A 72089-nucleotide genomic window follows, 5' to 3' on the forward strand; every position below is an offset into this window, starting at 1 on the left:
CCCCCTCTCCCTCCCCGTCTCCCTCTCCACCTTCTTGTCTCTCTCTCTCTCTCTCTCTCTCTCTCTCTCTCTCTCTCTCTCTCTCTCTCTCGCAATTAATCAGCTCTCCTATGGCATCCCTAAAGCAGCCATGGACAATATGTTAATAAGGACAGAACTATTTTCTAAATAAAATTTTAATGCAAAACAAGCAATAGTCTCAATTTTTCACATGGGCTTTTCAACCCCAGGACTAGAGCACTGTATTTTGAAACTATTTCATTTTTATCAAGTGCTTTGAAAAAGACCCACTACAAACCATCATTTGGAAAATACTGCTTTGGTAGCATGATAGGCAGAAAAGAGTGGTCCAGCCCAAGGCCTTCCTGGATGCGGTGAGCATTTCCAAACAGAGATCAAGACACTCTCCCTTTCAACACAAGCCCTACACTTCATCGATTTCATCAACAATGAGAATGTCTGTTTGGAAGGAGAACTCAGAAATGAAAATGGAGGTCAGTGGCTGGGAAAAAAGATAAACCCCAGTGCTGCTTGGGTCAGACTTTTAAAATGATCCACATCAGGGCCCAAGCACAATTCTGAAAAGAGGCACTTGTTATCTCTATGCCTGGTTGCAGTTCTTCACTGCAAACTTGGCACAGTTAGCAAGCTTCAGAGTTTTTCCAGCTGATGAATTGGACAAGAGAAATTCAGGAAAGAAAAAGGAAGTTTGGTGACAGCCTTATGAACCATTTCCACCCAGAGCCTTGAACTCATCGACAAAAGAGACAGCTCTATACTCTTTTAATAAATTTTTCACCACCCACTCTGCCCAGGCAGATGACAGGGCCTGACGGTAGAAGAACTTTCTGAAGCTAGGTTGGAATTTTCACAGAGGAAGAAACTTGAGTGTCAGCTAAAGATGGAAATGAGAGGAGGCCTTGGTCACATGACGGCTCAGTGTGTGTGGAATATGAAAGGTATAACCTGTAATATGCCACAGGCTAACCTTAGAGCTTACGTAAGACCAAACCTAAGAATAATAGGTATAAAAGAGAGTGAAGGTTTCCAAATCAAAGGGCCAACAAACATCTTCAACAAAATTATAGAAGAAAACTTCCCTAACCTCAAGAAAGAGATGCCCATAAACATACAAGAAGCTTGTAGAACGCCAAACAGGTGGGACCAGAAAGGAAGTTCCTCTCCCCATATGATAATTAAAACACCAAATGCACAGAACAAATAAAGAATATTGAGAGCAGTAAGGAAAAAGTCAAGTAATGTATAAAGGCAGACCTATGAGAATTATACCAGACTTCTCAACAGAGACTCTAAAAACCAGAAGATCCTGGGCAGATGTCATACAGACCCCAAGAGAACAAAAATGCCAGGCCAGGTGTGACTTAAAGGTGTGACTTAAGAAGTGAGACTTATAAAAGGCGAGAGGCAGACAGAAGGGGGACTGGAAACTTGGAACTTGGAGGTACTAGGGACTAGGGAGCTGGAAACTTGGAACTAGGGACTAGAAACTTGAAACTTGGGACTTGGACTAGGAACAAGAAACTTGAAAAGAAAGAAGAAGAGAGACTTGAGAATAAACTGGACTGATTCACACTCTGTCTGGTCTCCATTCTTCACGTCCACCCTCACTCTCTCTCTTGCTGAACCCTGACCTGTGGACCAGAGCAGTAGTAAAAGCCAGGACAATTTAGCCCCCAAAGCTTGGGGCAGTGCAGGTTCCAACATTTGGCAGAGCCGTCCTTGACACCTGACAACACTCCCATGAATTGTAAGGTTTGTCCATTGCCGGGAAGAAACTAATATTGAATTGAAATGATCCATAAGTTAAATACGAAAGCTGCTGGGTCAGGAAAAGTGTGAGTCTGGCTCCATTCATCCTGGTCTGGACTGGCTCTGCCAACTAGACTGGGAGGCATGCGGAGCACTGAACAGGAGGGGACACTGTAAGGATAGGCTGCACTTAGACACATCCCAACAGACACGTGATTGATTTATAGTCAGTCTTGCTTCAAATTTTTCCATTTTTTTTTCTGCAAGTGATATAAACAGCTCATCCTGGCAGTGAGCCCCCATAGCCACAAAGACTCAGTCTAGGCTTGTGGGGGTTTTCCTAAGGTGCTGCAGCTTTGACTTCATTATAATGTCTGGTAGTAACAGGAAATATGGGAGTGTCACATCCTAGAAGCTCCCATATATACATATGATATATTATATATAATGTGTACCATGTTACATGTAATATACTATATAAAATACAATATGTAATAAATTATATATTATTTTCTATATTATAATATATGATGTATTATCCATAGGTATAATTAAACATTATATATTAATTAATAAGCATTAATTATCAATAATCAATAATTTCTCAAGAATTAATTCTTATAAATACTATAATTAATATACATTAGTTATTGTAGAATTATAAAATATTTTTGTCTAATAACATAATGTTATATAACATATTACTTAATATAATGATATAATATAATGATATCTATGTTACATATAATATAAATTATATTTTATATAATTATAGATCATGTGTATTATACAAAATATAATATATATTCTATATAATTATATATCTATTTCATTACATATACTTATATAGGAATACATATTACATTATATTACACGTACCATTATGTAATGTATATATGTTATAATTATATATTATTATGTATGATTTATATACATTATTTACATATATACATATATTATTATACATGTAATTATACATACTATGAACATATGAATATAGCACATATACACATATAAAATGTATACCTAATAAATATAATGTATAATATATACATATAATGACATGTAAGATTTATATACACAATTCATGCATATAATTATATATCATGCATAACATATAATTTATCTAACACATTATATCATGCATGTATTATATTTTATGTTATATGTTACATACATATAACATATTGTGTTATATGTTATATACATAATAAATAATATATTCTATTATATTTTATGCATAATAAATATAAGATAAAATATATGAATAATGCATCATACATTAACTATTATATTATTTATAAAATATATAGAACATATTAATTATTTATAAGAAATATAATACATTGATTATATTATGAAATGTATTATAATATATAACATAATTATACAAATTATTTTATATAACCATATATTTGTTATATATTATATATAATACTATATACTTTACATATATGATTACATATATACATAACATGATATGTACAGTATATGTTACTATATATCACAGGTAATATTTTATATTAAATCATGTAGTACATGTTATTTATACTATATATTTTATATTAGATATAATATATACTTCAGATTATATATAAGTTATGTAATATATCATATAACTACACACATTTTATAATACTAATCTATCAATATTATATAATTATGTTAGTTGATCAATAATAAATTAATAAATATTAATTATTACAATAAATACTATAAGTATAATAATTATAACACTGATAAAATACATTTTATTTTTTATACATCTCACTAATATTAAATGCAAACATCCAGTTGCCCAAACAGGAATAATCTTGGAGAATTAGCAGCAGTCTAGTGTGAACTAAGCCAGGGAAATCTTAGTGTAGGATCAGAAGCAGCAGGGGCAGAAAGCAGGAGTGGGTCCTCTGAGGTGGGGTGACCACAGTGAGAGCTCTGTGTGTCCTACCATAAAGTGACAACTTTTGAGAGTTTTGAGCAGCGAAGTGATATGACAATAGTTCTATCTCATCCTGGTCATAGCTTGGTGGACATTTAAGTCCAAGTTTCCTGATGTTTGTGCTGCTTTAGTTTCTCCAAGAGCCCAGAACAGTCACACCTGAATTGCATTCCTGCCTTCCCTTCAATTCCTCAGCAGTCCTCCATGCCAGCTCAGGCCATGGAAGGGTATCCTGGTTCTTGGGTTGTGGGTTCAGCCACACCCCCAGAACCCAGGCTCCTGACATGAGGTCTGATCTCCATTCAATCTGTGCCCTTCAGTAATGTAGGACACAGGTGGAGGGCATGATAAACAGGCCCCAGGCCCTAGAGAGATTTACATACTAATGAGGTACCTGAAAACCAGAGGGTGGAGCCAAATAAGCATTCCTCCCCAGCCCCTCCACCCTCTTCCCCTCCCTATTTAACTCAGGACTGCCCTGGGTTTTAAGGGGGGGGGGGGGGGGCAAGGTGCATCCAGATCCATCCACATCTGCCATGACATTAAAGCCAGTAAAAACCCATGGACTTCCTCCTGTGTTGGGGCCTTGCCATGAGGAGCCCTGGAGAGGCCTTTAGTGAGCAGCTAGGCCTAACTTCCAGCTGGAGGAACCCAGAGCATTCCCAGAATTCTCTGCATTCCCCAACCATTTTTACCTACAGCTAGGGCCAGACAGGGATAGTAGTTAGAGAGTATGACAAGATTCTAAGGAGAAGATTTCATAGTGGATGTCAGAGAATATGACCATGACCCACATTTAAGAGTTCCCTGAGAGCAACATTTGGAACAGAACAAGTGGATTTCTTTCAGCGTTAGCACTGATCCACATTATTGAAGGGGAAGACTTCCTTCTAGTCTCAGTGTCCAGGCTGTGTCTGACTTGTGTGCAGAGATATGAACTCACAAACCTGAACGTCTTTCATAGCACCTTTGTCAGCTTCATGCACAGAGTCCCAACCACTTTTGTGTTTCTGTTGATACAGTATGCAGATGATCAAGACCCAAGGTGAATGTCACATAGCATCAAGAGCTTGTCCTCACACTTGGCTGCACAGTATGTCTTTTGTCATCTCTTGGGGGCTCCTTTACTGATGTGAGGAAGAGAGATGGCCTGTAAAGGACTAGTGTGAGGATTAAAAGATTACTCAGGAAATTAGAGCTCTTCAGCTTTATCAGAAACACAAGAAGCTGTCAGGAGTTGTGGCAGAGTAAAGATGTAAAATGCCTGAGATCAGGACTGGGCTTTGCCACAGATCAATGTAAATAGGGCTTTGGTGTTAAGCTGTTCACTGAGTCAAGACAGCCACACCTCTGACTCAAGGCCATCCAGAAGCCACCTTCTCCACCATGACTCAACTTCTCGCCTGTGTATTTCCTCACTATTTGCTGCTGTGATTGCTGCTTTCGTTGCCCCAGGAGCCTAGACAAGCCACACCTATATTGCCTCCCTGCCTCCTCTCCACACCCTTCCAGGCCCTTCTTGCCAGCCCAGGTTTCTTGCTAAAGTGGGCACACCCAGGATCAGAATATAGTGATACTGCCTTGATAATAAGGTCTGGAGTTACAGACTGGCCTCACTGCCTGCATAGAGAGCTACAGTCATAACTTTGATCCCAGAGACAAGACCTCTTTGGACCAAGGTAATTTCTGCTGTTCAGAGCCTTGTGAGGGAAAACATTCTCTGCTTTCTGTCCAGCCCTGGGTGTTCCTGTGGCCTTCACTCAAGATACAAGGTACTGGAAAAATTAGGAGTTGCTTATAATTAGAGTGCTGCTTGTAATGATCTCCTTCCCTGCCAAAAGACAACTCTCAAGGGAGGCATTGAGGGTCCTGGCTATAGGAGGTGATCAATTGGTTGCCATTGTAAGAGACTGTATACATCTACCTGGTGCTATTAACAGAATCTTATACCCAAACATCTCTATAGAGACAAACTTCTGATGGGGTTATGAATGGCCACATGCAGAATCCTTGGCAGTGTCTCTCTGGAGAAAGAGTAAAGGAATACAGAAGTCAGAGGGCCGGTTTGCTGCTAGATGTACAGGAATTCTGTTTAAAAGTAGGAAAAACTGTCGTTTAAGCTGTGGGAAGAGCTAGAACAGAGATGGACAAGTACACTCTACTTCCCCTAAGCCTGGTGATTCACTGCAGAAGAAATACCTGTCATAATTAAACCTCCCCACCATCCAGATGTGATGGTGGATAGCACTTCAAAGTCATCATAGCCTAGTCACCAAGTGATGGGAGCTTCCACTCAGGGATTGCTGTCCTTGTTATGTCCTAAGTACACTCTAAATAGTAATCTGTATGCTACAAAGATGGCTCAGTGTTTAAGAGCCCCTGCTGCTCCTGTGGAGGGTCAGGGTTCCAACCCTAGCATCCACACTGGGAAACTCACAACTGTCTGAGGCTCTAGTTCCAGAGCATCAGACTACCTCTTCTGAGCACCAGGAACACACATGGTCCATATACATACAAGCAAGCAAGCAAAATACTCATGCACATAAATACAACAGACAAGTCATTAAAACATTTTAATGTGAGTATAGGGTGAGGATTTAGGGAAACTCTCACTAAAGAATTCCATACAGTTCTAGGAGCATCTAAGAGAAAAATGTTTTTTTTTTTTTTCCTTTTTCTTTCTCAGGCAATGATGGCTTTCCCTCCACAATCTGATGTATGTTATACTCCTTCAAAAAGTTCTGAGGCTGGGATTATCAAAAAAGGAAGTAAGTATAAATCACAAATCAATTTTGACTATCTCTGTCTAGTCTCACCAGGGCCTGCTTCACTTTCTTAGCCACGAATCTCTTTGCTCTGGCTACAGTACTCAGAGGCGCACACACTGAAATCTCAAGCTCTTTTCCAATTAGTTGTATTTGGAATTATCTGTTCATTTTGACTAAGATGGTAAAGAAAAAATTAAACAACATACTTGTGCTTGGTTAATAGTTGTGGTTATTGTTGCCATGTAGAGACTTTACTGAACATGTCTTGCAACCAGGAATGTATTCAGTCTTTTCTGTGCCTTGATCCATAAACCCGGCTGCCTTATTTCCCTTTCCTTTGTTTTTTATGGCCATGTCTTCTCAAAGCAATACTTATCACAGAAATTCAGAATTCATTATTATTAGAATGGACCCCAGACCTTAAAGCTAATTATACCCACACCTGTGTCTTTTTCTGTTATCTGGCAGTTCAGCCATTTCCCAGAACCTACAGAGTTTATGACTCCCAGCAGATGGTGTGGGTCCTGACTGGAAATACTCTAACAGCGGTTCCTGCTAGCAACAACGTGGAGCCTGGTAGGTGGCATGCCATAGTGCTGGTGAAGAGCCTTCAGTTCCACTGGGAGTGGACGTGAGCCTGCACAAACCTTGTGCTGCTCTTTCCCTGGTCACCAATCTTATAGTTCAGAGGAAAGGCAAGAAGAAAACAGTGTTCCCCTTCCACGTATAGGAAAGCCTATACATAGAAATGACACTGCAGGGAGCCAGAAATTCCCCTCATGAAAGCATCTTCAAATAGGAAAGGTTTTTGTTCCCACAATCACTGTTTCTTTTTAGAATGGTGTTCCTCTAAATTCCAACAGGCACCTATTCATGTTTATAGATTCAGACTCTCATCTTTCCACTGTGGAGCTTACACACTCTTCTCTCTTGGCATCTCCTCTTCTAATAATGCTGAAACATCCCTTTTTCCCACTGAAAGGCAATCCATCTCAGCCTTGTCTTATTTCTTTAAGACTTCTATATTTTTCTTAACTCCTCACTTTACCTTGTCTGCTCCACACAGACCTCTTAGATCAAATCCCCAGTCTTGATACTAAAACTACCTCTTGATTCCCACATTCTCTCCCCACCACTACTTGTTTTAGTCAGATTTTCATAGTAGGACAGACTAACCTCAACACCACCTAAATAATTTTAAAGCTATGTAAAGGTTGATTTGGGTCTATAATCTCAGAGTTTTCAAAGCTTTCTGCTGGCTCCATTACTTGTTTAAGTCCATGTAAAGAGAGACACATGGTATGGTAGGAAAGAACTGCTCATCTCATGGTGGACAGAAAGTAGGAAGAAGGTTCCAATCTTCTTGCTTGAAAGAAACATCAACAGTGACCAATTAGGTCCTGTGTCAATAACTCATTCAACTATGAACTCACCAATGGATGATGAAGTGAGAATTCTCATGATCTGATCACATCTCAATAGTGCCACCAGATGGTGTTCAAACCTTCAGTATACAAGATTTTGAGGAATTATTTCATATTCAAAAGCACAACAATATTCTGTTTTCTGTTACAATCATAGACAAATTTCAATGGAAAGTTGTTTACACAACTTGCCTTCTTTGATTCTTGGACACATTTATATCATAATAGCCTGCTTCAAAGTGTTAAATTTGAGAGAGAGAGAGAGAGAGAGAGAGAGAGAGAGAGAGAGAGAGAGAGAGAATTCTGTTTGCATATGTGCTACAGAGAACTTTCTATCTGAAAGAATATACTCCAAATTGTTAATACTGGATACTCTTCCTTAGGGAATAGAGTTTGCTGGTGTTCCTTCCTGCTTTGATGTATACACCTGTATATAATTTAAATATATAACTAGCATGTGTTATTTCCATAGTCTTTATTAAATAATTTAAAATCATCTTTTAAATTTGTTACAGAATATGTACACTTATTTTCAAGAAAAGAAAGATAATAATAAATATCATTTGAGCTCCTTCCTTAAATATAATTACTATTTTTGATCTATATTTTTATTTAACAACTGGGATTACACTGTGGTTTATGGGGGTGACTGTACACTTGTTTGCTAATAAGAGAGAAGTATTGTTGTTGTATTTATTTATTTATTTATTTATTTATTTATTTATTTATTGGTTTTTCGAGACAGGGTTTCTCTGTGTAGCCCTGGCTGTCCTGGAACTAACTCTGTAGACCAGGCTGGCCTCGAACTCAGAAATCCGCCTGCCTCTGCCTCCCAAGTGCTGGGATTAAAGGCGTGAGCCACCACCGCCCGGCGTTGTTTTTATTTTTTATTGAATATTTTATTTACATTTTAGATGCTATATCCTTACCCCAGTTCCCACCCCCACCCCCACCCTCCACCCAGGAACCCCCTACTCCATCCCCCCTTCTCTTGCTTCTATGAGGATGTGCCCTACCTACCCATCCACTCCCACCTCCCCACCCTTGAATTCCTCCACACACAGCATCCAGCCTTCATGCCACCAAGGATCTCCTCTCCCACCTATGCCCCACAGGGGAATCCTCCATAACATATACAGCTGGAGCCATGGGTCCCTCCCTAAGTGCTCCCAGGGTGGTCGTTTAGACCCTGGGAGCTCTGGTTGGTTGGTACTGTTGCTCTCCTCATGGGGCTGCAAACCCTTTCAGCTCCTTCAGTCTTCTCTTGAACTTCTCCATTGGAAACCCCTTGATCAGCTCAATGGTTAGCTGTGAGCATCTGCTTCAGAATATGTCAAACATTGGCAGACCTCTAAAGACACAGCTATATCAGGCTCCTGTCAGCATTCCTGATATCCACATCAGCGTCTACCTTTGGTGACTGCACATGGGATGGATACCCAGGTAGAATGGTCTCCAGACAGCCCCTCCTTCAGTTTCTGTCCCACACTTGGTTTCCATATTGGTTCCCTTGAGTATTTTGTTACTCCTTCTAAGAAGGACTAAAGCACCCCCACTTGGTCTTCCTTCTTCATGAGCTTCATGTGGTCTATGAGTTGAATCTTGGGTATTTCAAGCTTCCGGGCTAATATCCAATAATCAGTGAGTGAATACCATGTGTGTTCTTTTGTGATTGGGTTATCTCACTCAGGATGATATTTTCTAGTTTCATCCATTTACCTCAGACTTTCTCAAATTCATTGTTTTTAATAGCTGAGTAATACTCCATTGTGTAAATTACCACATTTTCTGTATCCATTGCTATGTTGAAGGACATCCGGGTTCTTTCCAGGTTCTGGCTATTATAAATAAGGCTGCTAAGAACATAGTGGAACATATGTCCTTGTTATATGTTAGAGGAGCCTATATGCCTAGGAATGTTATAGCTGGGTCTTCAGGTAATGCTATGTCCAATTTTCTGAGGAACCACCAGACTGATTTCCAGAGTGGTTGCACCATCTTGCAATCCCACCAACAATGGAGGAGTGTTCCTCTTTCTCCACATTCTTGCCAGCATCTACCATCACCTGAGTTTTTGAACTTAGCCATTCTGACTGATGTGAGGTAGAATCTCAGGGTTGTTTTGATTTGCAATTCCCTGATAACTAAGGATGCTGAACATTTCTTTAGGTGCTTCTTGGCCATTCGAGTTTCCTCAGTTGAGAATTCTTTGTTTAGCTCTAAACCCCATTTTTAATAGGGTGATTTGGTTGTCTGAAGTCTAATTTCTTGAGTTCTTTCTATATATTGGATATTAGCCCTCTATCGGATGTGGGATTGATAAAGATCTTTTCCCAATCTGTTGGCTGCCATCTTGTCCTATTGGCAGTGTCCTTTGCCTTACAGAAACTTTGCAGTATATCTGGTTTTATGTAGAGGTCCTTTATCCACTTGGACTTGAGCTTTGTACAAGGAGATGAGAATGGATTGATTTGCATTCTACATGTTGTCCTCCAGTTAAACCAGTACCATTTGTTAAAAATGCTAATTTTTTTCCACTGGACAGTTTTAGCTCCTTTGTCAAAGATCAAGTGACCATAGGTGTGTGGGTTCATTTCTGGATCTTCAATTCTATTCCATTGATCTTCCTGCCTGTCTCTGTATCAATACCATGCAGTTTTTATCACTATTGCTCTGTAGTACAGCTTGAGGTCAGGAATGGTGATTCCTCCAGAAGTTCTTTTATTGTTGAGAAGTTTTCTCTATCCTGGGTTTTTGTTATTCCAAATGAATTTGACTATTTCTCTTTCTAACTCTATGAAGAATTGAGCTGGGATTTTAATGGGGATTGCATTGAATCTGTAGATTGCTTTTGGCAAGATGGCCATTTTTACTATACCATTCCAGCCAATCCATGAGCCTGGGAGATCTTTCCATCTTCTGAGATCTTCGATTTCTTTCTTCAGAGACTTGAAGTTCTTGTCATACAAATCTTTGACTTGCTTGGTTAGATTCACACTAAGGTATTTTATATTATTTGTGACTATTGTGAAGTGTGTCATTTCGCTAATTTCTTTTTCAGCCTGTTTATTTTTCACGTAGAGAAAGGCTACTGATTTGTTTGAGTTGATTTTATAACCAGCCACTTTACTAAAGTTGTTTATCAGGTTTAGTGGTTCTCTGGTGGAAGTTTTGGGGTCACTTAAGAATACTATCATATCTCCTCCAAATAGTGATATTTTGACTTCTTCCTTTACTGCTTGTATGCCGCCTTTGACTTCTTTTTGTTGTCTAATTGCTCTGGCTAGGACTTCCAGTACTATATTGAATAGGTAGGAAGAGAGTGGGCAGCCTTGTCTAGTCCCTGATCTTAGTGGGATTGCTTCAAGTTTCTCTCCATTTAGTTTGATGTTGGCTACTAGTTTGCTGTATATTGCTTTTACTATGTTTAGGTATGGGCCTTGAATTCCTGATCTTTCCAAGGCTTTTACCATTAAGGGATGTTGAACTTTGTCAAATGATTTCTCAGCATCTAGTGAGATGATCATGTGGTTTTTTCTTTGATTTTGTTTATATAGTGAATTACATTGATGGATTTACAAATAATGAACCACTCCTGCATTCTTGGGATAAAGCCTACTTGATCATAATGGAGGATTGTTTTGATGTGTTCTTGAATTTGGTTTTCTAGAATTTTATTGAGTATTATTGCATTGATATTCACAAGGGAGATTGGTCTGAAGTTCTCTTTCTTTGTTGGGTCTTTGTGAGGTTTGGGTATGAGTGTGATTGCCGCTTCATAGAATGAATTGGATAGTGTTTCTTCTGTTTCTATTTTGTGGAATAGTTTGAAGAGAATTGGTATTAGGTCTTCCTTGAAGGTCTGATAGGATTCTGCACTAAAATCTGGTCCTGGGCTTTCTTTTTTTTTTTTGTTGGGGAGACTTTTAATGACTGCTGTTACTTTCTTAGGGGTTGTAGTACTGTTTAGATGGTTTATGTGCTCCTGATTTAACTTTGGTACCTGGTATCTGTCTAAAAAGTTATTCATTTCATACAGATTTTCCAGTTTTGTTGAGTATAGGCCTTTGTAGTAGGATCTGATGATTGTTTTTTTAAATTTCCCCAGTTTCTGTTGTTATGTCTCCTTCCTTTTCAGTTCTGATTTTATTAATTTGGATACTGTCTCTGTGCCCTCTGGTTTGTCTGTCTAAGGGTTTATCTGTCTTGTTGATTTTCTCAAATAACCAGCTCCTGGTTTTGTTGATATTTTGTACAGTTCTTTCCGTTTCTACTTGGTTGATTTTGGCCATGAGTTTGATTATTTCCTGCCATCTACTCCTCTTGGGTATATTTGCTTCTTTTTGTTCTAGAGCTTTCAGGTGTGCTGTCAAGTTGTTAGTATAGGCTCTCCCCATTTTTTTTTTTTTTTTTTTTTTTTTTTTTTTTTTGTGGAGGCACTTAGAGCTGTGAGTTTTTCTCTTAGCACTGCTTTCATGGAGTCCTACAAGTTTTGGTAGGATGTGTCCTCATTTTCATTAAATTCTAAAATGTCTTTAATTTCTTTCTTAATTTCTTTCTTGACCAAGTAGTCATCATTGAGTAGGGCATTGTTCAGTTTCCATATGCATGTAGGTTTTCTATTGGTTTTGTCATTATTAAAGATCAGCCTTAGTCCGTGGTGATCTGATAGGATGCAAGGGATTATTTCAATCTTTTTGTATCTGTTGAGGACTGTTTTGTAACCAATTATATGGTCTATTTTGAAGGAGGTATCATGAGGTGCTGAGAAAAAGGTATATTCTTTTGTTTTAGGATGAAATGTTCTATAGATATCTGTTAAATCCATTTGGTTCATAACCTCTGTTAATTTCATTGTGTCTCTGTTTAGTTTCGGTTTCCATAATATGTCCATTGCTGAGAGTGGGGTATTGAAATCCCCCACTATTAATGTGTGAGGTGAAATGTGTGTTTTGAGCTTTAGTAATGTTTCTTTTATATATGTGGGTGCCCTTTCATTTGGGGCATAGGTGTTCAGAATTCAGAGTTCATCTTGGTAGACTTTTTCTTTGATGAGTATGAAGTGTCCTTCCTTATCTTTTTTGATTACTTTTGGTTGAAAGTCAATTTTATTTGATATTAGAATGGCTACTCCAGCTTGTTTCTTGACACTCTTTGCTTGGAAATTGTTTTCCATTTTTTTTACTCTGAGGTAGTGTCTGTCTTTGTCACTGATGTGTGTTTCCTATATGCAGCAAAATTCTGGGGTCCTGTTTATGTATCCAGTCTGATAGCCTACGTCTTTTTATTTGAGAATTGATTCCATTGATGTTAAGAAATATTAAAGAAAATGATTGTGGCTTCCTGTTATTTTTGTTATTGGAGGTAGAATTATGTTTGTGTAGCTATCTTCTTTTGATGTTGTTGGAAGTTTACATCCTTGCTTTTTCTAGGTTGTAGTTTCCTTCCTTGTGTTGGTATTTTCCATCAATTATCCTTTGACGTGCTGTGTTTGTGGGAAGATATTGTGCAAATTTGGTTTTGTCATGGAAAATCTTGGTTTCTCCATCTATAGTGATTGAGAGTTTTGCTGAGTATAGTAGTCTGGAATAGTGTTTGTGTTCTCTTAGGGTCTGTATGATATCAGTCCAGGATCTTCTGGCTTTTATAGTCTCTGGTGAGAAGTCTGTTAATTCTTATAGGTCTGCCTTTATATATTACTTGACCTTTTTCCCTTATTGCTTCTAGTATTTTACTTTGTTTTTTGCATTTGATGTTTTGATTATTATGTGACAGGAGGTATTTCTTTTCTGGTCTAGTCTATTTGGCATTCTGTAAGCTTCTTGTATATTTAAGGACATCTCTTTCTTTAGGTTAGGGAAGTTTTCTTCTATAATTTTGTTAAAGATATTTACTGGCTCTTTAAGTTGGGAGTCTTCACCCTCATCTATACCTATTATCCTTAGGTTTGCTCTTCTCATTGTGTCCTGGATTTCCTAGATGTTTTGGGTTAGGAGCTTTTTGTATTGTGCATTTTCTTTGACAGTTGTGTCAATGTTTTTCATGGTATCTTCTGCACCTGAGATTCTCTCTTCTATCTCTTGTATTCTGTTTGTGATGCTTGCATCTATGACTCCTGATCTCTTTCCTAGATTTTCTATGTCCAGGGTAGTCTGTCTTTGAGATTTCTTTATTATTTGTATTTCATTGTTAGATCCTGGGTGGTTTGTGGTTTTCTTTAATTCTTTCACCTGTTTTTTTTTTTTTTTTTTTTTTTTTTTTTTTTTTTTTTTTTTGGTGTGTGTGTTTTCTTGCAATTCTTTAAGGGATTTTTGTGTTTCCTCTTTAAGGGCTTCTACCTGTTTACCTGTGTTCTCCTGTACTTCTTTAAGGGAGTTACTTATGTCCTTCTTAAAATCCTCTATCATCATCATGAGAAGTGATTTTAATTCTGAATCCTGCTTTTCCAGTGTGATGGGGTGTCCAGGGCTTGCTATGGTGGGAGAACTGGATTCTGATGATGTCAAGTATCTTTAGTTTCTGTTCCTTATGTTCTTGTGCTTGCCTTTTGCCACCTGGTTAACTCTAGTGTTACCTGCAGTCACTGTGTCTGACTGGAGTCTGTCTTTCCAGTTATCTTGCTTCTGTCAGAACTCCTCAGAGTCCAGATGTCTCTGTGATCCTGTGATCCTAAGCTTCTGAGTGGAAGAACTCCTGGAACTCAGGCCACCACTGGGATCCTGAAATCCTCCTGCTCTAAGGGCAGTAGTTCTTCTAGGATGATTCAGGATATGGTGTCTTCACAGGAGCAGACCAGCTATGTGTTCATGAGTCTGAGTGGAGTCACTCCTCTAGAATGGCTCAGGGTATGATGTCCGCTGCTCTTAGCTCACTAGCTCCTCTAGAATGGCTCAGGATACAGTGTCTCTAATAATTTCAAATAAACTGCTTTATGAACTATTTCTTTAATTTCATGATGAATCATATGTGTTATTATTCTCCAAAGATATCACTATATACATGAGTAAAATAATCCTTACATAGAATTTTCAAAAGAAATTTGACATCTAGATTTTCACTCCCATTTCCTTCAGTTCATCTATCCAAGGCCACCTTTAGCACCCACACCTAAATAACACACCTCTGTTCTTGAATAACTTGGAAAATAATAGATAGCTTAGTCTTGAACAGTCTTCACCTTCCCTCTCTGTAAGAACAATTATTCTTGTGCGTGTAACTCTCTTCTCTTTTGAATGTCTTTGTTTCATATTCTCTTGGAAATATATGAATGATTGGACTCCTCAAAGCTCTATCTGCAGTAATACAGTCTCTGTGAAGGGATGGCAAGTTATCTTTGTTTAGTATGTGACTTCTATGCTCATGACTTTGCCACTTATGTTCCCAACAGTGACCTCTGAATGTTTTACTCCCGTCCTTTCCAAAATCTTTTGTTTTGTGTGCCCTCAAAAGGAACTGTGTATCTATCTTCTGGAAGTTGCTGAGAAGATCCATTAATGTCACTACCACCCAGTTTGTTCACTCACATCACAAGAACAGGAGGTACCCTGATGATTATGGGATGATTCAACCCAGTACAGACTGATAATTCTGTGGACAATATGCCTCATTTCTGAGACACAACCTCCCACAACCTGGGCCACCATTGTAACTCCCTCACTACCCTCCTTCCCATTTTGTTTGGATAGTTCCATCTATTCACTTCATAGCAGAACTATGAACTATCCTCTTAATATATAAGATTAAATATGGTTATGTCCATGTGTCTGTTCATGGAGAGCACAGGAGGAGGGAATGAGGCCTAAGTGCACCATTCTGCTTTCAGATCCTTGAACACAGAAGCTCTTTTGTGTGCAAAGGACTTCCTTTACATGTTGTATTCTTTCTCCAACCCCTCCACTGCCTAGTTGCCATTTTTTCATATGAGTGTTTTCTCTCTTAGCCTTACTATCTGGACTTGAAATCCACTTCTGCAAAGATGTATTCTAAATCTGGCCTCACTCTTGTTTCTCCAGGCTTTGATCACTTCCCCCCAAACAGTTTTTGGTAATTTTTCTTTTTACATTTCTTTCTATTTTCTCAATAGTTTATAGATTTCGTAGGAAATGATGATGGCTGTCTTGCCCTAAGTCAAATCTCCAATGCCCACATAGTGCTATGTCTTCCATGGGTAGGTATAAAGTAGTTGTTGAATGGATTTGTTTTCCTGTCCTCTGTTAAGAAATAGATACAGAATACTCAGACTCTTAGGAATCTCAGCCTAAATTATTAGATATTTAAATTCAACCAAGAATGAAAGAAATCTCACACAATGAGAACTTAAATAACACAGTGGTACATTTCTTTCATATATAAAAACCAGTGGGCCAGCCCAGGCTGGGTTCCATGTTGGTTTTATGATGCCACCAGAGGCCAAGAATTCTACCTTTCTGCCTCAGCAACCTCAAATTTACCTAAGCTATCATTTACGTGTTTGACGTAGGTAACAAGATGCCCCTAAATGTGACAGACAAAGTCTTTTGAGGTGAGTCTAGTCTTAAGGAGCAATTTTAGAAACCCTACAACATACGTCCTCTCATATCTCATAGGCTACATAAGTGCATGACTATATTAATATTTTTAGCTGCAAGGATAATAAGATTTTATTATATTTTTGGGAAACAATAGACCCAGGTGACAACTGAAGTTCTGGCATCAAGAATAAAAAAGTCTCAGGGAAGCAATGGAGAATCACTGTTGTGTAGCTAATGTGGGAAGCTTTGATGGAGAAAGATTCTCACCATCCCTGATTTGGAGGGATAGCAGGGCGGAAGGTGAAAACTGGATTTATCTGTGCTTGAAGTCTGACATCTTCCCAATTTTCCTTGTGTTTCCAGTCATTCTTAGCTTAATAGCATGTAGAGACACGGAATTCCAAGATGAAGAGAAAGGTAATCTAGTTTTCCTAGGAATCGAGAACAGAAGTCTCTGCCTCTTCTGTGCTGAGATTGAGGGCAAGCCAACTTTGCAGCTTAAGGTGAGTGGGTCCAGTCACTGATTGAAGTAAGTCAGGAAGCCTTCTGTCTGAGGCTACTTATCAGTTGCAGTATTATAGTACAGTGTAACAGTATAGCCATGCAAGCTTGTAGCATTCACAGTAAGGAAGAAACGTTCACCTGTCTACTTCCCAAATAAGTAACAGTGCTGCTGAATACATAATAGATATAGCCTTCTTTAAACCCCAGGGCAAAGATCCTGTGAAATCAGAGCATCAAAGCCATGGAAATGTTTCTGCAAAGTGAAGGAAAGGTGGCTTCTCCATCCTTGGTCCTGGATAACTTTCTCTCAGACATCCATAGACATGCTAAATTTTACAGTCAGGCACAGGATTGCTAATCTGGATTTTTCACAGTACATGTTCATATTAGTGTGCTAAAAGAAAGGATTTATAATTAAAACACAAATCCTTTACTAATGACAGAAATTATAATGCATAAATTCACTCAGAGGTTGGGACTCTAGGCTCTCTGGCATGAAGCTGTAGATGGATGCACATCAGGATGCATACCCACCCTTACCCCATTCTGTTATAGGGAACACAATGCCTCAAAGAGTCAGTAACTCTCTGTATCACAGGATCTTTAGAGAAAGACAGGTTATTAAAAATTAATGGGTGCCTGTTTTGATAGCTTGTTATTTTTTCATCTGTCTGCATCCTTAATCCCTATCTCTCCTATTAGATAACAGTTGCTTCCTTGATATGTACCCACTGCTCATTTACTGTAGCCCTTTTCACTGGTACTCTGTGGGGAAGAAAATCTCGTGGGCGGGGGGAGGAAGTCCGGCGGCAGAGTCCCAGGGCGGTCCGACATCAGGATCCCGGGCGGGCTTCCCGCGCCGCCAGCAGAGGATCCCACATTCACGAAGCTGTCGGTGGGCTGGCCAGCGGCTGCATTGGCAAGGTTCCAGGGTTCCAAAAGCTGGGAATCAGGCGGAGAGACCATGGACACGTGGAGTCCGGTTTTCCAAAGCTTTTATTGTTCATGGCATGGTGAATGGATTCAGGTGTTGTGCGCTTACCCCGCCAAAGGCCAGGGGACTCTCATTTTATAGGGAAGGAAAAACGGGAGGGAATAACTTAATTAGCTAAGCCCCTGGCTTTTTGATGATTCATTAATATTTAAATCTCTGGAGGTGGAGACTTGTTAGTCACACCCTCTACCTGTCCTATGTGACTGAAGGTAACAGGTTAAATGGAGTTACCTCGTCCAAGGCCCAACAGTACTCCTCATTAACACACCTCTTTTTTTCCCCTAGGATGTAGACATCATGAATTTGTACAATGACGAAAAAGCACAGAAAGCCTTTCTCTTCTATCATGGCACAGACGGCTCCACTTCTGTCTTTCAGTCAGTCTTCTATCCTGGCTGGTTTATAGCCACCTCTCCCACCAAAAGACATAAAATCATCCTCACACAGCAGAGGGGTGAAGTTAATAACACTAACTTCTACTTAGAATTTGAAAATTAAATATGGCATGAACCATATGTGGCCAGTTCCAGTCTAAAGAATCAAACCGTTAGAGAATCTTTTACTTGGAAACATAGCAAGGCATCTTAGAAGACCACCAAGACACCTCTTCTCCAGACATCCATGTTCAAAATGCCATTCATTTGAACATCATTCCAGCATGACATCCAAGAATCACTTTTATCCTTTTCTGATCTTGTCCACCATCCATTCAGCTACCAAGTCCAGCCAAGTCACAGTCTTCTTACATGCAACTCTCCCTCCCTGTTCTCACAGGAGCCAATGGAGCAGAGATGTGGACTCCAAACCATCAATGCAAGATTCTTCCTTCTTTACTTTATGTGTGTTTATTGTAAAGTATTATGTATATTTAAATGGATGACAAATAACTAAAAGGTAAATCCCAAGAATGAGGCGATATAAAAGAACATCTTCTGTGCCTTGGTAATTGAGATAGATTCAGAATATCATCAGTTAATAATTTGACACACAGTATAAACTTGCATTATGGTGACTTTTAACCAAAGTTAATATAAAATGAATCCAAATTTCAAAGAGTCATTTACAGCAATTAGAATTTCAAACTAATTATACTGTTTTTATTTTACTTTATAAGGTGATTGGAAATTGAAGGGTCAGCTCAGATATTTTCTTGTATTGTCAGGAATTTTAGGAATGTTTTTGGGGTAGGATCTTTAATATGCCACAGGCTAACCTTCTGGCTGATTCATCTCTGTTTTACAATATTTACATTATATCTATTCTTAATGTGGTTGCTGTCTTTCTGCTATGTCTTATTTAATCCTTCTTAACTCTTGGAAAAGCCTCTGGAGACAGGCCCATTCACCAGTGAGGTTTTCACTCACTCAAGTGAAGTCCCTGGATGGTGCAAGAGGGTTGGATGCCAGAGCTGAGAGTATGGGGGCTAGGAATAGCTGGACACCTCTAAGGGTGCTGAGTGAGCTGGGGCTTTTCTTTTTCAAACATGAATCCTATTAAGACAGAATAAGAAAGATGAACTGAAAGTGGACCTTTGCAGAGAGGGACAGAAGATGCATATCTAGTAATTGGTGCAAGAGAAGACAGGCTTGGAGTTTAGAAACCCTCTTATCTTTGGAAGGGTGCAACATCCTGACTCCATATCTCTAATGAAAAGCAAAAGCATGTCCAGCAGATGGCGCTCCCGAGTGTTCAGTGCAGCCATTCCTGAGCCAGAACCTTGATATATTCACTGCCTTGTACACACCATAACAACCCCAGGAAGAAATTATTAATATACCATTGTCTGGGTGGTAAAATTAGCCACACAGGGGTTTGCCTGACCAGGGTGACATATTGAGATTGTCTGTTTAGGAGAGAATTGTCGTGGGAGTATATAGGAAAACCAAGTCTTGTTTCTTCTTAGGTCAAATGAGACAGTGAGTACCAGATCATAAGGGTGACTGGTTCCTTCCCATACCTGTGTGGAGAGGCTTGCTGTCATTGTTCCACTGTTGTTGTGGCCGTCATGTATTCTACTGTTTCTAGTGCTGCTTTTGTTTTGTAGTTGTAAGGTTGTTAACTTCTTAACAGTGTTGTAACCCATCTGACTAGAATCCACTTTACCTGCCTGTTGAATCTGTTCTGAGGACTCCTTGTCAGTTTTGTGATCTCTACAATATGGAAGTGTCTCAAAATATATCTCTAAGACAAGCAACCCCAGCTCTTAGGAATGTATTGAAAATGGAAATTCTAAGACCCCAGCATGGACCATGAACCTCCTGCATCAGAAACTCTGGGGTTAAGGCTCAAGGGTCTTTTTTATATATAAGCTTTTAGTTTATGATGATATACACAAAAATGATAATATGACCTTATAGGAAATAGTAATAGTCACCAGAGCCTGAAAGTCATGTGTACCTCAACCTCGGCACTGGGAGGGAAGTTTGAAGAACAGAGTAGGGGTCCCAGTCGATAAGTGAGAGTATTACAACTACACAGGCTCATGATCAAGTAAGGACATGATAGTTGAAAATCACATTACAGTAAAAGCAGGTTTAAGAATAACTTACTATTTAGGAGGTGAAAGAGCAAAATACTGGCAATACCAGGGCAATGTCTGGTCTTAAATTAGTCCAGTTGAACATGACCTAAGTGATATGTGGGTCCTGACCATTCATGCTCTCTCTATATATCACAGTCTCAGTGCTCAGTCCACAACGAAGGTTGAGAACCACACTTCAGAGAAGCATCGTGGGATTTTGTAGCCAACCAGAAGGCAGAACCTCAGGCCAAGCCAAACATACTAACTACAATCTACAGGTGATTCAGGGTATAGTAATCAGTAGGGGAGGAAAGGTTTAGTTTAGCTTGGTAGCTATCAATCGACCTGTACCTGCCTTGTGAATTCATCAGACTCTGGAGGCAGAAAAGATTCCAGGGAGAATCTAGCGTAAGCCAGAACTGAGAAGCTCAGATCTCCTGTGACCTATATTGTTGTAGTTAATTAGGATCTTACATAGAGAGTCATCACTACTATAAGCACAGAGCAAACTGATACATTGGGCACACTGATACAGGTTGATCAAATGGGGCCATGAACATTTTGTAAGCAGGTCTGACTCATTAGTGCAAAAGCCACAGAGGATACAGTCCCATACCAGAAAGGAGGGCTGCAGGGAGGAGGCAGCAGGATTGTGGAGCGTGGCAGGAGGCTCCATCCCATTTTCCGAGTGGAGAAGAATCCATTGAGTAACCAGGCGCGGGCCTTGTGCTCATGCATGGGAGGAGTACAATTTTAGAATAACTCTTCATTGTAATTGCCTGCCAAAGACATATTATTATGTGATAGAGATATTATTAGCACATCTGACACACTATACCTGACCTAGTACAAAGAGAAGCCCCTGGCCACTGTAATAGATAGTACTATACATTTAAAGAAATTAGGGGTTTGAGACAACCTCTGTGAATTTTTGAAGTAGGCCCTGCAGTGTGTGTATTCCTTTTTGTACCATGCTGGGCTCCTGGGTACCCTCTGCCTCTTTCCTTCCCCCAGTCTTCATTACTTCTATCTTGGCTCTGCCCTACCTCAGTCATTGCTGTTGGTATAGTGTCCACTAGCTAATCCTGGGTCCTGTCTACAGTTCACACTCTTTCTTAGCTTGGACTAAGTCTGTGGGGCAGTAGACTGTGCCAGGAAAATTGGTAAGGTTGAGTGGGTTGGAAGCCCCATACCCTCTGAGAAGACAGTAGCAGCTTCACCAGCTTCAGGTCAGGCCCCTGTCATGCGATCACACTCCCTACACAGGAATGTGACCTGTGATTAGGTAGATCAGAACAGAGTTCTCCATGCTAATGAGGTATCTAGAGGCCCTGAGGGTTTAGCCAATAAGCTTCCCTTCACAGATATTACTTCTTGTAAAAGGTATTCAATATCTGGTCCACCCTGATGAGGTAATATGCACCCATTTTCCATGATGAACAATCAATAAACAGTTTGGAACTAAGGACTGTCTTTCCCATCAAGAACCTCTTGGGGAGCATGGAGAAAGCCTTTATCTATGGAGCTATGCAGCCTAAGTCTACTGCCAAGGCCCCTTTATGCTCTCAGACAATTTCTGATGAGCTGATCCAGAGTTCCTCCTCCCTCAGGCCCTGGGCTCCTCAACCTTCCGGCCTTTTCTGTTCCCAACATCCCATGACCCAGTGGTTTCTGGATGCCCAGGAGTTTGGGAGTTACTGACCCTGGGCTCCTCATTCCAGGCCCATGGACCCCTGACCCTCTGTCCCCAACTCTTTGTGAGGTTTCCAGCAGTGACTGGATGCATGGGAGTCAAAGGAACCCCAGCTTTGGCCTTCCACATCTTAGGCTGTGTTCCCCCCCACCTCCACCCCAGCAGCAATATATTTGCACTTCCCTTGAGCCCAGCACCTGATGCCTGCACAGGGTAAATATAGTCTAGCATCTCCATGTTTAGTGTGCCCAGCTGTATTCCCACAGTCCAGCAGCACGGGGATTCACAAGGAACCACATCAATCCTACTCATTTAAATAAGAATTAAAATTCTTCCAAACCTTTCTTGATAGGCACTTTTAGTGCTGTTCTCATTTCCTAGATGAGAACACTGAGGTTTGTCCTAAGTCCTAAAGCAGTAATATTCAAAACTTGTATTTGAATCCACACATCAAAATCCAGGTCCCATGTGCTTAAGCCTAAGACAATACTCTTATCTCACTTAAAGTCAAAATCCAGAACTTAATGAAAAAGACTTTTACCTTCCAGAAGGAGCCAGTCCTGAAACAGACCTGACAGAAGGCTACAATAAATCCCTTCATCTTTTTCAAGGCTTCAGTGGGCCCCAGCACACCTTGGAGTCAGAACCTACCCTGGTTCATCTACACTTCTTGAAATTCTAGTAACCCTGTTGGTGTGACAGATACAGTTGACAAAAATAAACACACTGAGTTTTTGTTTGAGGCTAGCAAAACTGACAGCAATTAAGAAAATACTCTATCAAATGCCTTTCTTGGAATCTTCTCTAACCCATATCATTAGCAGAGCATGAAAACTATCAAGTTCTGTGGCTATAGGTCATTTCTTATTCAAACATTAAATTTTTGATAATTCTTCTTGCTACCTTGAACTATTAGGCACCTGTGGAGCATATGATAATGTATAACTTAAGAAGGTCTAACCTGACACTTGTAATAAAAAGAGAAAAGATTTGGGTGCATGTTGCACTTTGGAGTTAGCTATATTGATGTGTTTGGTTGACACTGTGGGAACTGGCTCTAAGTAGAAGTATACAGGAATGGTTATGTCCAGGTATAGTATCCAAGGAATCGGGGTCAGTTACCATCTAGTCAAGAGATAATGGGAAGGAGTGGGTGGATCTGAGGCAGGGAGCAGTGAGGCTTAGTAACACACGTCACAGAGCCTCTAGGTATCTGTGCTGCCACTCAAAACAGAGCCTTATATCTAAGTAGGTTCTGAGTCTCCTAAAGGGTAACAGTGTTAGCAGAATAGAAACTCAGGGTCTAGAATCAGAGTAATGGGAATATTTAGAAATAAGTTGCCTTATTTCTGGCTGGTCAGTTGCAAGCAGTGATAGTTGCTTCAGGCTAAATTAAGAAAAATGTATACTAAAACAAAAAGAAGCTTATCAAAAAGAATACTGGACATATTCATATAAACAGAGATCACATGACCCCAAACCACAGAGGAGTTACACCACATGGCACAGTGGTGTCTGTACACTTTCCCTAAGTAGGAGATACCCAGCAGAAACAGTGTAGAGAAAAGCTTTTGAACATGGAACTCCACAGCATGGGAGGCTGAATTAACCTCTGCTGGTGACACTGTCAGGGTTGAGGATGGAAGGCTAAATAAGCCTAGATACAGATTCTGACCTAAAGAAGACCAATCACAATCTGGTCAATAACAAACGTATATGGAGAATTAGTGTCCAGAAATTAGAGATGAAGAGATTAGCTTGAGGAGCAAGAGGGGGTTTTGTTTTGTTTTACCACCTTTGAGGGGTTTACATGACTTTTCTATATTAATACAAAAAGAAGAAGGAACTGGAGGAGAGAAGAGGAGGAGACATGGACATTATGGACCCAGCCATAACTCCCTTTCTGGTGAAAGTGGCTTACCCCATATTGAAGTATCCCCACCTATCCATCTACATGCCTTTGGATGCATCCATCCCTTTGAGGGGCAAATGAAAGGGGCAGTGGTTTAAAGGTTAGAAGATGTGCCATAGGATGCTTAAACATACTCCCTGTCTCACAGGTAAAGCAAGCTTTGTAGAAAGGACTATGAATGAGAATGATCTTTGTGTATCACAATGACATGGGACACCTCTTCTATGGGCATTAGGGGATAGAGTGTGCTTTTTTGTGGGGCTGTTAGCTCACATGGCCAGGCATGGGTCCTGTTGAGTGGAGTTGTGGATTCCGCAGCTCCGGGGTGCAGAAGCATGGGAATTTGACTGAGTTCACTCAACGAGTCACCAGGCAGATACTGCAGGGCTCTGCCCAGAGTGAGGAGATCTCAGTCTGAGGTCCTATAGGGCAGGGCTTTTGAGTGGGGAACCCCCGGACAAGAAGGCATGCAGGGATCAACTGGTCTCAGACTCCTGGGCAACCAGGTGCCACTAAGAGCCAAGGAAGTGTTGAGACTAGGGATATATGAGCTGAACCAGCCCACAGCTGGGAGGGACAAGAGAGAGAAGCCCCGGCAGTGCCCCATGGGTAGAGACTCTTTGTTACTGGGACTCCCTTGGCTGGCTCAGCTAGCTTGTTTGGATTGGCAGCCTCCATGTGGGAAGGTACAGAAATTCTCAGCGGGAGATTAGGCGGCTCATTAGTTAAAGGCCTTCTCCACAGTTCCCCATGGTGGGGCCCCAATGATATGAGGAAGTCCATGGTTTTAAAGGGTTTATTGTCATGGCAGAAAGTGGATAAATCTGGTTGTCCCCCAACCCAGGGTAAGCCTTTGGTTAAATACTGTGTGTGTAAAAAGGTGGGTCTGGGAAGAAATACTTAATTGGCTACACCCTCTGGCCTTCAGGTATCTCATTAATATGGAAATCTCTTGAGGCTGAGGCCTGTAGTCATGCCCTCTACCTGTGGAGGGACTGGTAGGGGCTTTGCCCTACGTGACTGAAAGGCACTGATCAATGGAGGTCTTGGCTGCATGTTAGGAGCCTAGAGTCTGGGAGTGTGGCGAAATGTATGCTGTCTATAGCAAGGTCTCCGGCCATTTCTAGCCAATGCTCTACCAGAAACTAAACTATCCTTCATGGTCCCACACTTTTTTCGTTCTTCAGGCTCCAGATTAATAAGCACATATACAGACATATATAAACATGTCCACCCAAACCCTACCCTCTGGAATACCACTTCCCTTCAGCTATTAAAAAAAATGAATTCATGAAATTCCTAGGCAAATGGATGGAACTAGAAAATATCCTGAGTGAGGTAATCCAATCACAAAAGAACACATATGGTATGCACTCACTGATAATTGGATATTAGCCCAAAAGCTCGCAATATCCAAGATACAACTCACAGACCACATGTAGCTCATGAACAAGGAAGATCAAAGTGTGGGTGCTTTGGTCTTTCTTAGAAGGAATAACAAAATTTTACTCATGGGAGCAAATATGGAGACAAAGTGTGGTACAGAAACTGAAGGAGGGGACATCTGGAAACTGTTCCACCTGGGTATCCATCTCATGTGCAGTCACCAAAGGCAGACACTGATGTCAATGCCAGGAAGTACATGCTAACAGGAGCCTGATAAAGCTGTCTTCTTAGAGGTCTGCCTGAGCCTGACATATACAGAGGCAGATGCTCACAGCTGACCATTGAACTGATCATGGGGTTCCCAATGAAGGAGATAGAGAGAAGACTGAAGGAGCTGAAAGGGTTTGTGACTCCATGGGGAGAGCAACAATACCAACCAACCAGAGTTCTCAGGATCAGAACCACCAGCCTGGGAGCACATAGGGAGAGACCCATGGCTCCAGCTGTATATGTAGGGGAGGATGGCCTTGTCAGGCATAGGTGGGAGAAACAGTCCTTGGTCCTGTGAAGACTGGATGCCCCAGTGTGGGGGAATTTGTGGGTGGGGAGGTGGGAGTGGGTGGGTGGGGGCACATCCTTATAGAAGCAGGAGGAGGGTGGATGGTTTCTGGGTGGGGAGGAAATGGAGAAAGGGGATCACATCTGAAATGTAAATAAAATATCCAATAAAAATGTTTGTTGATGCCGGGCGGCAGTGGCACACGCCTTTAAACCCAGCACTTGGGAGGCAGAGGCAGGTGGATTTCTGAGTTCGAGGCCAGCCTGGTCTACACAGTGAGCTCCAGGACAGCCAGGGCTATACAGAGAAACCCTGTCACAAAAAAAAAAAAAAAAAAAAAAAATGTTTGTTGAATAAATTAACTCAATGTTGCAAAAACAATAATTAAAAAAATTAAACTCTCCTTATTTGTGAGGATAGGGTCTAAGACCTATGGTAGATGTCAGAAGTTGTATATAGTATCAACAGTTACATTCATTTTTATGAAGAAATATTTTAAGGCCTATGATGAATTCTTGAAACTCTGTATAACATCAGCAGTTAAACTCCTTGTTTAACTCTGTGAGGACGTGGTCCAAGACCCAAGATAGATGTCTGAAACTAGCAATGGTATCAACAGCAAAACTCTCCTTATTGATGAGGATGCGGATTAAGACTTACAGTGGACACCTGAAGCTCTGGATAGTATCAAGAGTTAAACTCCGAATCTCTATGAGGACATGGTCTAAGGCCTACAGTCGATTCCAAAAAAAACATGACTAGCATCAACAATTAAGCATGCCTTCTCTTTGAGGACATATTACATAAGGCCTATGGTGGATGCGGGAAGCTGCAGAGATAAACATTTAAACTCTTTTTCTCAGTGAGAACACAATCTGGGGTCTAGAGTAGATCCCTGAAGTTGTAGTTGGTATCAACAGGTAAACTCTACTTCTCTGTGGCTACGTGGTCTAAGGCCATGGATACCTGAAGCTGTGGGTATTTTCCATATCTAAACTTTCTTTCTATGGGGGGACATGGTCCTAACCCTATGGTGGAGACATGAAACTGTGGATAGTATCATGAGTTATAATCTCCTTTGCTGTGGGGTCATGGTCTAAGGTCCATTGTAGATGCCTGAAGCTGTGGCTATTATCAACAATTAAAAGCCCCTTCTCTGTTAAGACACAGTCTAAGGACTATGGGAAGTGCATGAAGCTTTGAATAGTATCAAAACTCTGCTTCTCCATTATGACATTGTCAAAGGTCTATGATGGATGGCACCACCCACAATGGGCCTCCTACCCCCTTGGTCACTAATTGAGAAAATGCTTTACAGCTGGATCTTATGAAGGCATTTCCTCAAGGGAGGCTCCTTTCTCTGTGATATCTCCAGCTTATGTTAAGTTGGTACACAAATCCAGCCAGTGCACTAAGCTATACCACTGTAATATATATGCAGAGGGCTTAAGTTAGACCCATTCTGGCTTCCTGATTATCAGTAGCCCCCCTATATGCCCAGGCTTGTTAATTTCATAGATTTTCTTGTGGTGCCCTTGACCTCTCCAGCATCCTCCTACAACCCCTCTTCCTTCTTCCACAGGAATCACTCAATTCTGCCTAATGTTTGGCTGTGGTCTCTGCCTCTGTTTCCACCAGTTGCTGGGTGGAGCTCTCTAACAGTGATTATGCCAGGCTCCTGTCTACATGTATAGCAGAATATCATTAGAGATTTATTTATTTATTTATTTATTTATTGCTAGGCATGTTTGGTTCTCTCCTAGGTTTCCAGAGCTTCCAACATTTGGTATGAACCTCAAGCTGGACCAGTTATTGGTTAGCCACTTCCAAAATTTCTGTGACACCTTCACCAGAGCACATGATGTTGGCAGGACAAATTGTAGGCCAAATGTTTTGTGACTAGGTCAGTGTTTCAATCCCTACACTAGAAGTCTTGCCTTTTTATAGGAGCTAGTTGGTTCAGGCTCCATATCCCCCATTACTAGGTCAGCCTAATAGATACCTAGAGTTTCCATTGTACTAGCTTTCTGCTTGCCCCCAATTCTAGTTGTTTTCTCCAGTACTCTCTCCCTCCATCCTCTCCCTGACTGACCCCTCCTATTCCCATCCCCAGCTAGCCTCCAGTCCACCCACAATATCTATTTAATTTCCCCTTCCCAGGGAGATACATGCATCCCCCTTCGAGCATCCCTTCTTACTTAGCCTCTCTGGGTCTGTGGATTGTAGAATGATTGTTCTTTACAGTTAATATCTACTTATAAGTAAGTATATATCACACTTGTATTTCTAGGTCTAGGTTACCTCACTCAGGATAATTTTTTTTTCTAGTTCTACGCATCTGTCTACAAGTTTCATGATATGTTAGAGCATATTCTAAAGCCACAGTGCATGCCTGAAGCTGTGGACAATATCAACAGCTACACTTTTTTCTCTGTGAGAACATAGTCCTAGTTCTAGGGTAAAGGCATGAAGTTGTGGATAAAACTAAGAGTTAACCAACAGTTGTGATGTACTAGGTCTAAGGTCTATGATGGATACTTGAATAATCTCTGGATAATATCAAAGTTAATCTCTCCTTCACTTTGAGGACATCCTTCAAAGTCTATGTTGCATTACTGAAGCTGCAGATAGCACCAATAGGTAAAATCTCTTCGTCTCTGAGGACATGATATAAGGCCTAGTGTGGATGAGTGAAGCTGTGGGTAGTACCAACAATGAACCCCTCTATCCCTGTGAGGAGATGGTATAAGTATTAGTTCTTTTAAGAAGTCCGACTGCAGCTCAGAACAGACCACTCCAGACCAGGCGGTTCCAAGGGGGAGGAGGTTTATTCAGGGGATAAGGCAAAGGTGGGGAGAGGAAGGTGGAAGAGATAAAAGAGAAGTAGAGGCCGGCCATGACCATGTGGAGAGAGAGGAAGGTGGGGGAGGGGACAGAGAGGCAAGAGGGTAAGAGAGGGTAAGAGAGTAAGAGAATAAGAGGAAGAGGAGGGGGCAAGCAGCCCCATTAATAGTGGATCGGCCTACCTGGCGGTTGCCAGGTAACTGTGGGGAGGAGCATACCTGGCTGTTGCCAGGTAACTGGGGAGGTGGAGTTTAGACAGAATACTAACAATAAGGCCTATGGCAGATGCCTGAATTAATGGATAGTATGAACATTTAAGCCCTCCTTCTCTGTGAATAAATGATAATGAAATAAGGCCTATCATGGATGCCTGAATTTGTGGATACTGAATAGTATCTGAAGTTAAATACTCCTGCTCTGTGAGGGCAAGTTTAAGGCCTTTGGTGGATGTCCAAAGCTGAGGAAAGCATAAACATTTAAACTCAACTTCTCTGTGAGGACAAAGTTCAAGGCCTCAGAACAACTTCTCCTATGTGAAACATGGTCTAAGTAAAGCCTTTGGTGGATGCCTGAAGCTATTTTTTTAATTAATTTATTTTTATTGGCTATTTTATTTACATTTCAGATGCCATCTCCTTTCCCCATTTCCCCTCCCTAGAAAACCCCTATCCCATTCCCCCTCCTCCTTTTTGCTTTTATACAAATTTTTTAATGTTAATCAAGCGCTTTATAAGTTTGGTAACACTCAATAACAAGATGCCCATAAAATCAGAAATGTAACCCAATATATCAACTAGATATATCAAATATCTTTGACTGGCAGAAACACACAAACATCTGCCTCCATGTTGTTCCTCTCTCTCTCTCTCTCTCTCTCTCTCTCTCTCTCTCTCTCATCTCCTAACACCTCTCCTCTTCCTTTCCTTCTCCTCCTCCTCTCCTTACTCCTCCCTCCTCCTCTTCCTCTCCTTACTCCTCCTGAAGACCCCCATACTCGGGAGACCCTTCCTCAAGCCTCCAGAAATCGCGACCACCCAAAGATCACAAGAAACCATACCTGGATGCAATCAGCAGAGGTTTATTAGGGAAAGAGCCGGCGGTCAAAACGACAAGCTCTTTAGCTCTAAGAGCAGGGTTTTGGCCCCGAGTGGTGGGTTAAAGGGTCTTTTATAGCATGGGGTGGGGGGAGGAAGGCATTTTCGTGCGCTTACCCATGAATGGTTGCATTACAAATTTTGAGCATAGCACTGGGAATACCAAGGGAGGGGTAACCAAGAACAGTGGAACATTTCAGAGAATATAGCCCAAATGATCTAGAGTCATGTGAAAATCACTGCACACTCATTCTTCTCAAAAATGTGGTTTTTACCATGTTGTTGTGTCCTATCCTGCCATTTACCAACTATTTCAGATTAACTATCTTCTGATTATAGCCCCACCTAGGTGGCAGCATCTTTATCTGTAGTCAGGAATGCCTTCCTGCCTTGGGCGAGGCTTTAGGAATGTAATCCAGCAAGTGTCCTTCACCTGGAATGTGAAGGCCTGAAATCTTATTTTCAGTTCCTCGTTCTGTAAGGTGAAAAATCTACACATATTTCATAAAATGGCCTTTATAATTTTTCACTCTACACTCCCACCTTAGCTCCTCCCACATATCACCCTTCCTGTTAAAATAAAACTGTAGCCACCCACGGTCACAAATCAACTGGGTTCACCTGAAAGGGGGCTGGGAATGAAAGGGGGCAGAGGGCGAGAAGAGATGAGGCCAAGACAAAGTTCTCTGATCAAGGCTCAAAGCTTTAATGTTCAGCTCTCAATTTAAAGGGGAAGGCCCAACCCACAACCCCTCCTGGTTTCAGCCGGGAGATGGGTGGGATAATCCATAATCCATTCCAGGTCATCCATAGATGTCTCAAGGCAAGCCCAGGGGCAGTTCTGCTTCTGTGTTCTGTTCAGCAAAGGTGGGTAACTCCACCTAGATCCTATCACTTGGTCTGTTGTGTTAAACAAGGTCTCTCAGGCCTGCTCAAGGCTTGGGGGGAAGGGCACATAAAACTTTTCTCTCAAAATACAATTAGATCATAACTATATCAGTTTGTGTCAGTAAGGTACAAGATAGGCCTAATACCCAGTCCATCATTTTGTTGACTAACCAGAACATCTGTCATCTCTCCTAAATAAAAGACTTAGTTCTGAACCTGGCTCTTTTCTTGGCTTTAGAATGAATGTCAGCTGAAAATCATCCTCTCAAATCTTTTCTCTCAAAGTAAATAGCCAGGATTGGCTATGAGACTCTAAATCTTCAACCCCATCAGAAATCCAGAATGACTGAGTTAACTAAAATTATGGGAAGCACAAAGCATAGCTTCTAAAACTTACCCAATTTATAGAGACCACTGAACACCTGGACAGTCCCTATACTACAAAACATTGGAGCATCCGATCTTCAGCCTTCTGGCCCAGGATCATCTGACAGATCCAGTGATCCAGAATTATTAAGGGCTGATTACTCTGTCTTGGCAGATATAATCAGTCAACTATTCTGCAAGTGTGTCCTTTTCTGGACAGTAATTTGTCTGTAGATGAAAAGAGGCAATTCTTGCCTTGTTGGCTGTTTCACTGCAACTGAGACATTCCAAGATGGCACGGGCATCCTGTCCTCCCCACTAATAAACAACTGACTGCACAGGTGCAAAGGAAAAAAGTGCGCCAAAAGTCACTGCCCATCCCGGGGCGTATTATGGGTAATGAGCGAACAGCCAATCAGAAGTGAACACGTCACTCTAGGGTGTATTTAAGCAGCGCCTCTTCCTGTCTTTCCTTTTCCGCTTCTGCTTATACAAGAGTAAAGCCTCGCTGTAGTATTACCCAAACACTGCCTCACATGTCCTTTTTGGCGGGCGAAGGGGACTCGGGAGGCGCGCAGAACAATTTGTCATATGTTTCAACAACTTCAACATATAATTTTTCCTCCTTTCTGATTACATTGAAAATATCTCACTCAAAGGAAGCAATTTACAGCTCTGCTTTGGTGTTGTTATCTGATTCCAAAAATTGACAGCATCACTGAGAACTCAAGGACTATGAGGCCAACATGAAGTGATCATTTAACACAAACATTGGGATACTGTAAGAATAAAGCCAACCATTGAGACAACTAGTCAGTAAACAGGCAAATAATATATACAGTGTGCATACACTAGAGAAGGAGTAATTTCTAAGTTACGGGATGTGGTAAAAGATTATGAGATTTTACCACTGTATTCAGAATGATACACAGTACAAGAAACTCATGAGCTATCAATTTCTGGGATTTGCCATTTAAATTTTACACAGTAGTTATAACAACATAAAATGGAATGTTTAAACACACTGCTGAGGTACAATCAGTTTGATTTTATATTTTCACTGAAATCTTCACCTCAAGTATGGTTAGTTTTAATTGTCGTATTAGTCATAGAAATATTTAAACTCTAAGCCAGGAGATGAGTCAAAGAGTAACTAAGCTAATGTAAACATTAATGTTTCCAGATAGATAGTGATTGTCATGGCTCACTAGTTGGTAAGGGAAGGCACAGCTGGAGACTGGGGAAATGTTTGGCTTTCTGTCTAAAGGTAACACACATATGGCCTATCTTTCCAATGGATACAGAATAGCAAGATAACAGAGTGCCATACTATCTTCTCTGGGTTTTCCTAGTTGCAGATGACAGTTTTTGAATAGACAGGGATCTTCTATATCAATGCATTAAATATGTTGCATGCAACCCAATGCACACAATCCTTCTCTCCAACTTTGTGCCTGTGCTCTAAGTTCCTAATCTAATTGTCTTCCCTGAATCTGATCCTGCTTAGGATCCAGGTCTCAATCTCTTCTGACCAAAATGTTCTACTGAATGACAAGGGCCCTGCTATCTGCCTTCAGGTCTCTCAGGAGCTGTCTCTGCCTACTACCTGCCCCAGAACCCTTTTCTGATTCCTCTTCTCGTGTGTTTTTTCTTGATGACCCAGCTCTCCCCTCAGAAGACTCAAATCAAAAGTGCTTTTCCATGGTCCAGAAGGCCCAGGGCCCAGTGAAACTCTTGTGTTTGTGCCAGAAGCTTGGTGAGTTTCCCTACAATCCACCTAACCTCCACATGCTGCATGACTGACTGAGAGCCTAGCATTAGTCAAGTTACCTTCTGGAAAAAAATAACTCACCAACAGGCTGCCTACATTATGGGATATATAGAATCATCCAGAAGGTCAGATATGTTTTAGAAAACAGAAATGCCTAGACATTGAGATTGTTTTTCTTCAGAAAGTTATTTCAGCCTAGAAATTTAAAATTAACTATGCACACTTTAAAGAAATTAATCACACACACACACACACACACACACAATTCCTCAAGCTTGCTGACTGCAGGTAACATTTATAAAGAGAATATATCCCCCCCCCTTTTTTTTTTTTTTTTATTTTTTATTTTTTTTTTTTTTTTGATTGGCGCCAGGCTGAAACCAGAAATTGCTGTTACAGCTGGTCTGGCCACTGTCCTGTTGTGTTTCAGTCTTCCACCTCACTGAGATCCACATTTGCATTTACAAATTCAAAATGAGTATTTTTCTGTTTCCCCAACTCCTTTGTCACTCCAACAGGTTGCCTGGGTACACTGCAGGTGCAGACAAAGTACCCGAGATTAGCAGCTGATTCCAGTGTGAAGTAGGAGCCAACCTTTTCCTTCAGGAAGGTGAAGGGCAGGAGATTCTCACAGCTCAATGAACTCAGTCCTTTAATTTTCTTTTTGAAATACAAAAGGGAATTCATTAGTAGCTACGTCAGTTGTATCTAGAAATGTTCCCCAAAGGCCTGTACGTCAAAGCTTTTGTCCTCACCTAAGAACTATTGGGAGGTGATGGAAATATTAAAAACCGAGGCTTAGTTGTTGGCCAGTACGCCCTCAAAGGGAATTGTGGGACCTCATCTCAGTCTTCCTCTTTTGCCTCCTAGACATTAAGTGAGCAGTCTAAACACCCCCTTACCCCCATGTGCTTCCACTGTAGTAGACTACCACAGGCCCTAAAGCATTAAGGTTAATTGTCCAAGAGTGTGAACCAAAATCTTGTTCTCTTTAGAATGTGATTGCCTTGGGTATTTGTTACTCTAACTGAGAATGCTAACAAGTGATGGGGCTCCTTTGTAGGGGGCAGAGAGAGATATGCAGAGATTGGGGTGGTCTAAGGCTATCAGTCTTAGCACTAAGGATTTCTACTTCCCAAAGCTGGAGGACAGGGGAGATCTCCTTGGCTCTTACCTTTAATTCTAACGAGGGACACTTTGGCCTTTTGACTCTATCACAGCAGAGATAAAGTTTTCCCTTAGATACAGCCAAAGCAATACAATTTGCCTTTAAGTCACAGACTTTGCTTTGGGGTAAAGTTGACACATAAAAGGTCTCTGGAAATAGAAAATGGGACCAGTTCTAGAATTAAAAACTTCTCTCCCCCTTTTTTCTTTTCTTTCTTCTTTTTTCTGTTGAAGTTCCCGACACAGAAAGCTTGATAAATCTTCACACTCACACTGATTCTCAGAATTTGCCCTCTCTCCATCTCTGGTTTGGTTCACTCCCCTATCTACAGAGACTTCTTTTGGCTTTGAACACCTCTGGTTCCCTCTCCTGTCTCACTCATTGGTGCTTACCACTGGTTCCAAACTCCTTTTAGGAGGAGGAGTAGAGCAGCCCCTTCTCTGTCAGGCCGTGGAAGGGTATCCTGGTTCTTGGGTTGTGGGTTGTGGGTTCGGCCACGCCCCCAGAACCCAGGCTCCTGACAGGAGGTCTAATCTCCATTCAACCCTTCAGTCAAGTAGGACACAGGTGGAGGGTGTGATAAACAGGCCTCAGGCCCTAGAGAGATTTACATACTAATGAGGTACCTGAAGGCCAGAGGGTGGAGCCAATTAAGCATTCCTCCCTAGCCCCTTTCCCCTCTTTCCCTCCCTATTTAACTCAGGACTGCCCTGGGTTTTATGGGGTGTGCATCCAGATCCATCCACCATCCATCATGCCAATAAACCCGTTTTGGAAACCCATGGACTTTCTTGTGTGTTGGGGCTGCACCGTGAGGAGCTGTGGAGAGGCCTTTAGTGAGCAGCTGGGCCTAACTTCCAGCTGGAGGAACCCAGAGCATTCCTAGCCAACTACACACAGCGTGCTGTGAGGAACTCTGTGTTTCCCAGCCATTTTACCTACACTTCTCTAAGGCCCAGGGCCAGCAGGGATGGGAGAGGGGAAACCATACCATCTCCATTGGGTAAGGAAAATTTGAGGGTCACCTCCACATTTGCCGAGCTTGTCTGGAACTGCCACAAGAGTGCCACCTTCCAGGACTAGAATTTGCTGGTTTGTGTCACGAATAAAATGTTTATTTGGGGCAGAGGGCTTAACTCTTGAACCTGGAAAACAGTAACAGAGGTTAAAAATAATAAACCAGTCTGAGTTCAGCAACAAATTTGCCTAATGCTGCAGGCTCGGACAATATACAATCCTCTTGGTTTTTTGTTTGATTGATTGTTTACTTGTTTGTTTGTTTTTGTTTGTTTTACCCTGGCTTACTGATACAGGAACTCTGGACACTTTGGAGCACTGAGACCATGCTGACTCAGGGATAATTGCCTCTTCAATCATTCACAAGATAAAAAAGTTACTACATTCCTCCAAATACCACTTTTCAGACCAATAAAATGGGCATTATACAAGGTAACTATCTTTCATAAGGTTGATATGAGGAATAAAGGAGCTTTAAAGGCTCACCATTATTTTAAATAATGTGGTATTGACAATTTGCTTGTCTGAATCCTGTCCCCGTGGGCCTATGCCTTCAGCAATGCTGTCATGCCATGGATCTCTGTCATGTTAGGTGCCCACTGTACTGACTGAGGTCAATAGAAGAACAGGGAAAAAGGGTAGGCATAAGAGGATGAAGCAGGAGGCAGCCAGGAGCAGCAACCCAATGATGGAAAAGAAGCAGAGATGGGAGGTTGCCAGAGGGAAATACCTGCACTTATTAAGGCTTTCTGTGTGTGTGTGGGGGGGGATTTCCAGCTGTGGCTGTGACTGGGGATTCATCTGAACATGGCTTTACTGTGGACTCTGGAGTTTGTTAACATCTCTATTAGACCAGATAACTTGTCTGTGAGTGACTGAGGTCAGATTTCACCTGAGGGATGAGTAAGAGGCAAATACAGGGCTGAGTCGACTTAGAATAGCAGATGATAGCATAATAGCTCAGCAGTTGCACAATTATATGCAAATATGTATCATATATATATATATATATATATATATATATATATATATGCACATGTGGGCTTATCCCTTGCCTCATAACATGTTGCATTCAGCTGGCACCTCCCGTTTATATCTCCTTCCTGTTTTCTACCCATATCCTGCCTACCCTGTGATTTATGCTCAGCTTGCCACCTATTCTGTTCTTCTTCAATAAACACTTACTGAAATCTGTTCTCTCACTAGGGCACAGAGTCCTGTACTAACTTTCAGGATTCATTCTTTCTGAAAAGTTAAGATTTTGAAGTTGCAAAGGAAAGGTCAGGTGCCCCACCACTCATTCCTTATATGTCATCAGAACAGAGGTGCTTACTTTGTTAAGGAGGCTGAACAACCCACTACCTCTCCCTGTGACCCAGGAGCCCTCTGAAGATCACCTGAGTGGCTGGGAGTCACAGAAACACAGCTGGGCTCTGACAGCAGAGTGCATTTTGCTGTTGAATCAAAGAAAACAAATTAACAAATCAGTAAATCAGTCCCATTAGCTGGCAAACTTGTAGTTAATTGGACTATGGAATTATTTCATTCCTAATGTCTACAGTGTCCAAATCATGATTAATAAGCACATATACAGAAGGTATGCAGATGCTTTTTAAAAGATTTTATATCCATAAATTTTGGAAGGTTCAGTTTCAACAATGTGAAGGAAGATCATCTTATAGCAAAAATTCTCACATTTTCTTTAAATATTTTGATAAGAATCATAAAAAGGGGGGGGGGTAGAAAGAGTACTGGTTTTTCTTCCATTGGACCTGAGTTCAATCCCCAGGAGCCATATAGAGGCTCAATATTGCTGTTAACTGTAATGCCAGGGGCATCAAATTCTCTTTTTGGCCTGAGCAGGCACTGCACACACATGGTACATGTATATGCAATGTATATACACCCAAAACACCCCTGTACATAAAAAATTAAAAAGTAAAGATTTAAAAAATAACTTTTCTCAATTACAAGAAAATTTATAATTTGCTGACCTAGCCAGATCCCTCTTGTCTGAAATATACTTTGATGATGTGTCGTTTGTTTGTTTGTTTGCTTGCTTGTTTGTTTGTTTGTTTTAAAGACGGTTTATTGGCTGCCAAACCATCCACTGAAAAAGCAATGCTTTAAAAGTTTCATCTGAACATCTGTATCTAAATTTGGTCTACAGGGCCAGCAAGATATCTCAGTGGGTAAAGGCACTTGCTGCTAAACCTGGTGACCTGAATTTGATCCCAGGGTTTAATGGAAGAGAAGAACTGATTCCCAAAAGTTGCCCTCTGACCTCTACATATCCACCACACCACCTGAGGTCCTGGCCAATTAAATACAATGTAATCATCATCATCATCATCATCATCATCATCATCACCACCACCATCATCACCATCATCATCATCGTCATCCTAAGATTGCTGACAATACATCTGGGTCCTTAACTGCTGTATGTCTGTCTGTCTTCATCACTGTCCTTGTCTACCTAATATCTTGGAGGAATTCCTGCAGCTCAGATGTTTCACAGATTGGTCTAAGAATATTTGGTGTCTGTGAGCAGATTAAGTGTGATTCCCTGTATTTAGAGACCATGATTTGAGGACAGAGATGGGTTTAAAGAAGTTTCTTACCTTCTGGCTCTGTGTGGGATTCAACCGGGTCTCTGTAGCACTTAGGATGAATTTTCACATCTGAGCAGCTATCTGGAGATGACATCATCTTTGCCGAGAGTGAACAGAGTTGGGGAGGTAAAGGGAGGCAGGACCAACATAGATAGGAGAAATTTAATTATGGAAGCTTTCAACCCTTGGAAGCCTAGTCTCACCTCTCTAATACCTGCAGGAAACAGTCCTGTCTCCACTTTGAAATGTTGCCTTAATATCAAAAGGGTAGAGTCATTCCAATTCATAGTGTAATTCTAGTTTAGTTTTACTTTAAATGGTGGCTATGGGTTTTCTTTTAAATAAACAGTTATTTGTGGACATTTATTATTTTGTATTTCTCATGTGAGTTCATTTTCCAGAAATGATATGGAAGTCTTCTGGAACACAGGTTCTGAGTCAGTTGGCCTTGACAGTCCTGAAATCCTTTTTTTTTTTTTTTTTTTTTTTTTTTTTTTTTTAACAGATTCAATTCACAATGTTGTTGTTGTTGCTGCTGCTGCTGCTGCTAGATTAGTGGTCAGGCTGGGTAGGTAGCAAGGCTTTAAAAAAACTCAACTACTAGTGACCTGGAAAAGATTAGACTCATAGTCTTACCAGTGTTGTGGGTGTTCAGGATCTCACTTTTTTGAAGCTAAATGTAGTACAGGTTAAGTTGCTACAATTTAAAAAAATGGCAACCCTAAACAATAGAATTTCTATCCCTAATTTCAAGTTCTAGTACAGAATGGGGAGGAGAGCATAGTATTGGCACAAAAACAAAAACATTGATCAATGGAATCTAATTGAACACAGAGATATAAATCCACACGCCTATAGAATCTTGATTTTTTTTATAAAGATGCCAGAAATACACATTGGAAAAAGATACCAACTTTTAAAAGTGGTGCTGGTCAAACAGGATGGGTACAGAATAGATCCATACTTAAGTCCCTGCACAAAACTCAACTCCAAATAGATCAAAGACTTCAACATAAAACCAGATACACTGAACACGATAGAAGAGAAACTGAGGAATAACCTTGAATTCATTGGCACAGGAAAAGACTTTCTAAATAGACTAAGTAAGACCTCATGAAACTGGAAAGCTTCTGTATGGCAAAAGGACATTGTTATTCAGACAAAGCAACAACCTATATGCCCAAAGGAGGACTAATATCCAAAATATATTCAGAGCTCAAAAAACTAGATATCAAGGAAACAAATAACCCAGTTAACAAGTGGAGTACAGATCTGAACAGAATTTTCAAAGAGGAAACTCAAATGACTGAGAAACACTTAAAGAAATGTTCAGCATCCGTAGCCATCAAGAAAATAAAAATTAGAACTATTTTGAAATTTCATCTTACACCTGTTAGAATATCTAAGATCAACAACACAAGTGACAGCTCATGCTGGAGAGAATGTAGAATAAAAGGATGCTCACCCACGGCTGGGAGGACTGCAAACTTGAACAGCCAGTGTGGACATCAGTGAGGTGATTCCTAAGGAAGATGGGAATTAATCTACCCAAGATCCAGCTATATCCCATTTTGGAGGATATACTCAAAAGATGCTTCGTCCTATCCTAGAAACATATTCTATCCTAGAAACAAACAACCATGTTTGTTGCTGCTCTATTCCTAATAGCCAGAAACTAGAAACAACCTAGATGTTCCTCAACTGATTAATGGATAAAGAAAATGAGGTACATTCACACAATGGAGCACTACTCGGCCATTTAAGAAAATGAAATAATGAAAATTACAGATAAATGAATAACTACAGTGAGGTAACCCAGACCTAGAAAATCAAAAATGAAAAATATGGTACATATTTGCTTATATGTGGATGTTAGCTGTTATATCAATGATAGCCATGCTACAGTCTATAAAACAAGAGGTTAGGTATAGAGTTAGAAACTAGGGGGTTCAGATAGATCTTGTTAGGAAAAGGAAACAGAATAAATAACTAGAAATAGATGCTAGTGGGGCTGCAGCAGGAGTTTCAGGTGGGGAGTGGGAGGGAAATAGGAGAGGGAGGACATGAATGACAGCTAAAATTAAGGGCCATTTGAGGGTAAATCTAGGGAATCTAATACAGTAGAAGCTTTATGAAGCATACACATGTGTGAAAATGATCTAAAGAAATTGCCAAATAATGGAAGAGACAGAGTCCTAGGTGCCCATGTCTTCTCACCAAATTAAGTTACCAGCGCTGGAATTGGGTTACATATAACCATATTGAGTTGTTGGCCAAAGGAGTCACATGGGAAACCTCAAACAATTCAGGTTGTTTGCAGTACTATTTTGCTCTTCACAAAATGACAGCAAGGCCCCACTGCTAAAGATAACACCTACACAACTCATTGGACACGGAAAAGTTCAACTCGTGTCTACATAGAGCCCTTACATTCTGGTGGTTTTGATACAGAAAGGTGCTGGGAGCGACCTTGCTTAAACATTAACTGCCTAGTCAGCTATATGTGCTTACTGGCACAAAGTCTTGGCCTCTGTGGGAAAGTATTAGCCCAGTTGAGAACAAATCACTATAGACCTTATGGACAGGTAACCCAGTTGAGAACAAGTAGCTATAGATCTTGTGGACAGGAACCTAGCAACCCATTCTGTTCTGTACTTTCTACTGGTTTTTTCACCCAGCCAACATCCTGTTCTTGAAACACCTGCACTCCCCAGAGACAAAGCGACCCTACGTCATCCTCCTACCCCATATTCTGCTTCTATGTTTATATAACCTGTGTGGGAACAATTAAAATTTGACAGCTTGATCTGATCTCTTGACTTCCTGTTCATTCTTCACATCCCTTGTCCCCCCATTCTCTCTTTCAGGTGGTCCCCCAGTCTCCATTCACCACCCCATGGGCTGGGGCAGGAAGGTACTCTACGTGTTACCAAAAAAAGAAATAGAGATACCGAGGCAGCTACAAATCCTCTGATATAAAATGGTGTCCTGCTTGTAAGATACACTAGGCCAGTGATGGCAAACTTTGTACCACCATTTCTATAATTAAAAATGAATAATATTCCTAGATCAGTGCCCCAGGAATCCCATAAAAACACTAAACTGGAAGCCATAAAATATATGCAGAGGACCTGGTGCAGACCCATCCATGCACTGTATAGGCTGACTCAGTCTCTGTAAGTTTTTATGAGCTTGATCATGTTGACTTAGAAGGTCTTGTTTTCTTTTTCATTCCCTCTGGCTCTTACACTCTTTTGCCTCCTCTTTGCAGTTCCCTGAGCCCAGAGAGAAAGGATTTGATACAGACATCCCAGTTAGGGGTGTCTAATGTTCCAAGGTTTCTCACTCTCTGCATGTCTGGCTATGGGTCTCTGAGTGCTTGAATAAGTAAGTCTCTGATCCTGGGGCTCTTTTCCTTCTGCTAGTTTGTCTTGTCCAATTCCAATGTATTTTGGTTTTGTTTTGTGTTATCATATTTTATTTTATTATATAAATAAATAAATAAATAAATACCTTTGGCATATGTGAGTCAACAACTTTTCATCATGAGACTGCAAAAAACATGGAGGCAGAGTTTTTAATTGTGCTTTTATAGGTAAAGAAACTGAAATCGAGAACTCTCCCCATGGCTAAGACCTGAAATTCAAATCCAGACCCTTAATATTTATCCTATAATACACCAATTCCTGCTGATATAAATATTCATTCAATTAAACCATTAAAGTTTTGTGGGCTCCTAAGGACACACAAGGGGTTGGTGATTGTTGGGGGCATCATGGTTCATGTGTCCACAGATAAGCACTATGAAAACCACATCCAGGACTGTCTCTTCAAAGGAAGAGAGATATATAACCTGCCTGTTTTCTTCTCAGAAGGCTGGGAATGGATTAATAGTTTCAGTGTCCTCTGTGCTTTCTATAGAGCCAAGCCACCCTTGATCCCTCCCCAAGACCTTCATAAGTAGGACTGGAATTGATTAATAGCCTAATGACCTTTTTCCTATCTATATGACCAATACCATACAAGATCCTCCCACAGGCCCTTAAGATGACACATGTAGCCTATCTACAGAACCCATCTTTGTGGAAGAGGGCACATGTACTTTGAAAAAAATTTCAATGTAATTATGCCCTTTTTGTATACATAGGATTGTGTTACAACAGGAAAAATTTTTTTCCAAATTGTACTATACTTAAATATCCCTAAAATAAACTGCCCATTCAGACTCTAGAAGTCTGAACCAACACTGGCTACTGAGTTGTGATGAACCAAATTTTTTTCTTGCCTCACACAGTGTCATTATGCTGGCCACAGTGGTCACAGAGACACTCTCCCAACCCCACAGATGAAACATGGGGAAGCATGAACATGACATTCTGTGGTCCCATCTAAGTTAGAGGATCCTTCAAACTTTAAAGTGTATGTGCATTAACTGGGGCCCTTGTTAAAACACAGGGTCCGGTTTAGTATGTCTGAAGTGGGGGCCAATGCTGCAGTACTAATAAGCTCCTGCTCACTGCAGGGGAGGAGACTGTGGGCCCTACACTCATCTCTGGCTGAATCTTGGAATCATTAGATTATCTGCTTCCATCTCAGAATCTGAACACAATTGTTCTGACATCAGTAAGTCTGCAAAGCTCTCCAAGAGGCAGAATGTGATGAAAGATTGGGCTCCTAACTGGAAACCAGTTAGGCTTTTGGATGATATGGCTTTCAGACAATTACTCAGCCCTCCACCTAGATTTTCTGATAAGAAATGAGTTCCAGTAATCTCTCATTCAATTGCTTAATGGTGATTTTGACTGCTGAACTTTATGAAAATCCTATTGGAAGGTGAATCTAGAAATGAAGAATTTTGACTAGAGCAGAGTATTAGCCCATTTGCACCAGACTGTGTCTGCTATTCGTAGTGGGACTTTATACTCTGATATCTCCTCTCCCATAATATTCAGTATTATTTTAGATCAGATACAAACACCAGCTTAGTCACAGACAAGTTCATTCTGCAACCAAGTGTGTACATGTGACTAAAGATAACCATGCAGTCCAACATGAAATTGTAAACTCACAAAATTTTGATATTAAAACTTTGTAATCAATGTCATAATTCTCAAGCATGAACTTAGAAGATGACAATGCCGTGATGTATTGTCAAGAGGTTGGATATATCTGATAGTGTTTTCTTACCTTTATATAGAAGTTGGACATGTCATTTATATCAATCACTAGCTTAGAAACATAGTTCCTTAACTATAGACCTGTAGGGCAACTCAGCATATTCACATGAACACTCTACAAAAATACAGACCCAGGCAAGACATTACCACTAAGTTGTTTCAGTTCAACTATTAATAAGGAGAACCATCAAATATCTGTTGTGGTTTAAAGATACTGTAAAGAATCCCCAAATATCAATTGGAAATAGGAAGCTTTAGGAAACTGTGGTTTAGGATACTATAGTTTAGAAGCACTGCTCTGGGATAGATAAAATCTTTTGATAGTACATTTAGGGATTCAAAGAATGTTGTTACAGTGTGACTAGGGTGTGCTTGGGGACAGGACAAGACTGATGTGACCAAATGAAGAAAGAGCAAGTAATACAAGCATAGAGAAACTGAGGAAAATTGAAGGATAAAGAGTGAAGAACTAAGATTAGATGTTCCTGGAGGCTTTGAGGGGCATGGAACACTGACTCTTGCTTGCTAGGGGTGTGTCTGATGTTTGGTGTGAGGCGATGGCATCCTGTGCCCTCTTGCTCCTTATTAGTCCAAATGTACTCTCTTGGTCTGCAAAACTATAATGGTCTACAGCTCATCAATAATGTAGAACCTGGGGCCCAATCAAAATCAGAACTTGAATTTTTAACAAGATCTCTGGCTGATTCCCACTCACACCTGCATCCTGAGTTGTGCTGTGTCATGTACCATACTATCTACAATGGCTGACACAGAACTACCCAAAGTATTTAGGAGGGTACTGAAGATTAGGTGGCACCCTGTAGAGACTCTTACTGAATAGATCTAGAAAGCAGACTAAACAGTGGTTGAAGAAATATTGGGCCAATAATATACTTTGTGGATGTTTTTATTTTATTTGAGGTGGAGAGAACCAACTTTTTAAATCAATTTACAACAAAGGGAAAATAATTGAAATATGTGAGCCTTGGGAACAAAATCAGCAAGTATAAGAAATCAGTGACACCCCAACCCCCCGCCCCCCAAGAGCCATCTGTGAAGTATTAAGAAATTAGATAAGGAAAACAGGGACAGGGGTTTGAGTCAATTTTTACTTCAACTCTACAGATAGAATGATATCAATATCTCTGAGGTCTCAAGGACATCAGGGGACTAACATGTCATGTTACAGACTACTGCAGATTGGATGTGGTTTAACTCTTTAGAGTTCAAATGTTGTTTCCCAGTGTTAATAGGTAGGACCTGCATCAGGATCATCCCAATTGCAGGTCATTACTAGCATATAGGGAGATCATTACCTCTCTGTTCTGCTATGACTGACTCCCTCCCACAGCACTAAGAGCTAAGTGGGACAATTGGAAAGAGTTCTTGCATCAAGTGGCATCATACTGTTTAGGCTTTAAGATAATAAACCTTATTTCCTTATGACCTACAGAGTCTTATGTGACTCATTATATAAGAGTGAACTGATAAATATGCACACAGAATTGGCCACAAGGCGAATAAAATTCATATCAGTTCTTTAGTTGGTATCTACTCAGGTGACAACAACATATCTGTTCATTTAAAGAAGTGCCGTTTTTGGTTATCAGGAGTCAATGTCTACTTAGAAAAGAAAGCCCAAAGAGGTGATATCTGAAAGCCCTTTCCAACATAAATTTGCTATTTACCTTTAGAAGCCAGTCACAACACCAGAATTGGGGACCAAATGTTGCCAACGATACTCTGCTACAATGCACCAAGGAATTATATGCTCAAACTTCATTCTCTACATCTGCTCAGACTTCTAAGAGACTATTAATTCCTGGTACAAACCCTGTTGGGTAGAACACCCGCTTTTGTACCTTGTGTAAATCATTCATCATACATCTTAGAGATAAATTTGAAAGAAGAACCACAAGAGAAAAGTCCAGACAAATTCAATAACTGCTGTTCCATTTCCACAGTAATGCAAGCCTACAGATAAGGAATGATGAGATTTAGGTTTGGGTCAATGATAAGGAATAATAAAGTAATAGGTGCTACAGCCCAGGGGCTATGCCAGACTACATACCTGGGTCAGGGATGTGCATTTCTGCAGCTCTGAGCAGATGCTGGAACGTCTGTAGAGTCTTTGGACACAATGATCCCAGAGACTATTGCTTCACTAGGAGTAATAAAATGGGAGTGGATAGACATGACGTTGTCATCCAATCGTTTTGTTGGCTTGTCACATTGACAATGAGTGCAGGGTCCTTGATGTTTTTCTGCTTGTCAGGTGAGGTCCCCTCCTCTGGCTCTGACTGATGACCATCAATAATAAACAGTAGGATTGATGGACCCACTTGCTACAGCCTTTTCCTGGCTATGAAAACATTGCCTTTTGCTCCTAGTCCCCTGGAATACATCTTAGAACACAGCTGTGTAGGTATAAGAAGTCTGAAGCATGACAAGACCCATGTTATTAACAGTCCCAGGGGGTGAATTCTTATCAAGCAACCAGAACCAAATGGTCAGCCTAATAAGTTAGTCACCTAGCATTACATCTCCAGCCATGCATGAGCTACATGGAACATAATAACACTCCTTGGCTAAATTGCAGAATTATGAGCTACAAATTTTTAGGATAGTTCATCACATATAACCAGAAAATAACTTGGTGCCAGTGTAGAATGCTATAGTAGCTGACGAAGAAATATTGGCCTTGGTTCTATCTGGCAGGGAGAAGGTAGAAGCCACGGGAACCCTGGAAGGAATGACTGTAGTGAGGAAAATTCTTCAGAAAGCTAAAGAAAATATGATGTATTTATAGGGTGGTAGGAAATTTAACAAAACTGTGAGACCCCAGAAAGATGTAAAAACATGTTCTCCAAGAAATGTGAGTGTCTGTGCACAGAGGAATCACAGGTGATTCAAAGCTATCTTGAAAAAAAAAAAACCCTATAAATAAATACTGTTTTCTGCAATCAAATTGGTCATACAGTAATAATGTAAACTGCTTCTGACAGTTATACTTCCTTAGGCTGAAAGCAACAATGACACAAAAAAGGCCTTAATACACTATTATACATGCATTTTGCAATAATTTTCGTTATTGAATGTGATTTGGTGAAGTAATGTGAGGGAAAGAGGGCATTTTGATAGGCAAGGAATATAATTTGTACAATGGAGTAGGAATAATGAAGATTTCTTAACACTTCTGAGAGATGTTGTCTGCGTCCTCCCATTGTATCAGTGTAGACCCTTTGACTAATTAAGAGATTGTGACAAAAGCAGGCCTCAGTCTCTACAGATAGATAACTTCTGTTCTTCTTCCACATGTCCATAGTCTGGGATGCTTGCTCTTGGCATCCAGCTGTAATCCAATAAAATAAAATGAAATAAAATAAAATAAAATAAAATAAAATAAAATAAAATAAAACCAAGAAGCCCCTCAGGAGGCAGAGAGAGAGAGGCAGAGAGGCACTGGACTCTCGCTCATCAGCCCTAGATGAACAGAAGCCACATCATACAGACTGAGAAGGTTGTATCTAGGAATGTATATGTTTTATATACATGTGTGCAACAATAATGAATGAAAACATTAACGTGAACTTGAAGGAGAACAAGGAAGAATACTGAAGGATTGCAGGGGAGGAAAGGAAACATAGAAATGATATAATTATACTATAATCTCAAAAATAAAAGAAAAAAATAAAAATTCAAACCAATTAAGTATGTAGCAATAAGATATCCAAATACTAGTTTTCATAAATTCAATAACCAAAAAAAATGAGTGTTTTACATAAGCACTTAGAAAAAAAATTTTAAAGCCTGAATTTCAAGGGCTGGAAAAATAGCTCAGCAGTTAGGAGCACTGGCTGTTCTTCCAGGGACCAGGGTTCAGATCCTAAGCACCTCTCTTCCAACCTCCATGGACGAGGCATGCACATCGTATAAATACTCAAAAGCAAGCAAACACTCATACGTATAAAATTAAAATAGTAATATCTTTTAAAATGTGTTTTTCAGAAGATGCAAAGGCCAACAATTCAATTTAATGAACTTATTTAACTGACTTCAACTGTTCTTTTTGTACTTTTTATTATGAAATTATACAATTAGACTTTATCGAATTAATACTGAAGGCCGGTTATATTTATAGAGAGAGGAACTGAGCTTCGATGTAGAATGTATTTCCAACATGGGTTCAATCCAGTAAATGAAAGGTTAAGAACAGTTCTGTGGTTACGAGTAAAGTCTTATCCAGGTTCCACCATGTGTCTATGGCATGGACTCAGGGCATGGCTCTTTAATGTCATCATGCTGTCCTCTGCAGATCTGGGGAGGCTCAGCTCTAACGGCAGCTCCAACAGGACAAAAGACTTGACTGTTTTCTGCAGGTGATGGAAAGAGCTCTGGTCTCACTAGCAATAGAGCATCTCAGTAGGGGGACCCAGGAGGTAAGAGGTGAGGATGGCTCTTTAAGGAGTTCGTGATAGGTCAAATGTAGTAATCTAATGATCTACAGTACCTAAGCTATTGAGCAGTAAGGAGATTAAAGGTCTTCCTGTAGTACTCAGACTTCTCCGCAGGCCTAACAGGGTCGCTAAAGGGTTTTACACAGACCATGATGTGACGGGATGAGCTAGCTCTGCATTGCAGGAAAATTCCACAGGCAATCAGACAGGCAGTTAAAGGTGGGTGGATAATTATGGGTTGGATCGGGTCCATGACAAATGATATTCTCCTCAGGTGAGTAGCCCATATATCTCTACCTGCTCCACCTATGCCCATGAGCTCACCTATGGGCTGTTTCAGTCTCTCAGTTGGGCGCAAGAAATAAGAGCTGAGAGGGAGGAGTTCAAGTGTAGTTCCATTTTTTTTTTTTTTTTTTTTGCAAGTTGGCAAAGGGTGTATTCTGCTACAGATAGCCACAGCTCTGTTCTTCTGAACCTCAAGAAACGAGGTCATGTAGTAAACCAGTGTCCTATCTAGGGTTACTATTGTTTTGATGAAATATCATGACCAAAAGAAACTCTCGGAGGAAAGGGTTTGTTTGGCTTATATACCCTGTATCACAATCCACCTGGGGAAGCTTAGGTAGGAATTCAAACCCGGAGGGAACCAGGAAACAGTAGCTGATGCAGAGATCATGGAGGACTGTTGCTTACTGTTTTTTTTTTTTTTTTTTTTTTTTTTTTTTTTTTTTTGAGAACCCAGGACCACCTGTCCAGGGATGGCACCATCTTCAATGGGTTCAGCCCTCCAACATCAACCACTAATTAAGAAAATGCCCTCTAGGCTTACCTGCCTACAGCCCAATCTTATGGTGGCATTCTCCCAATTGAAGTTTCTTCCTCTCAGACGACTCCAGTTTGTGTCATGTTAACACAAAGCTAGTCAGCACAACCAGTTACAGGTCAGTCCCCGGCTCCTTCTCCTCTGTAGAGGATGGTGGATTTCCACTGTCTGTAGCCACCAGTGCTTCATTATTATATCCCGCTGCCATTATTACAAATATTCTCAACTCTGCAGTCCCTCCCATGCACCTCTTGAGTGTGTGCTCTGTCTATTGTCAGGGCCTTGGCCATACTAAGGGGTGGACATTTATTTTTCAGACAATAGGTAAGTGGGTTCTTGAAGGGCTTTAGATCATTTAGTATTGAGAGCTGTTGTCTTTCCTGAAGAGGAGGGTCAGGTATAAATGAGTTGGATACTCAGACTGAGCTTGAGTCAAACAAAGCATTGTGAGAACAAAATTTGAAAGCAGTATTGTAACAATAACAAAAATTCATGGTCAGCAAAGACCACCAACAATTTGTTAAATATAGTCATAATAAAATATTAAGTCCCTCCAGGGACAGGGTGACCCAAATGAAAAGGCATGCTAAGACATGCCCAGACAAGCCCAAGTGAGTAATGGGCCATCTGGTGTTTACTTTTCTCTCCCCCTTTCTGAGAAGTCCAAGGTTTCACGGTCAAAATAACTAGTCATCCTGCCAGCTCACACGTAGCCACTTCTGCAAGTTGCTGATGTTTGAAATATCCAATCATATGTAAGCGCGCCAAATTTTCCCGCTCTCCCCAGCCCCTACCCATAAATATCCCAAGTTTCCTGGGTTCTGGGTCGGAACCTCTATCTCCTGCGTGAGATATGCTCCGGCCCAAGGGCCCTCGTCATTAAACCTCCTCTGCAATTGCATCAAGAAGGTCTCTCGTGTGTCCTTGGGGCATGCAGGTCCGGACTTGGGTGAGGGTCCCCTTGTGGGGGGGGGGGGGTCTTTCAGCATGACTAGTCAGCAGCAGGAATACATGAAGTTGGTTAAGGGGCGGAGGGAAGCCAGGCACTAGATGAGGATGTCTGCACACATTACTTGGTAATTAGCTTCTGCAAAATGAATGTGCATCAAAGATACCCAGAGTATAATGTTCTGTTTTGCCCTGACGTGCACTTTCTGGCACTTGTTACATAGCTAAGCTAGCAGACTCCTTTATTGGCCTTTCTGGGACAACTGCTAAACTTCTCAAATGAATGTTCCATCAAAATACTATGTGAGTTGCATATATGAGTTATATATGTAGTTTAAATGTTTTCAGATAAAGTCTAGTTATGTATCTCAGGGTGGCCTTTACTATGTAGCCCAGGCTAGTCTCAAGCTTCCTTCTGCCTCAACTACCCCAGCAGCTACAATACATAAGTGTAATTTAAAATTGAGCACATACTACTCTTGCAGAAGACTTGAGCTTAATTACTGTCTGTAACGTCAGCTCCAAGGTGATCTCCTGCCTCTCACTTCCACAAACCCCTGAACTCATGTGACAAACCCCACAACACACAAACACGCACACACAATTAAAAATAAATGAAACTTTAGAGCATAAGTCAATACAAATAATTGAATAAAATAAATAATATTAAAAATAAAAATGTTAGTAGTCACATTTACAAAAATTAACAAAAAACAGATGAAACTAATTTTAAAAAGTTATAGTTTGTTATAGTTTGAATGATAAATGTCTCCCATAGGCTGATGAATTTGAACACTTGATTCCCTATTAGTGGTGTTTGCATTTGATTCCCTGTTAGTGGTAATGTTTGAGTAGGTGATGCAGCCTTGCTGGAAGAAGTGCATTCCTGGCAACAGACTTGGAGAGCTCATAGCCTCATCCAACTTCTAGTTTGCTTCATGTTTTCAGAGGAAGATGTGACCCAGGTTCCGGCGCCTGCTGCCGTGCCTGCACTGCTATTGTGGACTCCCCCCTAGAACTAAAATGTAAAGTAAACTCTTCCTTCTGTAAGCTGCTTTTGTGTAGCTCTGGCTGTCCTGGAACTTACTCTGTAGACCAGGCTGGCCTCGAACTCAGAAATCCACCTGCCTCTGCCTCCCAAGTGCTGGGATTAAAGGCGTGCGCTACCACCGCCCAGTAAGCTGCTTTTGGTCATGATGTTTTATTACAGTAACAAAAAGTGACTAATATTCAGTACATTACCAATTCAAGTTGCAATTTATATATTTAAAGCATTTCACATTTTATGTTAGTTATTTTTAAATTTGAAAATAAATGAAACCATATATGTCTAAGAGCTCGGATGTGATGATTTGACATCTGTATATTGTATATAATGATTACCACAATCAACATATCCACTACAAACCATGGCTATTCTGACATTCTTTGCAATGAAAATGAAAGCTGTTTCTTTGATTCTTTCCTTTGGAAATATTTCAAGAAGTGGGATTGTTAGGCCAACTGGAATGTTGGTTAACTTGCTCTAAATGTAACAGAATCCTGACATAATTTAAAGGAATAAAACTTTTTTTAAAGATTTATTTTATTTATATGAGTACACTGTAGTTGTCTTCAGACACACCAGAAGAGGGCATTAGATCCCATTACAGATGGTTGTGAGCCACCATGTGGTTGCTGGGAATTGAACTCAGGACCTCTGGAAGAGCAGTCTGTGCTCTTAACCGCTGAGCCATCTCTCCAGCCCAGGAATAAAACTTTAATTTAGCAATTACATTAAATTTCATTGTTGATCCGGGGATCTGATAAAACTAAATGTCATAGCAGCAGGGCATACCACATAGATTACTTATCTGATGGGCAGGAAGTGGAGAAAGAGAAGTGGCCAGAACAAGGTATGGTTTTTAGTGACTTATTTCCTGTATATAGACCCTACCTGATACTTTCCACCATATTCAAACAACGCATCATATTGTAAGTCTAATAAGGGATTAAATCATTGTCTAGATCAGAACCATTAGGGTCCAGTAATTTCACCAAAGACCATCAACTACTAAGCAAGCCTCAGTGTATGAACCTGTAGGGGACATTTCACATTCAGATCATAGCAGATGGTTTAATTCTATTTTTCCCCAGAATCTTTATCAGGATGGTATGTCAGAACATGGTCCAGGAATGGAGTCATGTGAGGAGAGTTCTGGGTCCTTGTGAGACACTCCAAAAAACCAAGAGTCTCATAAATTCAGTTTCTTCAAAGCACAGAATTGTTGTTTGTGGAATGTGTTTTCTGTTTTCCCAGTGATAGCGAATAGGAGTGAATTGACTTCTGACTGCTCATTATTGCTTGCTGTTGTTATTCAATTAAATGTTTAAATAATCCTTTGTATGCCTTTAAGGGGGGAATACATGGTTTTTCCTTGTGATTGTATACACCTTGAATTTATGAGAGCTTTACTTCTTAATCCTCAAGAGTACAAACAGAAAGAGTGCCCAACGGCTGGGCAGTGGTAGTGCACGCCTTTAATCCCAGCACTTGGGAGGCAGAGGCAGGCGGATTTCTGAGTTCGAGGCTAGCCTGGTCTACAGAGTGAGTTCCAGGACAGCCAGAGCTACACAGAGAAACCCTGTCTCAAAAAACAAAAACAAAAAAACAAAACAAACAAACAAACAAAAAACAAGAAAGAAAGAAAGAAAGAAAGAAAGAAAGAAAGAAAGAAAGAAAGAAAGAAAGAAAGAAAGAAAGAAAGAAAGCCTACCCAATGGCCTGTTACAGAGGTGAAATAAACCCTACTAGGGTTGGGAACATGAGTTAACAAACTGCTACAAAGTTGCAAGGCATAGGCTCAGAAGACAGAATGGCAGTCCTACAGCCACATGTTACTCATGTTCCAATTAATCTTTAAGGAAGACACCTTCTACAACAGACTAATGTAGACATTTATATTCCCACCTCCAATGCTGCCTATTCTTCACAGGCTTGATGGCTAATGAAAAGAACGAAATATCCAAAAAGGAAAGGATAGGAAAAGAGTTGCAAGGGATTCTGGAACCTGTAGTCCCACAAGGACAAAATCATAAACATGGATTGAGTTTTTCATAGGGGCCAGTGAGAAAAATTCCCACCTATAAAAATTACATGGAGCCGGGCGGTGGTGGCGCACGCCTTTAATCCCAGCACTTGGGAGGCAGAGGCAGGCGGATTTCTGAGTTCGAGGCCAGCCTGGTCTACAGAGTGAGTTCCAGGACAGCCAGGACTACACAGAGAAACCCTGTCTCGAAAAACAAACAAACAAACAAACAAACAAACAAACAAAAAAACAAAACAAAAAAAAACAAAACAAAAAAACCAAAAATTACATGGAAATCTAGTGAGCCTGTCTAGACACCCCAATGACCTCTTTCTTAAGAAAATTTACAGGCTCTGCACTGAGCAGTCAGAGAACAGTTGGGGAACATCTAATCCTCTTTTTCTCCCTGGATTTCTCCTGTTTTTGTAAATGGAGATTGTTGGTTGACTTATGGAATGTTAATGCCACCATGTGGAGAATAGGAGCTTTACAGCCCGGTTTACCTAAACTAACAGCTATTCCTAAAGGCTGGCCTATAGTAGTTTTGGATTTAGGGATTGCTTTCATACTATACATGTTCAGCCTGATAATAATGGATTTCACCTTTTCTGTTCCCTTGCTCAGTCATAAGGAACTTCACCTCCAATATCCAGGATTGTATTACCTCCAGGTATGCCAAACTCCCCTGTTACATTTCAATACTAGGTAGGATGATATCCTATTAGCCACCTACAAAGAGGAAGAGCTACAATCCAAAGATGACATGACTCAGGATATGCTACATACAAATGAGCTTATTATTGTACCCGAAAAGTACAAAGATCAGACATTGTACTAGTTAGAGAACAACTGTAAAACCACACATACACTAAAGTGCATTGCACATGACAATTTAAAAACGCCCGACAACTTTTAGAAATTATTAGGAGATATTAATTGGCTAAGTCCTACTAAAGTAATACCTTCTTCTAGGAGAGGCAGTGTTGGGCAGTCCTTGCATATTAGCTTGAGAGGCAAAGGAAGAACTGTGGCTGCATGAGTCCAGACTAACAAGGCGTCTGGGATCATGTGGCTCCTTTACTGTCTTTAAACTTACTTATTTCCCCACTAAATTGTCTCCTACAGATATTATAGCACAAGAAGGTAACCTTTGTAATGGATTTTATTACATCCTAAGGGCCATGAGATACTAACTGCTTGCCTTGCTCTTCTTGCTCAATTAATGAATCCGGGAGAACCCAATGTCAACAATTACCTGGGTTTGAACCTTGCTGCATTACATTAGCCTTAACTAACAGTCAGCGTTTAATAGTGTCACAGATCTCTGTGGATTTCTACATTTCATTTGCAGATTACTATGGAAAAATAAGAAATCATTATCCGACTGGTAAGCTATGGGATTTTCTCATAGGAACTGAATTTGTGATTACAAAAATTGTTCAAGCTTCTTGATTCCATGGTCAGATACCTATTTTATTGCGGTTCATCTAAAGGTATGGGAGAGATTAATGATCCAGATATTCACCAATCTATTAATACTTCTGTTTTCTCAGCCCAATGGGTGGAAATGACTGGTTCAATTATTCTATTATAGTTAATTCACAAATCCATAAACGTAGTTTCATATTCTGTTTATGTTGTAGGAGAATTTCCAGTGGTAGAAGTGACTTTCATTTCATTTTCACATGCTGTTATGCTCCCATTGCTACAGGAACTGTTGTAACACAGCACACATTCCTTGTTCGCTACACATACTCTAACCTTCCCTATTTTATTGCAGAAGGAAACAAGCAAACTAATGCATTAACCCGCCTTGTTTTTACTCTTTTCAGAATAAGAATATCAATACTTGTACACTAATGCTATTGACTTCATGTGCAACATTACATCCTGCCTAGACAAGTGAGACAATTTCTTCAGAGATGTCTTTTCTGGGCTCCCTTACATTGTCATAGCTATATAGTCATAATCCCAGGGGTAAAGCTGCTGATGGATGTCATTAACTTTGCTCTTACACCTCATATGCCACACCTGAACATTTTCATGGATATGTATTCTAAATGTCCTTGTCCTCAATGCTCACAGAATGCTTCTGCAGTATGTTCTTCTTTTATCAAGGGACTGCTTCTATAAAACTTGACAATGGACCAGCCTATAGTAGTAAAAAGCTTAATAACTTTCATAAATAATGGAATGTTCATCATACTACAGGCATTCTTTGTCATCTCCAAGGCCAGAGAATCATTGCAAAGAGCCCATAGAATGTTAAAATAATTATTTAAAAAATTAAAAAGGCCTTCTGGTTTCCATCTGTGACCAGGAGCTTACCCTGTGCCACAGATCTTCGTTCCTAAATCCCACCTGAAGAGAGCTGGTCTCGCAGAAGTGCTGACACACCTAATATCACAGGCTCACAGGAGGGACAAGCTGCAGTCAGAGACAGCAAGACCAGCTAACACCAGAGAAAACCACAAGGTGAAAAGCAAGCACGAGAACATATGCAACAGAAGCTGAGGCTACTTGGCATCATTAGAACCCAGTTCTCCCACAAAAGTAAGCCCTAGCTACTCCAACACACCAGAAAAGCAAGATTCTGATTTACAATCACATTTCATGATGATGATAGAGGATGTTAAGAAGGACATAAATAACTCCCTTTAAAAAATACAGAAAAACACACCAAACAGGTGAAACAATATAGCAAAAGCATCCAAGATTTAAAAACAAAAAAGGAAACAATAAAGAAATCACAAAGGGAGAAAACCCTGGAGATAGAAAACCTAGGAAAGAGATCAGGAGTCACTGATGTAAGCATCACCAACAGAATACAAGACAGAGAACAGAAAATCTCTGGTGTAGAAGATAACATAGAAAACATTGACACAACAAAGAAAACTTAAAATGCAAAAAGCTCTGAATCCAAAACATCCAGGAAATCCAGGACACAATGACAAGACCAAACCTAAGGATAATAGGTGTAGAAGAGAGTGACGACTCCCAATTCAAAGGGCCAGTAAATATCTTCAACAAAAATATAGAAGAAAACTTCCCTATCCTAAAGAAAGAGATGCCCATAAACATACAAGAAGCCTACAAAACTCCAAATAGAGTAGACCAGAAAAGAAATTTCTCCCATCACATAATAATGCAAACACCAAATGCACAAAACAAAGAAAGAATATTTAAAACAGTAAGGGAAAACAGTGAAGTAACATATAAAGGCAGACCTATCAGAATTACACCTGACTTCTCAACAGAGACTCTAAAAGCCAGAAGATACTGGGTTATACAGACCCTAAGAGAATAAAAATGCCAGGCCAGGCTACTATACCCAGCAAAACTCTCAATTACCATAGATGGAGAAACCAAGCTATTCCATAACAACCCCAAATTTAAACAGTATCTTTCCAGCAATCCAGCCCTACGAAGACAATAGATAGAAAACTCCAACACAAGGAGGGAAACCACACCCTAAAAAGCATAAAAGGTTTCTTCTTTCAACAACCCCAAAAGAAGATAGCTACACAAACATAATTCCACCTCTAACAACAACAACAATAAAACAGGAAACAACAATCATTGGTCTCTTAACACCAATGGACTCAATTCCCCAATAAAAAGACATAGACTAACAGACTGGATATGTAAACAGGACCCAGGATTTTGCTGCATACAGGACACACATTTCGGTAACATAGATACACACTACCTCAGAGTAAAAGGCTGGAAAACAATTTTCCAAACAAATGGTCCCAAGAAAAAAGCTGGAGTAGCCATTCAAATATCAAAATCAACTTTCGACCAAAGGTTATCAAAAAATAAAGAAAGAAAGAAGGACACTTCTACTTCTCAAAGGAAAAATCTACCAAGTTGAACTCTCAATTCTGAACATCTATGCTCCAAATGCAAGGGCACTCACATATGTAAACAAAACTTTAAAAAAGATCAAAGCACACATTGCACCTCACACAATAATTTTGGGAGACTTCAACTCCCCATTCTCATCAATGGACAGATCATGGAAACAGAAAGTAAACAGAGACACAGTGAAACTAACAGAAGGTATGAATTAAATGGATTTAACAAATATCTATAGAACATTTCATCCTAAAACAAAGAATATACCTTCTTCTCAGCACCTCATGGTACCTTCTCCAAAATTGACCAAAATTATAATCAGTCACAAAACAGGCCTCAACAGACATAAGAAGATTGAAATAATCTCATGCATCCTCTCAGATCACAATAGGCTAAGGCTGGTCTTCAATAATAACAAAAACAACAGAAAGACCAAAGTTGAAGCTGAACCATTCTCTAATCAATGATAATTTGGTCAGGATAGAAATAAAGAAATTTAAGACTTTAGAATTTAATGAAAATAAAGGCACAACAAAACCAAAATGATGAGACACAATGAAAGCAGTGTTAAGAGATAAAATTCATAGCACTGAGTGCCTCCAAAAAGAAACTAAAGAGAGTATACACTAGCAACTTGACAGCACATTTGAAATCTCTAGAACAAAAAGAAGCAAATAAAACCATGACAAGTAGACAGCAGGAAATAACCAAACTCAGGTTTGAAATCAACCAAGTAGAAACAACAACAAAACAAAACAAAACAAAGAAACTATACAAAGAATCAACAAAACCAGGAGCTGGTTCTTTGAGAAAATCAGCAAGATAGATAAACCTTTACCCAGACTAACCAGAGGGCACAGAGACAGTATCCAAATTAACAAAATCAGAAATGAAAAGTGAGACATAACATAAGAAACTGAGGAAATTAAAAAATCATCAGATCCTACTACAAAAGCCTATACTCAACAAAATTGAAAAATCTGGATGAAATAAACAATTTTCTAGACAGATACCAGGTACCAAAGTTAAATCAGGATCAGATAAACCATCAAGACAATCCCATAACCCCTAAAGAAATAGAAGTAGTCATTAAAAATCTCCCAACCAAAAATAGCCCAGAACCAGATTATTTTAGTGCAGAATTCTATCAGGCCCTCAAAGAATACCTAATACCAATATTCTTCAAACAGTTTCACAAAATAAAAACAGAAGAAACATTACCTAATTCATTCTATGAAACTACAATTACTGTGATACCTAAAATACACGAAGACCCAACAAAGAAAGAGAAAGTCAGACCAATTTCCCTTATAAATATTGATGCAAAAATACTCAATAAAATTCTTGCAAACTGAACCCAAGAACACATAAAAACAATCATTCACCTCGATCAAGTAGGCTTTATCCTAAGTATGCAAGGATGGTTCAATATATGGAAATCCATCAATGTAATACACTATATAAACAAACTCAAAGACAAAAACCATATGGTCATACCAGTAGATGTTGAAAAATATTTGACAAAATTCAACACTGTTTAATGTTAAAAGTATTGGAGAGATCAGTAATTCAAAGCCTGTACCTAAACATAATAAAAGCAATATACAGCAAACCAGTAGCCAACATCAAACTAAATGTTGAGAAACTTGAAGCAATCCTACTGAAATCAAGGACTAGACAATGTTACCCACTCTCACCCTATCTATTCAATATAGTACTTGAAGTTCTAGCCAGAGCAATTAGACAACAAAAGGAGGTCAAAGGGATACAAACAGAAACGAAAGAAGTCAAAATGTCACTATTTACAGATGATATGATAGCATACTTCAGTGACCCCAAAAATTCCAACAGAGAACTTCTATACCTAATAACTTCAGCAAAGTGACTGGATATAAAATTAACTCAACAGGCAGGAATATCAATGGAATAAAATTGAAGACCCAGAAATTAACCCACACGACTATGGTCACTGGATCGTTGACAAAAAAAGCTAAAACCGTCCAGTGGAAAAATAGTATTTTCAACAAATGGTGCTGGTTCAACTGGAGGTCAGCATGTAGAAGAATGCAAATCAATCCATTCCTATCTCCTTATACAAAACTCAAGTCCAAGTGGATAAAGGACCTTCACATAAAACCAGATACACTGAAACTAATAGGAGAGCAGGTGGGGAAGACCTTCAAATACCTAGGCACAGGGGACAAGTTCCTGAACAGAACACCAATGGCTTATGCTCTAAGATTAAGAATTGACAAATAGGACATCATAAAATTGCAAAGCTTCTGTAATGCAAAGTACACTGTCAATAGGACAACCAACAGATTGGGAAAAGATCTTTACCAATCCTATATCGGATAGAAGGCTAATATCCAATATGTACAAAGAACTCAAGAAATTAGACTGCAGACAACCGAATAACCCTATTAAAACGGGGCACAGATCTAAACAAAGAATTCTCAACTGAGGAAACTCAAATGGCCAAGAAGCCCTAAAGAAATGTTCAGCAACCTTAGTCATCAGGGAAATGCAAATCAAAACCCTGAGATTCCACCTCACACCAGTCAGAATGGCTAAAATTAAAAACTCAGATGACAGCAGATGCTATAGAGAATGTGGAGAAAGAAGAAAACTCCTCCATTGTTGGTGGGATTGCAAGCTGGTACAACCACTATGGAAATCAGTCTGGCGGTTCCTCAGAAAATTGGACATAGCATTACCTGAGGACCCAGCTATACCACTCACTCTTTGACATATACCCAAAAGATGATCCAACATATAACAAGGACATATGCCCCACTATGTTCATATCAGCCTTATTCATAATAGCCAGAAACTGGAAAGAACCCAGATGTCCTTCAATAGAGGAATGGATACAGAAAATGTGGCGCATTTACACAATGGAGTATTACTCAGCTATTAAAACCAATGAATTCGAGAAATTCTTATGCAAATGGATGGAACTAGAAAATATCATCCTAAGTGAGGTAACCCAATCACAAAAGAACACACATGGTATGTACTCACTGATAAGTGGATATTAGCCCAAAAGTTCACGATACCCAAGATACAACTCACAGACCACATGAAGCTCATGAACAAGGAAGACCAAAGTGTGAGTGCTTCAGTCCTTCTTAGAAAGGGGAAAAAATACTCAAGAAAGGTAGAGGGTAGGAGGAACTTGGGAGGAAGAGAGGAGAGGGAGGGGAAAAGAGGGCAGGATCAGGTATGGGAGGAGAGGGGGTGATAGACAAAGGGTCAGGAAATTGAACAGAGGTGTGTGCAGTGGGGGATGGGGAACTAGAAGTAGCCACCAGAAAGTCCCAGATGCCAGGATTGCAGAGAAGGCTTCCAGGACCCAACGGGGATAACATTAGCTGAAATACCCAACAAAGGGGAGGGAGAACCTTTAGAGACTATATCCAGATGTTAGGCAAGGACCCTGGTTGAGGGATGGGACCACCCACCCATCTCCAAAATTTTAACCCAGATTTGCTCCTGTCTAAAGGAAATACGGGGACAAAGAGTGGAACAGAGACTAAAGGAAAGACCATCCAGAAACTGCCCCACCTGAGGATCCATCCCATATGCAGATACCAAACCCAGACACTATTGCTGATGCCAAGAAGTACTTGCTGACAGGAGCCTGATATAGCTTTGCCAGAGCCTGACCAGTACAGATGCAGATGCTTGCAGCCAACCATTGGACTGAGCATGAGACCCCAAAGGAAGAGTTAGTTGTTTTGTTCTGTTTTTTATTCTTTTCTCATACATTATATCTAGACTGTAGTTTCCTCTCGCTCTGCTCCTCCCAGTTCCCCCTACATACCTTCTAGAACAGAATGATAATCATGTTAGCAGTCAGTGTAGTACCATATTACCTATGGTTAATGCAAAAATTCTAAAAACTGAAAACAAATGAACCAATAGCTCTCCAAATCTAACTGTATCAAAGTATTTATAATCATATAGGCTTTACCCTCCAAACTCAAAAATTTCATTACAAAATTTGTTTTATTAATTATTAAAATTATAATGTTATCTCACTTGATACAGAAAAGTGCCAGGGACCGAACTGCTAAATGTTGGAGCCCACACTACCCCAAGCTTGGCGACCAAGTGTCCCAGCTCATACTGTTGTTTCAGTCTGCGGGTCAGGGTCCAGCAAGAGAGAGAGAGTGGGGACAAAGGGGAAGAGATGCGAAGAATGGAGGCCAGACAGAGTGTGATTCAGTCCCTTTATTCCCCGTCTCTCTCTCCCTTCTGGTTCTTTTCTTCTCTCTTCTCTCTCTTCTTCTCTCTTCACCTATCTCCTCCTCTGTCTCGCTTTTTATCTCACTCTTAAGTCTCACTTCTTAAGTCACGACCTTAAGTCACACCCTTAAGTCTCACCTTTAAGTCTCTTCTCTCAAAGGAAAATCCTGGGTATCTAAAACAAGATGTTTATCAGAGTGTGCTCAGCTGTTGTAGGCTGTTGAAAACAGTCAAGTTGTTAAGATTTTAAGCATCACAAACAACTTCATCTTGTATCTTCCACTTCCTGATGACTTTACCCTTATTAATACTGCCATTGTAAGAAAATTTTCTAACAAATAAAAAGAAAGAAAGACTCTCAGAGCAGTATAAAATGTGTGTGTCTGTTGTGTGACATAATGTGGACTCTAAATTCATTTATTCTTGAAACTTTTACCTGCTTTCTTGTTTCTAAATAAGGTCTCTGCAAATATGACTAAGCCAAGATGCAGTCATACTGTATCAGAATGGGTAGAAATCAATGACTATCCTTAGAAGAGGGAACTTTGCTTCTGCACAGCAAAAAACAAAACAAAAAAACAAAAACAAAAAAAACCAAACAAACAAACAAAAAAAAAACCAGTTAACAGCATGAAGAGACCTCTTATAGAAAGAGGGAAAATCTTGACCACTTCTATATCCAAGCACTAAGAGGAGAGAATTGTCAACAAATGGGCTTATGCAATGACAGACAGTTCACAAAAGAGAACATTTGAATAGACAGCCAGCACGCATTTACAACTTTATTTGCCAAAAATGCAAGTGAGAACCACACTGAGATTATACCTTACCCCAGTCAGAATGGTAGCTATAAGAAAACAAATAACATCAAATGCTCTTGAGGCTGTAGACAAAAGGGAAGGTAGTACTTATCCAACTCTCTATAAACCAGTGTGGAGGTGTCTCAGAAAACAAGAGTGCTCCCATCTGACCCAGCTGTCTTCCAGGTATTTACCTCAAAGACTACAGAGTCCACATATCGCAGAGATTGCTGTATTATTACAGCAATACTCTCAATAGCTGAGGTGTGGATTCTTCCCAGATGTCCAACAACGGAAGAGTAGATTAAAAAAATGTGTTCTGCACACATGACAGAAAAAGGCTCAGCCATGAAGAAGAGCATGTTGTATCATTGCGGGTAAATGGATGAAACTGAAGATAGTCATATTAAACAAAGTTAATTCAGTCTCACACAAACCTAGCACATTTTTTCTCATCTGTTTTCCCTAAATTGTATATAGTCACATAAACTGTCTAGGTATGAAGCAGGTACAAGTGAAATGGCATTGTTTATGTGAACAAGAGGGACTAAGGGCAGTAGAGAGAGAAAAGGAAAAGGAAGGAGAGTGAGCAGGACAGGAACACACTCTACCAAGAATATATCTTGAGAAAAACTTGAAAACTTAATGGAATAGAAACATAAAATGTGGTTTTTCACAATAAGAACTTTCGAACTGTATGATGGTTTAGGGACTAAATAAAATCACTGTAACAAAGAACAGACAAAACCCAAAATAACAGCTCTGATCCATTATATAAAATCCAGCTACCAATGGCAGAGGCAGCCATGAGACCAAACAGGCAGATCTAGGGCTGCAGAGAGAGATTCAGTAAGGATTCACAGGCAGAAGCAACACAGAGAACAGCTTCAAGACAGAGCCTTGTATCCCAGGGGGAGAACACACCCTTCTCAACATGGTCAAAGGTCAGTTAAAGAGGAGCCTGGGTATTGACTATCAAGATATCATGCTTCTCTGGCTCTCTGATACTGTACTCTAGGGCTTCAGATGCTATGCTCACTAGGATCACCCAGCAACTTGTGGTGATGATCAAGGTAGCTATTGCCATGTTGATAGTACACAGGCAATTGAAATCATGTCAAATTACTTCACTGAGTGTGAAGGAGTCATGATATGTTATTACATGTATTTAAAAATCTATAAAGGTATCTTACAAATAGCTTCACAGGTAATTTTATTACATATTATAAACAATATTATATTATTAAGTGGTTACAATGGTTTGCAACCAACTAGCCATAATTGAAAAAAAACCTGTGTAATAGTGAATGGAGGGGGCAAGAGGTCTTGAAAACAGAAGGCATTCTAGACTTTCAAACCAGAAACCAGAAGGATATTGAAACTTTCATTTTAAAAGCTCAAATGTCAGTTTCCAAAGCACACCTAAGACACACCTAAGACTCTGGACTACTTTCCCTTAGTATGAGCTGTATCCATGGTAACTGGTCTGTGTCCTGTATGACTTCATCAGGAGGACCATTGTGAGGGTGTCTGAACCAGCAGATATATGGGAGGATGAACAAGGATGGCTTTCTGTTGGTGTTTGGAGAGGCGTCTGATCAATTACACAGTGTTCTGTGTAATTTGACTGATTTATAGTGAACTTGTATGAGTGTGTGTGTGTGTGTGTGTGTGTGTGTGTGTGTACTTTTGTATGTGTATGTGTTTGTGTGTGTTTAGCTGGGTGTTTGGGTTTTTTGGCTTTTGCTTGGTGTGCGTATTTTAGAGAGAGGGTGGATTTTGTTTTGTTTTGATTTTTTTAAATTTATTTTCATTTTACCTATTAATTTTTTATATCTACCTATCATCTACCTACCTATCATCTACCTACCTACCCATACCTACCTGTCCTCTACCAACCTACCTACCTACCTACCTACCTACCTACCTAGTTTGTTTATCTGTTTGTCTGGGTAGCCTTGCTACCAGTAATGTGTAGTCTAAAGGATGAGTTGACAGCAGAGCCCACCCCTGCATCTGAGCCCCTCGGGGCCCAGTACGACATTTTAAGGACCATAGGCGAGGGAAGCTACGCCCAAGTGAAACTGGCCAACCACCGGCTCACGGGCACAGCCGTGGCGATAAAAGTCCTGCTAAAGGAGAAAATACACTACTACCTAATTAGTACGGAAGTGGAGATAATGAAGAGGATGAACCATCCCAACATCGTTTCTCTGCACCAAATCATTGAAACCGAGAAGAATGTCTTTCTGATCCTGGAACTGGCTGATGGACATGAGCTACTTAACTGGATTAAGCAATCTGGCTTCCTGCCTGAGGGCCTAGCCCGGAAAATATTCAGGCAAATCGTTCATGCCATGTGCTACTGCCACGACATCTGTGTAGTTCACCGAGATCTCAAGCCAGACAATATTATGGTTGATTCTACAGGCAACGTCAAAATTGTAGACTTTGGGCTGGGTGCCTTCATCAAGCCTGGAAAGAAGCTGTCTAGGTTTTGTGGTGCCTTACAATTTTCTGCACCGGAATTCTTCCTGGAACAACCGTACGATGGCACCAAAGTTGACACATGGAACTTAGGCGTCATTCTGTATTTTATGGTGACCGGAGCCCTGCCATTTCAAGGTGCTACCTATAAAGAACTTGAAAGGCAAGTTTTACTAGGACGGTATGTTATTCCCCGCCACCTCTCAAAAGAGCTACGAGGGATTATCCGGTTACTTCTAACCGTAAACCCTCTAGAAAGACCAGCACTGAAGGACATCATGGAACACCCGTGGCTTAAGAAAGAAGAGCCAAGTTCATCAAGTCACTCTGATAAGATGGACCCTAGCCACCTGGACCCTGAAATCATGACGGTCATGGCAGATATGGGGTTCGACCCACGTGAGGTCCAGAAATCTTTCACTGATAAGCTGTATAATGAACCTATGGCAACTTACAGCCTACTACAATGCCAGGCACGCCAGCAGGATGACTACACCAGCCAGCCTGAGCCAGTGAAACCAGGAGTAACACCTTTCCCCACTCTCACAGATCCTACCACCTTCCCTTGTTACCAAAAGAGGATGACTAATCCACCAGCCATTCGAGTCTTTCTTTCATTATCTTCAAAAACTGACCCTTCTGAGAACAAAGAGCAAGCGAGGCAGAGGCTAAGAAGAACTGCCACTGAACCTGTAATGCTGCCCCACTGCCCACAGAAAAGGATGATCACTTTTTATGAGGACAGTGTCTCCACAGGGACACAGCGCAATCTGAGTGTGAACTCAATCCGAGGTGCATACAGGAGCTGGAAGAAGTGGACAAGGAGGATTGGGGAAAGTTTATTACAACTCTGCTGCTGCTGCTGTGTGCCACGCAGGAAGAGAAGAGTGGTGCCCCAAAGGGAGGCATAGCAGAAACGACAGGAAGCCAGAGGCCAGCTAAAGGTGCTGAGTCCTGTGGATTATGAGGTCACGGTGTTGGGGATCATTCATGAACAGACTCAAGGAGCTGCTGGGAGGGATCCATGCAGAAACTCTAGAGGCCTGGAAAGATCCAAAGATCCACACCAAATGGCTCAGGAGTCTTGGTGTGGATTCCATTCCTCAGGGATATAGGCAAGACAGCCGCCTTCCGGAGGATCCCAGGTAACAGACTGAACGTGAGCTTGAAGACAGAAGATGCTCTTCTGCCTGCCAAGTATCTTGTTGGACTGGGGCATGTCCCTGTGCTGCTCCTCTTGATGGGGTAGATTATAGTGGTTGTCAAATCACTCTATTACAATCAAATTTATCATAAAGACTGCACACTAATCTTAGAATAAAGTCTATAGAGGCAGAATATCATTGAATGATAGAGATATGGATAAGTGATGTGTTGATAAGCCAAAGTTTGCTGATAACCACCAGAACCCTGAAAGAAAGACAAAGAAATTCCCCCATAGAGCCAGTAAATATGGCACTGTCTTTTTCTTGTTACCTTCTATCCTCATGGGGGACCAGCTTTAAACTTCATTGCCCCTTTCTCTGTTAACTCTAATTTTAAGAAAAAGAAGCATAATGGCCCCCTCAAATCAAAATTTAAGATACCATATGAAAGTGGGTGGAGAGAGCAGAGTCACTCAGAAGATCATTATGGGAAAGTGGTCTCTTTGTGGACAGGAATAGAACCTGAGTTCTACCTCTGGCCCTGGGCAAAGACATAACATTCTAAGCTGCCCAAAGCCTGAAGTCATTGTCAGGAGCCATCATAGGACAAGCTAATAACTAGCTCAGGTGATCTTCCTGAGATCGTCTCCTAGAATTAGGATAATCCACAACAGATTTTCTCCTATAGGCAAGGCCCATGAGAAAATTATTTTAGGAAAGATTCTGCTTGATATGCCTTCCTGTTATTAAACATGTATCACAATCACTAGGTATTAGCCCACCGTTTTGAGCAGCTCTCTGTAGAACAGTGATGTACTGTCTTTTAGTGATGCTGTATCCACAAATAGATGACTTCTTAATTTTTTAATGATCCTATAAGAATTCCCAAAATTATATCAGTATTTATTAAGTTATTTTATAGTGAGATTGCTATTAGATTCTTTATGATAGTCAAAACTGCAATGAGAACTCTGCCAATCTTCCAGGTGTCACCAGTTAATTGCTTCTAGATAGTATCCAGTCATTCTACTACTCAGAGCACATTCTAAGAGGTTGTAAAACCATTAACCTAAGGTCATAAAAGGAGAACTAATGATTTGTTATGGGTGCTAGGACAGAAGATACAATATTGTTTATCTATGCAAAACTTCACTAATAACCTTTAGTTATGTTTTTGACCCTCCATGTACCTGTGGAGCTATGACATGTGCTGAGTGTTTAGCCAGATGATTACTTCTAATGGATATGCATGTAAACTTTCACTGTTGTAAACTTCTTATTCGATTTATGATTTGAATTTATGTATAAACTTGTGATGAAATTTTTACCATATGATCATGTATTCTGAAAGATGAATAAGTGCTGAGGACAAGGAGAAGAGCTCTCTCTCTCTCTCTCTCTCTCTCTCTCTCTCTCTCTCTCACACACACACACACACACACACACACACACACACTCATTCTCCTTGTCCAGGTCTTGCTTAGCATTATTCCCTTTATTCCCCTCTTTTTAGAATTTCCCTGTCCCACTTAGGATTGTCATGATCATTATGCTTTCCCCCTTTTTCTTGGAGAGTTTTCATGGAAACTTTTACAACTTAGAAATAAATGCTCAAATCACTGTTCAAAGTGTTCTTTTTCTTCCTGCGACTTGAACTAGCAAGCTGAAAGTTAGAGGTGCACAATTCCTGCAGTGATAGATCAAAGGCTACTTTACTTAATCCTCCACTATTAGGCTACAGGTGTTCATCACCCAAGCCAGTGGCCTTTAACCCTCAGAATGTACAAGGAAGATTTTAGGACGTTTTAGAAGTTATCAGCATCCAATATAGTTAGAGAGCTAGAATATCCCAAGACCATCAGTGTTTAAAGCCACACCAGAGTCCTACCCTGTGTCCTAATTCAACCCGCTCCAGGCTGGGAGGCATGGGACCCTTTCTCTATGTTCTCTGAATGCCATCCAAAGTCCTAAGCATGCTTGCACTGATCCATTGCTGTTTTGGATGTAAAATCAAGAGGGCACAGTTGTTTCTCCTCTCACCAAGGTGCTTAGTTTTAGCTTCCCTATCTCATTTTTCTTTCAAACTGTAATAAATGGTCCTTAAGCTTCTGAGTTGCTTTTAAATCATGTTTCTCATCATGGTGTACAGAAGGGGGAAACTCCAGTATGCAGTAACATGCTACCTGTGGGTTGTGTTGTATTTTTACTCACCATACTGAATTTGCTTAAATTGAGCACATTGTCTTAACCCACAGAAGCACTTAGAGACCTGTTAATTTCTCTGTGGATCCAGGGTCCCACCTGTCTTACTTTTAACACCCACAGGACGGATGGCAGGAGGTTGAACACCTACATATGAAACACCTCACATGAGTGAGGCATGGGGACTGAGTTGATGTTGCTTTGGGGAGCATTGAGGCTCATAGGCATGCTCAGGATCCAACCAGCTCCCCAATTTTCATGCTGAAGGAAGTGGTAGAACAAAGGGAGAGTATGCATTAAAGTGGCTGTGCCTTGTCTGTCCATCATGCCTTGTGTTTCTCTTAAACTCATATTCAGTAAAGGTTGTATATGGTTAATACATTTTTAAAAACTCCTACTCTCATTATAAAGTACAGATGATCCTTGGTTTTTGTGGGTTATGGTCCAGTAAATTTGTAAGTTAAAAAAGTCAGAGTGCATCCCTCCACCTCCACCTTTCACCCCTCACCTTTCCCCCCGCCACCCCTAGTATATGTCTTCAGTGCCTGCATTTGAAGGTGCCTTCAAGTGGGAGGACTCACTTTCTACCTTAGTAGAGACAATGTCTCTGGTTTCTGTGCTGTGTAAGTCAGGCTAGCTGGCCTTTTCTTTTGGGGGCCCTTCTTGCTTCTGCTGTCCACTTTGGCAAGGAGCTATGGGTGTACAGATGTGCATGCTATTGTTCCAACTGTCAAATGGATTCTGGGGGTTTGTACTCAGGTTATTGCTCTAGGACAGCATTTTTTATTCTGAGCTACCTCATTGCCCCCCCCCTTTTCTTTGAGACAGGATGTCAATGTATCCCAAGTTTTCATTGAACTCTTTATGTAGCTGAGCATGACATGGGACTTCTAGTCCTGCTGCCTTGTTTCTGTTTTAGAACTCAGGCGTTCATGCATGCCAGTCAGCCACTCTACAATATAGCTACATCTCCTGTTATTTTGCACAGCCACTGTCGGGGACTGCTCTGACAAGTGTTGAAACCTGCACTGCCAAAAGCTTGGGGGCCAAAATTGTTAGAGCCTGCACTGCCCCAAACTTTGGGGGCTAAATTGTCCCTGCTCATACTGCTGCTCCGGTCTGCGGGTCAGGGTTCAGCAAGAGAGAGAGTGAGAGCAGACGTGAAGAATGGAGACCAGACAGAGTGTGATTCAGTCCCGTTTATTCTCAAGTCTCTTTTCTTCTCTCTTTCCAAGTTTCTTGTTCCTAGTCCAAGTTCCAAGTCTCGAGTTCCTAGTCCCTAGTTCCTAGTCCCTAGTGCCTCCAAGTTCCAAGTTTCCAGTTTCTAGTCCCAAGTTCCTAGTCCCTAGTGGCTCCAAGTTCCAAGTTTCCAGTTTCTAGTCCCAAGTTCCTAGTCCCTAGTAGCTCCAAGTTCCAAATTTCCAGCCCCCTCTTCTGTCTGCCTTTTATAAATCTCACTTCTTAAGTCACACCTTTAAGTCACACTTTTAAATGACACACACCCAAGGGAAAATCCTGGGTATATAAAAGAAGATGTTATCAGAGTGTACTCAGCTGTTGTAGGCTGTTGAAAACAAGTCTCTTGTTGGGGTATATGGCTCAAGATGTCTGCAAAGATGATAGCTGCCTTCTGCCGGCTCCCCACAGGTCCCCCTTTTAAAAATTTTTTTCAAAAGGGAAAGCTGGGAAAACTTACAGAAACCATGCCTGCCTTAGGCCAAAACAAAGGACCCCAGCCTCCCTTTCCTATCTTTGGATACTCAACAGCCATTGCTTGAGCTCCTGTCTGATTTCCAAATAAGATAGTCACCGCCACTAAGAACTGCTCTCACTAACGTATTCCAATCACTAGGAGTCAGCCACTCTTCTGCAACAAACTCTAAAATTGCAAGAGTAAAGGGAACAGTGGCATCGTATTGTGATACTGCATTTTTAATTCCTTAATCATTGAAAATTAAACCCTGTGTGATGTCTCCAAGAAACCCCTTGATTGTCTCTGGTCTCTGATACAGGTAAAGCCTCAGAGTCTCCCTTCTCTGGATGATCTGTGGCTAATCTTAAGCTAGGTGATAAGGACTGCCTTTGGACTCCTGGCTGAGGAATGCAAGGAGCCAGGGGATTTTCGCAGTTTACCTCTTGAGACATCTTCCTGGTCTTTAATTTTTGTAGCTGATTAATTAAGTCCTGATACTCTTTTTCTAACTCTATTTGTTGTTTAAGAACAGATATTTTTTCTGTAACTCCTTTCTGGGATCTATAACCACCACCTCCATGGTGGGAGCATTTGCAGGTGGAGGCACATAGGGAGGGGGACTTTGGGAAGAGGACTATGCAGGGTCATAATGTTCGGCTGCCTCTTCCTCTAGGTCAGCACAATCTGGCTCTGACAAATCATCACCAACCTTTGGTTGTATTTTAGATTCTAATTTCGGATAAATACATTTCTTTTCACTTTGAACATGAAAGACAGCATTCAAACAATGAAACAAAAGCAAACAATTAATACACGTGAGCAGCAAACAAAATAAAAACAGAGAGTTGAGTGCAGGCTGACTTATTTCTTGTCCCATGTTCATTAACATGACTTACCTTTCTCGACGCAGCAGATTCCCGAAGAAATCACCTTCTTTTCACTTCTGAATTTTCAGCAGATCCTTCTTCCAATAACGTCTCTAACTGGGTCTCTTGTACTTGCTGCCCCATGTTGGGCACCAAAATGTTGCAGACCACTCTGCCCCACGTTGGGGGCCAAAATGTTGTGGCCTGAGCTGCCCCACGTTTGGGGGCCAAAATGTTGAGGACTGCTCTATAAATGTTGGAACCCGCACTGCCAAAAGCCTTGGGCACTAAACTGTTAGAGCCTGCACTGCCCCAAGCTGATCCAGTCTTCGTGTCGGGGTTCAGCAAGAAAGAGAGTGAGGACAGACTCCAAGAATGGAGACCAGACAGAGTGTGATTCAATCCCATTTATTCTACAGTCTCTCTTCTCTCCAAGTTCCAAGTCTTGAGTTCCTAGTCCCTAGTTCCTAGTCCCTAGTGTCTCCAAGTTCCAAGTTACTTCTTCCAAGTGCTAAGTGCCTAATATCTAATAATTCTTCTTCCGAGTTCTCTAGTCCAAGTGTCTGATGTCTAATTCCAAGTTCTTCCCCCAAGTGCCAAGTGCCTAATACCTAGTTGCCTGTCTTGAGTCTCAAGTGCCTAATATTTAATAATAATTTCTTCTGAGTTCTCTAGTCCAAGTGTCTTCTTCCTCAATGCCTAATTCCTACTCATAGTTGTACTGAACTCTTCTGTCTGCCTCTCACCTTTTATATGTCTCATTTCTAAGCCATGCCCTTAAGTCACACCCTTAGGTCTTATCTCTAAATCTGATCTCTAAGTCACACCCTTAAGTCTCGGCTCTAAATCACAGCTTTAAGTCTCACACATCCAAGGGAAGATCCTGGGTATTTAAAACAAGATGCTATCAGAGTGTGCTCAGCTGTTGTAGGCTATTGTAATCAAATCTCTTGTCAGGGTATATGGCTCAAGATGGCTGCAAGGGTGATAGCCACCTTCTGTCAGCTCCCCACAACCATCCAGTGGGGAAAAGACAGCATTATCAACAAATGGTGCTGGTTCAGCTGGAGGTCAGAATGTAGAAGAATGCAAATTGATCTATACTTATCTCCTTGTGCAAAGCTCAAGTCCAAGTGTATAAAGGACATCCATGTAAAACCAGACACACTGAAACTAATAGAAGAGAAAATGGGAAAATGCCTTGAACACATGGGCATGGGGGAAAATTCCTAAACACAACACCAATGTCTTATGCTCTAAGATCAAGAATTGACAAATGGGACCTCATAAAACTGCAAAGCTTCTGTAAAGCAAAGAAGACCATCAATAGGACAAAGTGGCAACCAACAGCTTGGGAAAAGATCTTTACTAATCCTACATCTCATAGAGGGCTAATATCCAAGGTATACAAAGAACTGAAGAAATTAGAGTCTAGACAATCAAATAACCTGATTAAAAATGGGATACAGAGCTAAACAAAGAATTCTCAACTGAGAAAACTCGAAGATGAGGAGAAAGTGGAACACTCCCTCATTGTTGGTGAGATTGCAAGCTGGTACAACCACTCTGGAAATCAGTCTGTCCATTTCTCAGAAAACTGGACATAGTATTACTTGAGGCCCCAGCTATATCACTCCTGGGCATATACCCAAAAGATGCTCCAACATACAACAGGGACACATGCTTCACTATGTTCATTGCAGCCTTATTTATAATAGCCAGAAGCTGGAAAGAACTTAGATGTCCTTCAACAGAGGAATGGATACAGAAAATATATTAGCTCAAAAGCTCATAATACCTAAGATAAAACACATAGACCACATGAAGCTCAAGAAGAAGAAGGAAGACCAAAGTATGGGTGCTTTGGTACTTGTTAGAAGGAGTAACAAAATACTCAACCAGAGCTCCCATGGTCTAAATCTGTAGCTTGGGAACACAAAGAGAGGGACTCATGGCTACATCTGTATAGGTAGTTGAGGATGTCCTTGTCAGGCATGAGTGTAAGAGGAGGTCCTTGGTCCCTGAAAGTCTGGATGCCCTAGTGTTGGGGAATTTGAAAGCAGGGAGGCAAAATGGGTGGATGAGTGGAGGCACACCCTCATAGAATTAGGAGGAGGGGGAATAGAATAAGGGGTTTGGGGAGGGATGGGAAAGGTGATTACATTTAAAAAGTAAATGAATAAAATATCCAATAAAAAACAGGTAATGGAAATGGCAATTGTAGTCGAACAGTTGAAACTTTCTGTCAACAGTTTATTACTGGGTTTCCTTATAATCCTCAAGGACAAGGTATTGTGGAAGTGGCCCATGGAACTTTAAAACAATATCTTCATAAAATAAAAAAGGGGGAGGTATATACCTGAACACCACAATTTTATTTAAATCATACTCTTTTATTTTAAATTAAAAAAAAAACCTTTTTGGATGCCAAGGAACTTTCTGCTTAATGTTTATGGCACCCTTCATCTAGGCATGCTTATGCCTAGGTGAAAAGGAAGGATTCAATTACAGGCATATAGCATGATCCCGACCAGGTATCTAATATGGGAAGAGGGCATGCTTGTGTTTTTT

The 72089-nt window shown here is 40.5% G+C and overlaps 2 protein-coding genes across 3 annotated transcripts; both read left to right on the forward strand.

Annotated features, from left to right (window-relative positions):
* The first annotated feature begins 5214 nt into the window (after positions 1 to 5214).
* On the forward strand, positions 5215 to 23417 carry LOC117710394 (interleukin-36 beta-like). 2 transcript variants are annotated; one of them, XM_076937487.1, is made up of 5 exons: positions 5215 to 5481; positions 6396 to 6477; positions 6946 to 7053; positions 16775 to 16914; positions 18195 to 23417. In XM_076937487.1, the coding sequence occupies exons 2-5, from the start codon at positions 6399 to 6401 to the stop codon at positions 18405 to 18407; spliced, it is 540 nt and encodes a 179-aa protein (XP_076793602.1). In that variant the 5' UTR covers positions 5215 to 5481; positions 6396 to 6398; the 3' UTR covers positions 18408 to 23417. The 2 variants fall into 2 exon arrangements, with proteins under 2 accessions (XP_076793602.1, XP_076793601.1); XM_076937486.1 differs by having other exon boundaries at positions 5215 to 5388.
* A 39678-nt stretch (positions 23418 to 63095) lies between these two features.
* On the forward strand, positions 63096 to 64523 carry LOC117710395 (sperm motility kinase Z-like). Its single transcript, XM_034505102.1, has one exon. It carries the CDS (start codon positions 63096 to 63098, stop codon positions 64521 to 64523), a length of 1428 nt encoding a protein of 475 aa, XP_034360993.1.
* The last annotated feature ends 7566 nt before the right edge of the window (positions 64524 to 72089 follow it).

This window comes from Arvicanthis niloticus, chromosome 6 (assembly GCF_011762505.2).
Source record: "Arvicanthis niloticus isolate mArvNil1 chromosome 6, mArvNil1.pat.X, whole genome shotgun sequence".
Classification (NCBI taxonomy): Eukaryota; Metazoa; Chordata; class Mammalia; order Rodentia; family Muridae; genus Arvicanthis; species Arvicanthis niloticus.

What these genes read in the sequence shown, in the direction of transcription:
- LOC117710394 (XM_076937487.1), top strand. Translation starts at nt 6,399, where the DNA reads ATGATGGCTTTCCCTCCACAATCTGATGTATGTTATACTCCTTCAAAA. An exon ending in TGGGATTATCAAAAAAGGAA is followed by an intron (nt 6,478 to 6,945) that starts GTAAGTATAAAT and finishes GTTATCTGGCAG; the next exon opens with TTCAGCCATTTCCCAGAACC. An exon ending in TAGCAACAACGTGGAGCCTG is followed by an intron (nt 7,054 to 16,774) that starts GTAGGTGGCATG and finishes TTGTGTTTCCAG; the next exon opens with TCATTCTTAGCTTAATAGCA.
- LOC117710395 (XM_034505102.1), top strand. Translation starts at nt 63,096, where the DNA reads ATGTGTAGTCTAAAGGATGAGTTGACAGCAGAGCCCACCCCTGCATCT.